At 40.7% G+C, this 72,089-nt stretch overlaps 1 long non-coding RNA gene across 8 annotated transcripts; it reads left to right on the top strand.

Moving 5' to 3' along the window:
- The first annotated feature begins 17,855 nt into the window (after positions 1–17,855).
- On the top strand, positions 17,856–43,568 carry LOC146761683 (uncharacterized). Of its 8 annotated transcripts, none has more exons than XR_014942430.1 (4): positions 17,856–18,154; positions 22,161–22,378; positions 23,636–23,655; positions 25,918–43,568. It is a non-coding gene; the product is annotated as an uncharacterized LOC146761683 (long non-coding RNA). The 8 variants fall into 8 exon arrangements; XR_014942432.1 differs by having other exon boundaries at positions 26,509–43,568; XR_014942435.1 differs by having other exon boundaries at positions 30,608–43,568.
- The last annotated feature ends 28,521 nt before the right edge of the window (positions 43,569–72,089 follow it).

Consider the following 72,089-nt stretch of genomic DNA (forward strand, 5'->3'; position numbering starts at 1 on the left):
GAACACTGCTCATTCACACTCCCTTTCCCCTCAAAATCATCTATCTAATGATGTTTAAAAATGCATGGCCAAAGGTATGGGGGACTGCCAAATGCTGCCCCTCTCTGAGCCATGTTTATATCACAGAACACAGGGCTGTGGTGAAGGCTGCCACTGTGAGATGGGGATTGCAAGGGAGTGCTGAAGAACAGCTTCGTTAAGGAAAAACACAGACAGCTCTGGCAGCAGCAGGCTTTGTGTTTACTGTCTCTCCAGAGTTTCCAGCTTAGGAGATGTGAACCTTATTCTGTCTTGTGGTTTAATATTGTTTTTATTGAGTTTAGCACTGTGAAGGCAGGTTTGAAGCTGTTCTCTCACCTGAAGTCATGACTGAGGCCCTTCCTCAGTGCTTGGCCTGTGAAGTAATAGGCCTAATTTCAAGGCAAGCATGTGACAAGGACTATCATTTTAATCTGTATATCATTTACCAGTGCTCAGACTCAAAGCAACAGCAAAGAGGAGTGGCCAGAAGAACTGTCTGTCCTCAGAACTTCAAAAGAAAAAGAGAGAATGAACAAAATTCAGATGTTTGGGTACCAATCTATCCCTCTTTGCAGTTTTGCAGCCTCCCAGGACCTGTCTGGTGGCTCTGTTTTGAGCTTTGTGCTCTGGAGACAGCAAAGGAACAGCTGGGTCCCAGCCTAATGACAAAAGGTTGTGATTTCCTTTATGCCCACTCAGTGACTGAAGAGACAGAGTGAGGTAGCATAGGACCATCTCCAGCTGGAGGCAATGCTTGACCCTGAGCATGCTGGTAAGAAAGAGGCAGGTGATGAGGGAGCTGGAGAATGGGTTCTGTGCTGAGATTTGGTTAAATCAGTTTTGGATGTCAAGCCAAAATATGAGTCAAAATAAGAGTAATAGTATCTTGATTTGAGGGATACCTTGCAGAAGCTGCCGGGATATCACAGTAGAGAGCCAGGAAGGTGTTTGCAGCCAGCTCTGAGCTCATCTTGACAGAATCAAAAAGGGTAGCGGTATGCTGTGAGCTGGTTGGGGAATCTTATCCTTACTGCATCTCATTGTCTGAAACTGTTGAGAGGGGCTGGACAGTGCCAAAATGAGATCATAGGGGTAACGAGGTCCTTTTATCTCTTGGCAGAAACCCATAGGTCTGGACAGACAAAGGGAAGAGAGGCAGATGTATTCTAATATTGCAGCAAAAATACTTATTCTCAGGTATAAGGGCAGCCCATCACAGAAGCTCTAGTGATTCCTGGTGATAAAATATTTCATTTGCTTCAGCTAGAGCCCTTAGATGATCAGATCAGGTCAAATTTCATACATATAAATTGCAGTCACCTAGATGGAAAACAGAAAAATACTTCATTTGACACAAAGTTTCAACTTGAACTTCATGTCATAGAAATAGCCTTGCCTAGAAAATATCTATGGATCAAGACTCAAATACATCTAACAAGATCTAAATAGCTGCTCTAACAAAATGAGAATGTTTTTGGTTTCTGCATGCAATAGTGGAAAAATGACACAGATTTTCTACTTGGCTCTTTTTAACTCTTTAGCTAAAACTTTTCATCTGTATTTCTAGACTGCAGAGTCTAAAAGTTGGTGACAAACTGTGCCTCACAGTCGTAGTGTGCTGAACAAGATGAACGAGAGAATAAAGAAGAGCAGTGATTCACAGTGTATGGGACTCAAACTGTTTGCCTAAGGACAAGTAGAAAAATCCCCTCATGGTAGAAAAGATACAGCAACAGCAACATTTTCATTTTAAGGAATACCAGATACTAACCAGCTCACCATTCCAGAAAGCATCCATGACTTACTGAACTGTTGCAAAAACACAGCCATTGTGTTGCTGAAAGAGAGTTAATGTTTGATTTAAATACAGCTGCAAAAATACCTGAACATAAACTTCAGGTCTTTGGTCTGGTACTGTTGTCAAAACAAATTAAGATAACAAGGTAGACCTACCACATGTAATATTTCCATTTTATTCTCAATCACAGTTTTCAATGTACATGTAAACAATTGTGAGGCTTCTTGTTTTGTAGTTCAATCTTAATAAACTAATCATAGATAGACTTACAGCATAGAAACTCTTCAGACTTCTGAATCAAGCTGCTAGCGGTTTGACTGTCTGCAAAATGAAGCCCTAACACTTACACTTCCATTCTCATATTTTCACTGAGACTCTGAAACACACTTGGAGAATTCCACACAGCAATTTATTTCATCCAAAACCAGAAAGAATTTCTGCAAAAAAAAAAAAACAACCAAAAACCAAACACACCAAAACACCAAAACCAAACCAAATCAAAAAAATAACAACACCAAAACAAGGTAAACTGTTTTGAGTTGGAAGGGGCCCCTGAATGTCATCTACTCCAACTCCCCTGCAATGAACAGGGACACCTACAGCTCAGTCTGGTTGCTCAGAGCCCCCTCCAGCCTGACCTTGTGGTAAATCTCCAGGGATGAGGCATGCATCACCTCCCTGGGCAACCTCTTCATCCTTATTAAGGCAAAAGTACTTATGTAAAATCCTTCTTCCTTATATCCAAATCTAAATTTCCCCTCTTTTAGTATGAAACCATTTCCCCTTGTCCTATCACAACAGATCCTCCAATAGAGCTTGTCCCATTCTTTCTCATAGCCCCCCTTTAAATACTGAAAATATACTGCTGCCTCTTTCTTGTCAAGAAATACCATTGGCTTCATTTTGTACGAGGCATTATATGTGATTAATTGTGGTTGTCTCATCTGCACAATCACCCTGTGCTGCTCTTGTAATGGAGAGGTTTAATCCATACAATCAATGCAGATTGCATGTGATGTAGCTAAAGGAGATAACTGTGTTTGGACACATGAACTCGCAGGACTGTACTGACACAGACCTGATGGGAAGATACCAAATAGCTCACTTGCAAAAACTATTCTGCAGTCATCTAAAGGTAGGACAGCTGAATATCTTCCACAGCCTCTGTCCTGGGCTTCAAAGCCTCAGGACTGGAATACCTGACAGATTAGGGCTGCATGATTTACTGCTCAAGGCTTTTAAAGATCAGGCTGCATGAATAAGAGTTTGAACCCCTGTTAAGGCACTCAGTGCACCCAGAATTTGTTTCTCTAGAAGGCAACTTTGGTTTGAGAAGTCTTAAAGGTTTGGGTGCATCCTGAAATATATGTTGGCCCAGTCTCAAGTGACAAAGTACATCTGCCCTTGTTATCTTCCATTTTGTGAGACCGTGGATATACACAACTAGTAAAAATAAAATGATCTACCTTTTTGGTATTACCTACCTATAAGCTTACTATTTCACATGCATTGTCTATGCATTAAAGTCTCTTCTGATCCCTGTACATGTGAAGACCACTGCACTTTGAACACAGCAGCACTAGAGGGGATGGTCCTTGTTCCTAATGCCAAGAGATAATACATTTTTAGAAATGCTTGGAAACACATCTGTCCCAGTTCTGCTGACCGTAACACTTCAGAAATTAAGTTTCACACTTCTGTAAACATAGTCACTGCCTATCTTTACATCAGAATTAAAGAACAAAATCACATTCAGTGGGAATGGAAGCAAGCAGGTAACTGCCAAGGTATCTTCTGGTTACAGAGGGCAGGACAGGAAAAATGAGCTCAGCTTGTGGCAAGGAAGATTTACGTCAGACATTAGGAAATACTTTCTAGATAAGAAGAGCAAAGCACAGGAATTGCCTGAGGATGCTGTGACGCCTCTGTACTGGAGGTCCTTAAAATCAGGTCAGAGGCATATCTATATTGAGTGGCCTTGGTACAGGAGATTTTGTCTTGAGCATGAGGAAGTGCTGGGTAGCTTCCTTTCAGCCCAGTGTTGCCAGCATTTAAGTTAGTGCCGTATAATCTCTTCACTGGAGGTGAAAAAAGATAAACTGATCAGGTTCTTCAGATATTATTTTTAATAGGGGGCCTAGCAGGATGAAGGGAAGTTTCCAGGAAGATTTCAGTATCTTGAGGCCTCAACCAGTTCCTCCAGACAGAAGCAATTTAGACTTAAATTCCCTCGCTTCACTCAGATGATACTGAAGACCACAGACATGGTACGATGTTTGCAGGAGTGAGGCCCTGAGCAGTGGCCATTACCCCTTGACCATTCTGTCACCCGATGTTTGAGCTCTGGGATATCACCAAGTGACGTGCGAAAGGGAAAGAGTTCTGCATGCTGGAAGTATCTCAGCATGCAGAGCTCAAATATGAGAAGCAATGAGCAACACAATATGGCATTAATCAAGCAGAAAGACTTCAAGGCTCAGTGAAGCAGGGGAAGATAAGTCTTTACTGAGTGTTAACCACTTGCAAATTGAAAGCCTAAATTAAAGCATATGTGGAAAATGCCAAGCACATGGCAGACATTTCAGCCAGCACACTGAGAGTGCAAAATTCAGCTCTTGTCTACAGTAATCTCTCATGAGCTGCATCACAGTAGTTTGGAAACGATGTATACCAAACCTATGCTGGATGAGAAAATGAACTTCCCAAAAGGGAATTTTGGTGTTTTTACCTATGAATTGAGTAACAGCTACACAAGATAAAAAGTATTTTAAGTAGCACTGTACATAGACATGTAGAGGAAGAGAATGTAACAAAGAATATACATATACAAAATCTAGCCGACAATAAGTAATAATGCTATTTAAGTGCTTTAACTTTTCTCCTGCCGCCGTCTGGAAAACAAGAAGGAGTTCATGGACTGATTCAGGATAAGCAAACACAAAACCTCTTTATAGATTCTTTGTTTTCTTTTGCAAAATAAGAATGAATAGAGAAGTATCTTTGTATTTTTTAATCTTGGTTAATCCCAGTACATTCTTTAATGTTCTCTTCCTCCTTTCCTAGCAGAATATCTCTCCCATCAAGTTGTTGAGGGCTCCAGCAATTTATAAAATTTTATACATTAAAAATAAAATTATTGTTTTTCCAAAGCAAGGAAAAGTAATATAGAGAGTGACCCCTGATTGTCAGTGTCTCCAGTGTGTGCCACATGTAACTGATAAGCAGCCTTTGGGATAGGGTTCTATTGCACAGTAAAACATTATTTTAAAAGGAATTCAAATATTGAATAATGATCCAAAAATCTGCTAATTCCCAAACTAATCAAGAAAAAAAAGTGAAATGGCCTCTGTTCTCTACATCATTCATTGCAGTGTCTGATGTCAGCTCATAATTTGCTTTAAAATCGAGAATAATCCTACCAATGTCACATGTAGCAAAGAAATTGGCATCAATTGCTTACTCTCTCTCACTGATATTTGCATGGGGATCACCAGAAGTGCACAGCAGTGACCAAATACTGTTCTACTAAAGTTTATAGGAGAAGAAACTCCACACAAAAAGGTCTAAAAATCTTAACTAATTGTTCTGGGAAAAGAGTGAAGCTTGAGTGGCATTTTAATTATCAGAGTTTTCAACTGAAATGAAGTCCCTTCCAGCAAGGTCCCGTGACCAGGTTGCTGTCATTGAGAACAATAACAGAACAGGACTTCTTCCCTCACACCAGATGTGTTTGCAGTAAGAAATCTGTATTTCTCCCTCATCGTAGCATTTTGTACACATTGCAGACATGGTGGGAACAATTTCTGAACACAAGTTTGTTCAAAGGCAAATGGGCACAAGGAATAAGTGTGCAAAGAGGAATCCTAAGGATTGTTCATACTAAAGCTCCATCTATTAACCCATCTTCTTTATCAAGCATTTGAAGTAGGTTTGCAGGTAGCTCACCTTGAAAATACAATTTGTTTATCATCAGGAAAGACAAAAAGGAAAGATATTCCTCTATTAAAGTGCAAATGAGCGGTATCTAATAGCGCTAATCGATGTTGCATGGGGAAAAGAGTGTGGCCTTAAAAAGATAATGGTAAGTAGCTGATGGACAGAAGGATTCTATAGTGACTCATTAGGTACCCCCTGTGCTGCCCACTGGTGCTTCTGGACAGCTGTTTAATTAGGAAAAACTTTGCATTAAGCCACATTGCCTTTTCAAATAGAAAACTACACAATTAACAATCCTAGTTCTTCTGAGAATCCAACTATGTAGGATTAACTGAGCTGCTGCAGGCAATTAAATCTTTTCAGCCCTTCTAATATAGTTTTACTGTGAGCGCCTATGTGAGACAGAAATACTTATACTGATAATGACAACAGAGTAGGCAGGTACATGTCAGGCAGAATGCTGTGACTAAACTCCCATTTACAGCAGGGCAGCAAGCTCAGGCACTGGCAGGAAAAGCTTCTCGTTGAATCAGCACTTCCCAAACCAGTGTGCGAGACTGAAACAGGCAGCAGCATTGCCAGGTTTTGCAGCAGAGAACAAAGGATGCCTGGGAGTTGAATTGGATCCTAGCATTTAAAACCTAGCTGCATGGGATACTGCCCTACTTTGATTCTTTGGGCAGTGTATGTTGTATTGGATTGGGTATCTCTCCACAGCACTGCTCTACATAGAGCAGACAGACAGACTCCTGCTTTCTTTATTTGTCCATTCTCCCTCCATTTTGCACTCTTTTATCTATTTTTAGGATAAATAAATAAACACTGCTCAGCTCCCATTGAGCAGCAATAATAGCCTAAACCATGGGAGTGGGAACATTTCCTCCTTTTTTCTTGCCATGTTTTGCAAGGCGCTCTGCTGAAGGGGAGGGTGTTCACAGGGAACTCAGTGATCTTGGCTTTACATGCAGAAAATTCCTCTCTCTCTGGGTAGTCTTTGAGAAAGAAATCATCCTGTGACCCTATTTCTGAGAAGCTTCAGGCTGGTGTAAAACTATACCTGCCAAATTGTGGGGAGCCAAATCTTCTGCAAATGGCAACCACTTTAATGCCATTTGAGAACATGCTTTAGATGTTCCTCTAGCAGACTGCACATGTCCTGACTGGTGAAGCAATGCAGTTATTACAATTGACCTAGACTTAACCTTTGATCCTTGGAGAAGAGCTCTTAAGTCATTTTTTATTAGTCATCTCTTCTGGGTCATGCCTCTGCATCTTTCTCTGTCACAATCCTTTGCTAACTCACCTTCAGGACAGATGCTGGCTGGCTTCTAGCTGAATATGCCAAGGGAGAAATACATGCTACCTACTTCTGCTAATACCCCAAGGGCCTCACTTATCTTTCTGAAGGGAGCCTGGGAAAGTCTAGTGAAAGTGGGTAGGGCTGTGCTTTGTTCCTCAGCAGCATCACATGAGAATAAGAAATACAGCACACAGAATAACACTGACTGAAGTTTTGCCACAATCCCACCATCTCTGAGGGCAATCTGAGTGAGTAGAGCATGGCCATGCTTGTCTCCTAGACATGCCACTGTGGTGGAAAACTGTTAGTATACCCTATATACTCTATAGAGCCATCTATGTGTTTTCTCAGCCACTTGCAGACTGAGGTCCCTCCAATGTGCACATGGAGCTGCAGATGATAAACCATCCAAACATGGATATCTAGGCTGCATCTAGTGCCATGTCCTGCTAAACATACACAAAAGGCCCCGAACCTGCCATCTAAAGATGCCTTCAGTCATTAGTTTGATTCCCCCTGTGGTTTGGGGTTCAGCACAAACCCTATCAGCCTCCTGATTATACTTTGGGAGTGTCAACATGCTTCATGGAAGTATGACACTGTCACTGTTGGCCACAGGCAGGCACCATCTCGTCTGTGTTCGTTTTTGGGCCTTAAATTCTCCCCAAGCACTTTGACTGACTGATCTTTGTGGTTTCCTTGTTGGCTGGCCAGTTGCTGCCCTTCCCGCCTTGGAAATGTCCTCTGGGGAAGATTAAGAATGTTTAGCTTGCTGCAATTTTCACATCAAAAGCATGAAGCCTGGGCAATCCCTACTAGCAGCTCTGCTCATTTTCAGGACTCAGAGATCTTGGCATCTCAAGAGTGCATGTTTTTAAAGGCAGCTTTATCTGAACTACCACAGCACACAGTGAAGGAAAATATGGAAACACACCAGGCATATAGATGGCTATAAACATGACTGCAACACTGCAGACTGTGATAGAGCTAATACATAAAACATACAAGATTAAAATGCACAGCACCTTGACCCAGCTGTTATTGGAACTGGGACTCAAACACTCGTGACATGGGTTGTTAGTGCAGAAACAAAGAAATAATTAATCATTGACTGCACACCACTGGCCTTTGATTTTAAATAAAAGAGATGATAAGCACTGTCAGATGAATGTTAGTGTTCTGCTGTGTCCGATACAGATCTGTTAATGTTTCCCGCAGAGAGCACAGAATAGAGTGGTGCTGTCCCAGTGTAGAGGAGAGAGGCAGAGCTGGGAAGATGGCTGTGCTGTGGGGATGGATGCTGCTGGGTCAATAAGATGCACAGAGGTAGTTGTGCTACATTTCTTTCCCTTCTTCCAGCTATCCCCAAATATCCCCACTCCTCCACGACCCCAGCTTGACTGTCCAGTGTCCTGAAATACCCAAACTAAAAATCAACACCATGGGCACTTTTGCACCCAGCAGTCAGATATCTGCTTTGCTCAGCTCCTGTCACAAATCCTAATTCTGAGGCACAAACTATGACCAGGGAATTGTGTATAGATATAAATATCAGCTTCAGTGCATTAGAAACAGTAATGGCAATGTTGGAATATCTCAAAGTTTACACTAGGTGGATCCCACCATAGGCAAGTTTGTTATGACTTCTTGAATCAATATGAGGCTGAAGATGACAGTTTCCTGGATCAAATTGTTAATTGTTAATAACAATGGCAAGATGTGATGTCAGTCCATGGAGGGGAACATGTGAAATGCCTATCAAATAAATGGTTCAAGACATGTCCCTCGGTGAGTAAAGTAATGTTCACTGTCTTTTGGAATAGGATAGAGCTGATCCTTGTGGATTTACTGAACAAACCATTGACTGACTGCTGTTTCATGACACTGACTAAGCTAGAGTTTTCAACTTCCAAGTCAGAGAAGAAGACAGTCCTTCTCTAGTAACACAGTAATGCCAAACTCCATACCAGTTTTAAGACTATAGAGCACACTACCCATTTGGGCTGGGCTGTCTTACCACATCCTCCATATTATCTGGATTTGTTGCCTGCTGTCTTCCAAGTGTTTGGGATGATGAAAGATGGACTGTATGAGTAATATTTTCCTTTTCCTAGCATCAAAAGTGTCATAGCAGCTGTGAAACAGTGGGTCACCTCTGCTAACACAAATTTTTACAGGTGTGGCATTGTAGGCTCTTGTTCATTGCTGGCAAAAGTGCATGGCTCATGGTGGTGACTGAGTTGAAAAAAAAATGTTTTGCAGCTGAGAATCTGCTTTATTAAACAGTGTCATTCATTGTATCCATTGCAGTTGGAAAAAACAGGAGGCATTAGTTTCAGAGCAACGTACACATAATGGGTAAAGCAGCTTCAGCAGCTGAACTGATCTCAGTATCTGCGAAACTGAATTTTGATCTAGTGCCTGTTGAAATGAAAAGATAAGGAGGCTCCATGCCAGTTTTGCAGATCAGTGAATCAATCCCCAGGTGGCAAAATGCTTGTTTTGAGTGAAACACTGTGAAGTTAAATCACGGTGTCATCTGCCTTGTTGTTTTTTGTTTGTTTGTTTGTTTGTTTGCTTATTGTTATTTTCATTATTGGCCTTGATAAATAATCTCATTCATATCACAAACATATGCATCAGACTCTCAATCCCACTTAATTATTTTGTTTATTTTTCTGAAAAACAATAGGATAAAGAGCTGCACTGTTTTAATGTGCTGGACCACGGTCAAAAGAGTCAACTAATATTTTCTGTAAGGGCCAGTATTTACTATATGAACCAACTATCAGATTCAACTGACAAGTTAATCCATTAACCTAACCTTCATCTAATAAATACTGAAGAGAACAGCTTCCCATTGATCTCAGCTGTCACAGGGATTTTGGACTCTTTAAAGTCAGTACTGCCTGTAGCTAATGGGTCTATCAGAGTTAAACCCATCACGGACGTTGTCTACTTTCACACGTCTTATAAGTAATTCCCCGAGCTGTTCTTATCTGCTCAAGCCACTTCTTCACTTACTTATTTGTTTATACTTATCCCATGCTCTCACACTGAGTTCATCCCTAAAAAACTTCAGCAAGCTCTTTTCTGCTTCCACAGGGCTTAGCCCACCTAATCTGATTGCACATTCTTAAAGAAGTCATGTCACAAAATGCATTGACTTGTCTCCTGTGATCACCATTTCTGTGCTCTGTCAGTGGCACATGAGCCAGGAGACCCTCTTTCCCATTTCACTGGGAATTATGCATGTGGCAGCTCACCTCTCCATTGAAAGGCAGTATGAGTATGGTGATAATAAACAGTACAAAGCCAAGCATCCACTGGCTGTCAGAAAGTACCCAATTTAAATCAGAATTATACTGTTTAATTGCAGTTTGAAAGTAAAAGTTTCTTTACAGGACTTCACATTAGAAACTTCCTACCATCTCAGGCACTGTTCAACCCTCTTTTGGTTTGCCAGATTTGAGCAGACAGGAAAACTTAAAAGGCAGATCCTCAGAAGCTGCTGCGATGTGGGAATCAGATTTCAAATTAAAGGAGTCACATTTGGTGGATCAACCCCCATGCAACCCAGGTAGCCTTTGTAATCCCAGCTCTACTCACCAAATCTTTTTCCCCTGCCAGGAGTTTTTCCTCCTTCTTTCCCCTGCCAGGAGTTTTTCCTCCTTCTCTCACTTGTTCTCCATGGTCACTCCATCTCTTTCTGTGTCAATTTGGGGTCTATTTTGGCACCAATCAGTTGTTGAACACTTTCAGACTACATGAAATATCTGTGGTGACTACACTCATGGAGAAGATAGCCTCTTCTGCTTTATATGAGCCCCATGAAACCCCTACAATTAAGCACTTCTCATTTCTAGTCTTTCTTACATTCCCCACAACAGGAAAATTGGACAGTACTTCATAGAGCTTCTGGAGTGTTTCAAGCCTAGAAGTCTTTTACTGTATTATCAGCCTTTGGAAACCGTATGCATAAAAGCTATCCAAATAAGTATAGCTTCTGATCTTTGGGGGAAAACTTATCTCATGCCTTTCCTTTGGGTTAGCCCTAAAATTTCCATCTATCTTTTAATTCCTTAATGATTCATTATTATCACATTGACCTAAAGCTTGGCTGTTGGAACAGACAAGCTTAGAAAGTCAATGCTAACAACACATTTGCAAAGGGGATTAAAATCTTGGAAGAATCAGCAACATTTTCTTAATACATTTAATCAGCTTTTTAAAATGTATTTTTGCAATTTACTGGAGGAATGGGATTTCTCTTCCAAATGCTGTTCTCCATAAACATAATCTGTCATTTAAGGTCTGCGCTGCTGTAGAATGGGCTTCTTTTCCTTTTGTTTTTGGTTTTTTTTTTCTTTTTAAAGGAAAAACATCACTGAAAGGAAAAGGGAAGCTACACTAAAGCATAAATGTCAGGAGTATAAAGCAAGCCATCCTCAGCCACCCCTAGTGAATAATAAATGCCAGTAAAATTCATTCCACATCTGGAATGTGGTCTGTAGAAAACCCAACAAGTATAAATCACCACCCTCGATCAGAATATAAATCCTGCCATGATGCAAATAATGCATAGCTCGTATGTTTGTGTATTTTACTGTGGTATCGTGAGGAGGAAGGAAGGGCCAGGTGACAGGATACAGGGAAGTTAGAAAATAACTTTGTCCATTTCAAGAAACAATGCACTGCTTCCACCGGCAGAAGAATATACTTCAGAAAGGAAATTTACTCTCTCCTCCTTCACTGCCGCTGAGTCCTCCTCCCCCAACACAGAAGCCTCTAGCAAAAAGAAATGAAGACATCTTGAACTCTGCAATCAGAAGGTCATGAAATACCAGCTTGGCTCTGCTGCCTACATTCGCTTTTCCTTTGTACAGCAGTTATTTCAGATCAGATGTAAGAGCATGTCCTGCTTCATCTCCTTGGAAGATGTGTGCTCCTTCCTCCCTCACACTGGTTCACCAGCAGGTCACGCCAGCAGCTTCTCACTGCTTTGCAAGAAACCGGGTCTCGCAAAGGTGACTCCAAACACATGCAGTTGAGTTGACACTATCTTTCTGTGATCTTTCCCAGGACATGACATGCAATCTTGACCTAAAGACACCAGAAGCAAAAAAAAAAAACAAAACAAAAAACCAAAAAACTAATATCTTTTGTACTCTGACTCTGAAAAATGAACTCAATGGCATGGTCACATCAGCGCCACCATGGTAATTGACAGAGACTCAGCATCTCTTCCATGGATTTGAAATTGGATGCTTTTGTAAAGCACCTACTTTACCTTGCAACGTTCAAGAAACGTTCTTGTAATTCATGATTAAATGATAAAATGTCCATCTGACCTTTCAGCACGTGTATCCCTTCCGTATTTTCTATCAGGCAGGTCTAAGTACTTATATAATGCCCATGTTTGTAAATAAAGGAGATTCCTTTCAGCATGTTAGCATAAGCCAGAAAAGCTCCACTTAACCTATTATACTGTTTCTGTGTACATTAAAAAAGGAGGAAAAATGGATTTGAAGGAGTACACAACCAATGTTCTTCACACAAACTCAGCAAGACAAATTCAGCTCCCAAGAGGATGGCTGTAAACATAGAGGCTGAAAACAGAATTCGGGCATTCTATCGTACTTCACAAAGATATATTCTTGACATACATCATCAGTGTGTGAGGTGTCCCCTTCCTCATGAAGTTTTCTAAATATACATTTGTAACTATTATTAAAATTATTTGTGAACTATAATGTAAAGCCATCTTCATGCACAGTGGGCTGAATATTTGATCACTACCAAAGTGCAGTGATTCCCTTAGTATTTGACCCAATTACTTTTATGTATGATAAAACCAGAGTATGTGTGGAGGAAAGGTAAGCTTGTTGAGACACTGTCTGCAGATTAGAGTATTCCTCTGTTCCCTAGAGGTAATTCCTGTTATGTAGGAGAGATAGAACTGGAGAGTACTGTGTCCAGTTTTGGGCACCTCACTGCAAGAAAGACATTGAGGCCCTGGAGTGTGTTCAAAGAAGGGCAACAAAGCTGGTGATGGATCTGGATCACAGGTCTTATGAGGAGCGGCTGAGGGAGCTGGGATTGTTCAGCCTGGAGAAGAGGAGGCTTAGGGGAGACCTCAGTGCTCTCTATAACTACCTGAAAGGAGGTTGTAGTGAGCTGGGGGTTGGCTTCTTCTGTCTTGTAACTGGTGATAGGACTAGAGGCAATGGCTTCAAGCTGTGCCAGGGGAGGTTCAGGCTGGACGTTAGGGAACACTTCTTCTCTGAAAGAGTGGTCAGGCACTGGAATGGGCTGCCCAGGGAGGTGGTGGAGCCACTGACCCTGGAGGCATTCAAGGAATGTTTGGATGTTGTGTTGAAGGACATGGTTTAGTGAGAACTATTGGTGACTGGTGGATGGTTGCACTGGATGATCTTGTAGGTGATTCTATGATTCTGTGATTCTGTGATATGAAATCATTCTTGAAGAAAATTATATAAAATTTATTCACATATTAAGTACTGTGATTCAGTCCACAGTCTGTAGGTAGTCTGAAACAGCTCCCTGAGAATCAGACATCATGGACTTGTAGTCCTTGATGCAACCTGTTCACAATGGTACTCCTACAGTGCAGTGCATACATGCCACTGCATTTTAACAGTGTGCTTTTCCGAGAGAAAGTTCCCATAATTTACTGATAGTATAATAACTGCCTTGGTGTTCAATACAGACTGATATATCTTGATTACATTTAAATTCCACTTAAACATTCATTTGCCCTGATTTCCCTAGAAAGAAAACTGTTTTAAACAACAACTCATGAGATTTCAGGTACCAAAACCTCATCTTAAAACCACAAAAAAGGTTTGACACTTTACAGTTCATCTTAAACAGTGTCTCAGGTGTGTTGCTACTGGTGCCAGGTGTGTGTGTGGTTGGTGCCAGGTGTCAATAGAAAGCTCACTAACAACTCATCTAATTAAAAGTTTCCCTTCCTCAAAGCACAGCTCACTGCATCTTAACAATTCAGTGTATGAAGCTGGATGTATGGTAGCTGCCTACAAGATCTTTCTCACATAGAGAATAGAGTTTATCAAAGGCTATTCCTAAACCTCTGAAGTTTTGTTGTTGTTGTTGTCGTTTTTAACCAGATTTTTAAATGCAGAAATGCTATGACATTTTGAGGATTTAGCTACTAATTTTGGGCTGCCTCTTTTGGTTTTGGCAAATTCTCAGGAAAATAAAAAGACTGTATCCAGAGAGTCTGGTCCTTCAGTGACAAGAGAAAATCTGATGGGAAAGATGTGCTGTAAGACAGGAAGGAAAAAGGTCTTTTTAATTTCGAAAGAGTAGTTAAGATTAACTCCTCTGATTTTTTGCCCATTATGTGTTGCCTTCTGAGCTGTTTATCCATAATATGTGAACTACAGTAACTATGTTTTTACTAAATTTCATGTTCGAGCTTTAAAGTTTATATAGATTCATAGAGCAGCATAGAGTTTGGACAAGTGTTTTCTCCTGCAAAATTCCCAAAAATTACACAAGCAGCAACTTTGTAGTTTAATCTGCCATAGAGCAGAAAGAAAATTCCCACTTGGCTCAGTCACAACAATCCCACTGAGGCTCAAGTCAGCCACAGTGCAGAGATGCTACCCAGATAGACCCAGACAGGCTCAAGCAGTGGGCCCAGTAGAAGATCATGAGGTTCAAGAAACACAAGCTCAAGGTCTTGCACCTGTATGGTGGCAATCCCTACTATTGGCACAGGTTGGGGGATGTAAGAATAAAGCGAAGGCCTGCCAAAAAGGACCTGGGGTTTCTGGTGGATGGCAGGTGGGATGTGAGCCAGCAACATGCCCTCACAGCCCAGAAAGCCAGCTGAACATTGGCTGCATCAAAAAAACCATGGCCAGCAGGGCAAACGAGGTGATCCTGCCCCTCTGCTCTGTGCTGGTATAGTCTCACGTAGAGTACTGCATCTAGATGTGGAGTCCTCATTACAGGAGAGATATGGATCTGTTTGAGTATGTCCAGGAAAATGATTCAAGGGATAGAACACTTTCCCTACAAGAGAAGGTTAAGAGTATGTGACTGTTTAGCCTGGAGAAGTGAAGTCTGTGAGGTGAACTGATAGCAGTCTTTTAGTATCTAAAGGGGAGCTACAGGAAAGAAGGGGACAGACTCTTTAGCAGGGTCTGTGGTGATCGAACAAGGGGAAATGGTTTCAAACATAAAGAGGGAAGATTTAGATTGAATATCATGAATAAGTTTTTTATAATAAGAGTGGTGAGACACTGGAACAAATTGCCCAGAGATGCCCCATCCCCAGAGACATTCAAGAGCAGGCTGGATGGGACTCCGAGCTATAGATGTCCTTGTTCGTTGCAGGGGATTTGGACTAGATGACCTTTAGAGGTCTCTTCTAACTCTAATGATTCTATGATTCTATAATTCCTGAACCCAACACACTCTTCAAAAAGTTTTCAAGAAAAAAAACCAACAGGAAGCTGCCAAAAGAAGTGGACATCTCTGGCTCAACAGTTGGCTCTTTTGTTTGAAACCAAGAATAGTACCATTCAAGACTATAAGTGATTAAAACTGAGTGCAATTGCCAGAGCACCAATAATTGCTGGAAGAGGGCAATGGTCACCCGAACGTGTTGTCACTTCAGAGGAAGCTGAACACTAACAACCAATCAAGCAGCATTAGTTAAAAGTAACCTTTTAGTGACCCCTGATTTCTCCTTCAGGAAATATTTTCTATACAATTTCTATTACTTCCTTAATTCTAGCCTGTGAGTCTTTTTGATACTATTTATTTTATTTTTTTCAATACACAGAAGTCTTAACTTCTCCTTTCTGTCTACTTACTCCAAATATCTTTCAACTTGTTTTTCAGACAGGAATTCTGTAACTCATCTAAAAGTGTCTCATCCTTCCAATTTTTTTGCAACAAACTTTCTTTTCCCCCTTTTTTTTCTTTTTTCTTTTTTTTTTCTAATGCTTCCCCTATTCTATTCCCCTATTCTATTTCCCATAGAACCCATAGGACCCCAGCTGCCATTACCTTTACTTGTCTTGTTTTGTTTGATTACTTACTCCTGGTTAACTCAGGCTCCCACTTGACATGGTGTTATTTTCTCATTCACTCACTCATCTCTAGCATACACTTCTTTGCTTCCCACAGTGTCGTATTCAGCATTTCAAGAAAGCTACTGATAGTCTCATAAACTTTATGTGTTCTTTACAGCCTGAAGGTTGGATTAAGATATAAACCCTGAAATCACCACTCCTATTTACAGAGGAAAAAAAAGGAGGAATTGCACTTCAGGATTTTTTCAATAAAGTTAAGAAATATAACACTGCTTCAGAAAACTGGGGGCAAATAAAAAAAACACTCAAAAGGGGTTTTGTTTTTGTTTTTGTTTTGAGGAGATTGCTACTTTTTAAAGGGTTTAATGATCTACTAAAAATATCTGATCTTCAGCCCATCAGGATTTTCTTTCTAAAGGACTTGCTTTCTTTCCTGTGCAAGAACTTCTGAAAATGTGATGCTGGTTTTATTTCATTTGGCTTGAGTGACATATTTCTTCTGTACAGTCATTCCCCTAAGCGATATTTGCATATTAAAAGGTCCTTTTATAAATCACAAATCTGTATTACATAGAAGAATAAAACCAAGATACATGCCTTTAACATACAACATCCTTGTGGTCTTGTATTTTCATAGTTTTCAATCTTTCTTCTTATTTTATCTTTTACAGTATTATCTAAAAGCACAGTGGAAATACTTAAGACCAGGAACTGCCTTTCATATGTTGCCAAATCACCAGACACATACAGAATGCTGTATAAATACCAAATTAATACAGATTAATAAATATACCATCTCTTTATATGTGAAAAAAATAGAGTTCTGAGAAATAATCTCACCTTGTCAGGAAAGAAGAAGATATTTTTTATGAAGAGGCATGTAATTAAGCAGAAATGTTTTGAAACCCAGTCAGATACACTGTCTGGATCTTCTAGATCTTCATAAAGGAGATTAGTACAGCAGAGCTTGCCTTGCCATTCACTGTTAAGGGAGAAAAACAAGCCCTTCCAGGGTTGCTTGATCCTAGTCCAAAGAAGAAGGCTCAGAAAAGGTTAGTAAGGGATTTTGGTTGGGTCTGCATGTCAGGAATCTGTATTCTACAACACAGGGAACAAACATAACTTTTCACACTGGAAATAAACTGTTGGTGTGAGCAGTGCTGCCACTATTGGATGAGTGTCAGAGTGCTTGTCTGCACCAAGGACTGCTGCACTTGGCCTCAGTGACTCTGAATGTGGGATATAAGGCGATGGATGTTTTGGTTTTCAGGTTTTTGAAAGTGCCAAAGTACCAACATACATTTTTACTTCTCTTAAGACCTTTTTTTATTGTTCCAAGCTGACCAGAAAACCACTGCAGGCTCTCTCCGTTCCTCTGTGATCTTAAAATAGTGTTGGCCCTTTTTACCTCTCATTTTCTCAATGGTATCAAAGTGCTGCATCCCCCACTTCAGCTCTCTTTTAATGTTTCATCTCCTTTTGTTAGTCAAGGCAGATGATGCATTTGGGATTCATTTGTAAGGCTCAAAAGCTTTTAGGTAAAACATCTGTTTTGTCAGAATAGCGCACACTGTCCCTGGTGCTGGGGAAGGAAGGCAATACTGGGTTGCAGCAAACTTGCTGTGTAAAGGGGAAGTGGCCATTCCTCTGGGGTCAGAGTCCAGAGGATCTGGACTTTGTTCATTCTCTCCTGCCTGCAAACATGGCATCAGGAAACATAAACACCTACAAGATAAAAGCAAAACCTAATCCTTGAAAAACAAGCCTGACTATTTACCCACCCAGATCTAACTCTGGATTAGACCCATGCAACTCACACTGGAACCTACCAGCAGCTACAGCTGTTCATGCTACCGTGAGAGAACATTCTGAGAACTGCCTTCACAGAGAGCCTAAAAATCAGGCAGGAAATCAGACAGAAGAGCATGAGGGTTCAACAAGACAGTGCCACTTTACTGTAAGAAGAGCATAAATCTTTAAACAAGGGGGTGGACTGGAGAACGTCAGGTATGTACATAAAATAGAAGGTTGTTGCAACAAACCCCAAATATTTTGTTAATCTTTGCTATTGCAACAAACACAGAATATTTTGTTAATCTTTTCTGGGAAATCAGCACGAAAAATTCATCACGGCATAGTCAACTGTCAAGTCTGTTGCCCAATCTACTTGACCCAGCCTATGATAAAAGGAAAGGCAAAAGAGATACTGATTTCTGATGGACTTTCCCTTGAGAACATGCTGGGAGAGGGAAGGTCTTGCTCGGCAGTTTGCAGAGCACTGTAGGGAGCGTCTGTGGGTGTCCACAGGGCCGTACAGATCTCCCTCTATAAGTTGCTACCTTCCTTCTCCTCATCCATCTAACATAAAACATGATTGTTTTGTAGGCCCCATCTGTGGAGCCCATTTTGTCCCATTTAATTGAAGTGATGTGTAGCTAAGTGATGTGGCTCGTCATAAATATGGTGATCCTAATTTCAGGTGCTCCATCTTTTATCAACACCAAATTGGTGTCACTGAGCACAGATACTATCTGCAATCCCTAATTTTCTTCTCCTCCTCTCAGGGGTTTCCATGTGTGAGTGTTTAAAAGAAACTCTTATTCATGCTGGTGTAGAGAATAAAAGAACTGACAAGCTGGGAACACAAAAGGAAAAAAGGAGGAACTTTAAAATATGAGGACTGGCCGAGTCTTGAGCTCTGAAGTTGAGACTTGTGCAATGAATTCCCTTCACCACTCTTAGGAGTAGAGTTCACACAGTTATTTGACACCATGCAATATCCTCTAGTCTGCTGTATGACTTATCTGTCAGATCCCAGTTTGCCTGAGGACAAGTTGGACAGAGGCTGTAGCACAGGGATGTAAACTTTTGCGTGGGTCCTTGTCATCCTTCCCTGCCAGGCTACTTAGGCACATGCCAAATGTTACAGCTACTTTGGGTTTTTCACCCTCTTAGACTTTTCAGAAGTCAAAAGACTAAATGAACATAATGGACAATAGGTAGATCCTTCAACACAAATCATCTGATGGAGAGGAGAATTGTGTCTTCTGCTCTCAGAGAAAGCAGTTGGAATCAAGCCCAGAAATTTTTTTGCAGTTACTATAACTCAGCCACCCTGCACACAAACCTTTAGGCATAAAAATGATACAGTTTTAAAATGAAAGAGGTACAGCTGTTTCAGTTAAAATTGCACTGGGTATAATAATTTCACATTTCTTAGCTATGTGTGTGCTTCAGCTCTCAGGTAGAATTTAGTGACTGTAGCTTTCCACAGACAACGTTGTTAGAAAGAATTAAGTGAAATGGTAACACATACTATTCTTCTCTCCATAAATGAGAACTGTAGTCCAGCTTTGGAACAGTCTTTTCTTCCCACTGGCTTTGTTGAGGATTTTCTTTTTTACTGATAGGCAGTATGCAGTTCTCAGAGCTTTCAGCTGGCCATTCTGACAGCTGATGTGGTATCACTGTTTCTTTAATTCTTATCTTCCCTGTTGCATTGCCATATCCAAGTGGACATATTTCAGTGGTGAGCAGACAGATTTGAATAACGTCCTCGTGGACAGCAGTTTGACTCAGCAGTGTGCCCTTGTGGCCAGGGAGACCAATGATATCCTGGGGTGCATTTCAAAAGAGAGTGGCCAGCAGGTTGAGGGAGGTTCTCCTCCCCCACATTTGGATCCTAGTGTCTGGGTTTCTCAGTTCAAGAAATACAGGGAACTTAAGAGAGTCTAGAGGATGGCAGCAAAGGTACCTGGAGGGCATCCTTATGGGGAAGGCTGAGAGACCTCGGGCTGTTCAGCCTGGAGGAGAGTGAGAGGGGATCTTATGAATACTTATAAGTATCTAATGGGCTGGAGACAACTGAGTGGGACCAGGCTCTTTTATGTGGCACCCAGCAACAGGACAAAGGGCAGTGGACACAAACTGGGACATAAGAAGTTCTGTATGAACACGAGGAAACAAAAATCTTTACTTTGAGGGTGACAGAGCATTGGAGCAGGCTGACCAGAGAGGTGGTGGAGTCTCCTTCTCTGGATATACTCCAACTCTGTCTGGATGCTTTCTTGTGTAGCGAACCTTCTTTAGCAGGGGGTTGAACTGGATGATCTCCAGAGGTCCTTTCCAGCCCCTACGATCCTGTAATCCTGTGATCCTCTGAATAAAAAGAAGGCTAAGATCGCCACTGCTCAGTAGTTTTTTGTAACTGGCTGTTCTCCTGCAAGTTGGGTATGGAAAGCTGCCAGACCCTAGTGGTTGCCTTTCATTCTTCTATTGTACAGGTTATTTCAGTAGTTACAAGGCAATGAATCTATCAGACACATATATCAACTTATGATTGCATGTGTACTTTCAGAACCAGTTTAACAACAGCTTGTGTTTATGCCTTTGTTGAAGGGTTCAAACTTACACACTGAAAGAAAAGGAAATGCAGAACAGGCACCTGCATTTGTTGTTACAAGTCACTGTGATCTTGTTCACCATAGTGTTGCTATGTAAATTTTTACAGAGCCTGTCCAACTGCAGGAGCTGGTGGCTGGCAGAACAGTAAGAAATGGTTATAATGAGGCTATCTAACAAACAGTGTTTTAGAGACAAAAGGCAAAAGGGCAGAGAGTCTTTACGAAGGTGCTTTATCAGCACTATATCAGACTATTGCTATCTACAACCTGGGTACCATAATGTTCTTAGTAAGCATATTTTTGCCTTTTTAGGGTGGTCAAAGATCATTTGCTCCTCATGGTAACTTACTGAAAGAAATCTAGAAGCACAGAATACTAAATTATCAGAATAGTAAAAAGTTATGTATTATTTACAAGCACAGTGTCAGCTGTCAGGTCAGTTAAATCAATTATTCACCATTTGTTCAATTTAGCTTTGTATAAATCTTCATTTTCTCACTCAGCAAATTCCAAATTTACTACAAAGCCTTCTGCCATGTCTGTAATGAGAACAGACTGAAAGGTATAAAGAGGCAGACAGCTTACTAAATTTATAAGCAATTGCTCGAAAAATAATGATCAATGTCTATACTTTATCTGGAGTATGATTTTTGAGCATAAATCATAAATGATATAAATATATGTATATCATTTAAATTTCAAGATAGAAGGATTCAATTCTATTCAATTTTTGACTGTTAGGTAGAGTAAAAGATTGAGACATTCCTGTAAGAAATGGAGCGGCTGAGGAGTAATTAGCAGATTTAAGACCAGAAAGTACCACTATGACCTATGACCACTTGGATCACACACAGCATAAAACTTCAAACAGAAAGATCTGCAACAAATCCGTGACTTCTGATTGAACTAGATCATTTGGAAGAACTTCCTAATTTGGCTATACCTTGATGTTTCATATCAGTGGAAATACATATATAGACCAAGGTCAAAAAGAAATAAATGCTTAATTGTGTTACTAGACAGCCAGCAGGCTAGATTTAAAATCTTATCTGTTCCATGTTGTACAAACTGAAATGCATTCCTAAGAAAAGTTGTTGGCATTAGATGCTTAAGTGCAGCATTATTCAGGAAGCATGGAAACTGTGATCTTACCTACATTAGCTATATGCACCTTTGGCCTTGCCCAAGAAAAAGCCCTGAGCTAAGAAGCCAAGAACAATCTCTTCTCATACCTGGCCTTTCTTGACTGGGACTATGTCAGTGGATTAGAAAGAAAAAAGAAACGGATGCATGAAAACAACTGATTTATTTGTTTATTGATTAAAAATGATCTTTCATGGGCTGGCCATATATACATTTCCCACTTGTGAAGCAAAATGAGTTGGCTCAAACTATGTGAAACTTACCAGCTTTTTTTTTTTTTTTTTTTTTTTTTCATTACCTAATTGCTTTCTTTAGTAAACATTGCTTTATTCACTGAAATATTAATAATAAAGCTTATGGTGTAGCAAGTGAGAATTTTCTCTCTATACTTCTCTCCTGGTGCATGGAATTCAGTTATATTTACTAACAATAAATACTAAATAATACCATCATTTTACTTTCTACAGCCAAAATTTGAGGTGAACAGAATTCTTCAAAGGAGTAATCAGAGGAAGGTCCAGATTCTGCATTTTATCTAACATGGTGTAGGATGTAGCTTTACCCCTAGCTCCTTCAGAAAAACATTTCCAGTTCTGTGCACACTGAATTAAGCTTACATAGCAAAGATGTCTTCAATGAGCCCAGTTGTCCTCATGAACTGCCCTTGTCACTGCTTACTTTGAAGGTGAGTTGTATTACTAGGAGTAGAAATTGGAAGTGTGATGGAATTGAGCGGAATAATTATAACACATGGAAGATATCCCTTGAACAGGGGGAAGTATGGCTGAAATCTTCAAGGTCTGAATTCTAGCATTTCACTCACATTTCATTCTGATAAATCCAATGGGATAGAAATAAAAAAGAAATAAGGCAATCTATGCAATCTCCAGACTTGCCAAGTAAAGGTAGCATGAGTTCTGATGAAGGATGGGGACATATTTTCAGTCCTTTCTTTTCTGACTATCATAATTACTATTGGTCTTCAAGGCGTCTCGCCATACAGAATGGTGTATTGTACACCATTCTGAAGCAAGGGTGATATTGTATCTCTGTACTAAGTGTTAAGGGTTACTTAAATAGAAGAGAGAGCTGTTCAGTCTGTCTGCATTAAATAGGTAGATAGTGGAATAGGTGAGAAATGGGGTGGTTACTTTGAAGAAAATTTGAGCATAGGAGAAGATTTATGTGCTCCAAAGCAAAAGAATAGCTGGAGGCAAGTTGCAAATTCCTGCACACCCAGGGATTTGTGCTCACTGTGAGACTGTCCTGGTGGTTGACTGGACAAAATTCTATCAAATGAGATTAACAGTTCAGTACTACAGAGTAGCCTGCTTTCAGTGTCACAGTTATTACCTTCCTGTGTGAGACTGAAACAGAGCTAACCAGTGCAAATTAGATATAGGCATTTAGAAAATACAGATTGTTACATAATAGCTTGAGAGGGAATAGTCACAACTTGCAGCAGGGGAGGTTCAGGTTGGATATCATAAAAAACTTCTTGTCCAAAAGAGTGCTGAGGGACTGGAAGAGGCTGCACAGGGAGGTGGTGGAGTCACCATCTCTGAAGGTGTTCAAGAAATGTGGAGATGGTTTAGTGCACAGTATTGGTGGTAGGTGGACAGGTGGACTAGATGGTCTCCTCCAGTCTTAATGATTCTATGATTCTATATCAGTCCTGGATCTTTAATTTCAAAGAATGGTGTGGAGAGATGTTTCAGAATAAGTGTTGAATATTCAGAATTCATTGGAGCCTTTATATTTCCAATAGGAGCTTGGTGTGGACAAAGGAGTTTAACGTGCATCACTTGTATTCTATATTTATAAGGTTATTATTCCCATTTCAGTAATCAGTGTTTTTTTTTTTTTTTGTTTTGTTTTGTTTTGTTTTGTTTTGTTTTGTTTTGTTTTCCTGTGCCTTTTTTTCCCTCATCAACTGGACAAGGACACTGTATCTCTGAAAAGGTAAAGACATAATATTTGCAAAATATTCTGAAATATCATTTTAAAATTTTATATTTATCTGCCTTTGAACATAGCTTGTTTGGAACCAAAACAACACACTAGAGATCCCAATAAAATATCAAAAGCCACCCTCAGAAAAACAGCTTTATGAAGTCATTAATTCTTTAAAAGCTCATCAGTTTAGTTACTTACTGAAGACACTTGCTCCAGAGAGGCTTCCTCCAAGATTTTTATCCCATGGATATTAACATGTCAAAGTATGTTGCAGGCCTGACATTTTTTCCCTTGTCTATCCATGCAAGAATGTAATCGAAGAAAAAACTAAATTAAACATTTATGATGGAAGCTGTATGAAAGCTGAGATAGTAGCTAGCACTAATGTGACAGCTTTCCAGTCTGGTACCTCACAGACAAGCTTTGTTCCTGTCTGTTCTGCCTATGTTCCTTGGCTATTTAAAAAGCATTTTCATGGAGAAAGCATCCCTTGTTACTCAGGTAGGAACTGATGCATTTTCTGCCACTTCTAAAAATGATTTCTGTTTCTAAATGGCAAAGTCTGCTCAGCTGCTTGAAGCATGTACAACTGTGTAGCCAAGGGAGAAGCTGGCCAATAGCCTCAATGGTGATTAGAAGACAATTGGTCCCTCAAACTTGTCTTCAAAAGTGAGAGCACCTGGCAGCTTCTTAAATAGCAAACTTTCTATTAGTTCTCTGAAACAATACATGCCATGATGGTGGGAAAACTGGATTCCACCACAGTGCTTCTCAGAAATAACGATTGTGACTTCTTTAGTTCAAAGCTTGGAAGCCATATGGAAAAGATGACACACATAATAACCCAACCAAAACTTTGTGCCTTTACAGTAGTTCTCCAAATCCTGCTTTGACATCAGGCAGCTTCAATTTATTGCATGTACCAAGGAAGGAGCAGAGAGGAAAGGATAACTGGGTCAGTGCTCCCATTTGAAAGGGAGCTTATGGTTTCCTGCAACTTTAATGGAGATGAAACTTGTCTTGGCTACTTGGCTCTGACCACATGAAATACAGTACCTAGGGAGACTTTCTAAGCAAGGAGTTGGCAGGCAGACATTTAAGACCATTGGTTTTCTTGGCTTCTTTAAAACTAGAAGCGATATCCCAGTGAGGGATGATTTTACATTAATTAAAAATAATAATATAATAATAAAAAAATAATAAAATAAAAATAATAATAATGATAATAATAATTTCAAGTGAAAGGAACAGCCCCAAGCCCTGAATCATCAGGAAAACCAAACAAACCAGACCTTCACTGTTTGTGGTCACTGCTGAACACATACAGTACAGTATAGGAAGTGGACCGCTGTCTAACATATTGTGTCATCCCAAGACACAGAATGCTGCTAAATATCCTGGACATTCTGTCTCACTCTGAGCTCTCCACGGTCTCTATTAGGGCAAGCTCATTCTATGGAGGATGAAATATTTTTCTGTGATCCACCTCTTTTCCCTAAAGGGTCCTCTCAGGGCAACTGCTAAATTGTCCTGCAAGGCTGAATATGCTCTGATGTCAGAGCATACCAAGTGAAGTGTTCAGCAACATAAAATCAGCTGGAGATGCTATATAAGAAGAATATGCTGGTGCTAATATTTTCCAAGTAAACCCACTCAGGATAAAAATAACCTCCTTTATTTATTTATTTTTACTTTTTATTTTAATAATGTCATATTAAAGGACAAGCATTGCATCAGCAGACTTACACAACACATTAAAAATCCCAGAGAAACAATACATCACACATGAAGAGCTTCCTACCAGATTCATGCAGCTAATGAAATTCTATGCAACTTCTTCCAGGAAAATAGCTTGCGCACTCTGAAGCTATATCTAGGATTTTTACAAACTGTTCTGCATGATTCATTCAGTGCTCAGTAGATTAGATGTTATTGAATTCACATGAGTTCATGTTAAATAAAGTGAAACACAACATCTGGGGCTACTCATCACTCAAACATATGACATCCGTTGCCAAACACAAGAGTGATTCAGTAATGTCGTAATTACCAAACTGGGTCAGTGGTGAAATAGAAAGTGGGGACTGTTATAACACCAACTCCTTAGATTATCTGTGATCAGAACAAACCATCAGAGTTTGTGATATATGGCAAGCACCAGTGATCCTAGACTGTGCACAAGGAATATGCAGGACTGGCATTTCATCCTGTAAAGTTTAATTGTACAGAAAAGTGTAAAATGGAACAGCCTTGTCCCACCTGTTACAGTGGAATGAATAGCCTATGCTGCAAGTGCCACTGAAATTCAGCAGAGATTGGGGAGACAAAGGGGAAAACTGTGAGTACTATATCTGCTTCTTATTTCTGACTCTACTTTAAATTTCCCGTGATTTCTTCCCAAATGACTGTTCAGAACTCTGTGTCTGTTCTGTGTTTTGCCAGGGCCAGGCAAAGGAACAGAAGCAAAGGATATGAACTAAAAAAAAAACTATGACCAAACAAGTAAAAAGAAATTCTGTGTCAAGAGCCAGAGCACGAGATCAGTGTGTACTAAGCACAACTAGAACAAAGTAGATATCACATTAAGGGACATGATTTAGTGGACATGGTGGCAATGGGTTGATGGTTGGACTGGATGATCTTAGTAGTCTTTCCAACCTTAATGATTCTGTGATTCAATAGAAAGCTGGGAGACTACAGCTCCAGATAATTCAAGGCTGTGTTATTCATGGGATGATAGCCTGCATGGCAAAGGTCAGTCTCAAGCCTATGCACCATGCAAGCTAGAAATGCTGATGTACACCAAGAAGAGACAGGGCTATGTGACTAATGTGGTTTGGCTTATTTGGACTTTCCTAGCCTGCAGGACCAGAAGAAGCTGGGGGGAAGTGAATGGCCTTTGGCACACATCTACTACCAGATTCAAACTCAGAGTTTCCATTCCTTAGGAAGACACCTCCACCGCTCAGTGCCCCACCTCCGGCATGTGCATACTCATTCTTTGTTTTGATAAGCAAATCAGTGAGTGCTTTAATGTATTATACCCGGGGGAATTTAACTCAGAATTCTGTGCTCAGGTTCCAAGAGGATGTAGTTATTTTTTACACCAGCAATTCATGTTTTGTTTCTTTTCCAAATAGGACAAAAAAGTTAGAGGGTGTTTTTTTGCTCGGTTTCCCTTCTAAATTCCCATTAATTCCCTGACATCGGCTGACATCAGTGGAAATGTAAAATCATTTTCCTTTTGCAAGATTTCAGAAACAATGCAGATATAGAGAAAATAAAAATATAGTAAGACAACGCAGGAGTCACTGTCTTGCCCTTGCTCTCATCCTCGTTGCTACCCTCATGAACATCAAGTAGCCCTGCCTCACAGCCTCCAAAGAATGAATGTGTCTGGATCCTGCCTAGGAATCTAACTCTCATACTACATTCACACCCTCTGCTCAACTCTTATTCATATGGAAGCATCTGAAAGTCAGTTTTGGCCCCATAATAAGCATAAAATTTGCTTTTCTACATACGAAAAAGTACTTTTCTTTTAAGGGAACAGCAGCGGATGGTAATAGCCAAAATTAGATAATAGTTATTTCTCACTCAAGAGGGTCTTGCTCTGAAATCTGCACACTGTCGTGGCTGACATAACAGCCACCATATTCTTGTAAGACTCAGGTATTTGGGATGCTGAGCTAAGGAGCTGATGAGTATGAAAGAATGTTCAAAGAAATTGAGTGATGATTTCAGTATAACCAGCCTTTCACAACTGGGTGAAAACAGCACAGCACCATGGTTCAGATCAGGAGTTGATGGCTGACATTAACAGTCACCAAGTCACCCAGACCCATTTTTCTTCCTCCCAAACTCTTTATCTTAATGTTCACTAACTTACCTGCTGTCGTAACAAAGACTTCTGCCAACTCTTTTCTCTGATTTCCAGTTACCCAGCCCCTAAGAACACTGCGCTGAAGATGGGAAACTTCAGCAAGCTCTTCAGGCAAAATCTGAGAAATTTTAATAGCAGAGAAGTTTAGGAGTGCAAATGTCAATCTTTATCTGTTACACCTTTCTAGGAGTGCTATTTATAATGCACCTACCAACCCAGTTGGCACGAGTGAGGCAGGGCTGTGGGATAGAAATGGTCCACTTAGTGCTGAGTCTGGCACTTCTTGAGGGCACCTCGGGTCGGGGAAGAGGGAGACGGATCCTCCATAAATAGCAAATGTCTCACAGCTTAAAAATCGTGACAAGTCTTTCATTTGAAACGACTGCAAGGAGGGTGCTGAGGAGACCGAAACTCCAAATATCCCTTGCTCAGCAAGCTGCCTGGCTGGGCTAAGAGCATGTTGAATCTTGCAGTCCTGAAGTCAAACATGCTCCTCTGTTCACTCTTCCTTGATTTTATAGCTGCTTTTTATAACAAGCACACAGGCACCTCACACCGCCGGGTGTGCACTGTAATTAGATTTTAGCTGCTGCTCCAAACTGCAGCTGGTATTTTAAAAAAAGCTGCAACGTTTTCCTTTCAGTTTTCACTACCCCTCGAGGCTAATTCTGGCATTTTGGGGCAAAAAGAAAAGCAGAGCGCCCAGATGAAGCATTTTTGAGTGTGCTTGTGTTTTTATGGGAGAACAGTGTTTGAACCACACCCCAGAAGGTTTTCACCAGATCCAACCACTGTACTCAGATATGGATTTATAGGGCAGTATCCAGCTCTCCTTTTGGGCCTGCCAAGACTCATGTGTCATAGAATCATAGAATCATGGAATGGTTTAGGTTGGAAGAGAACTTAAAGACTACCAGTTCCACTGCTGTGAGCAGGGCTGCCACCCAGCGGGTGAGGCTGCCCAGGACCCCATCCAGCCTGGTCTTGAATGTCTTTAGGGATGGGGAGATGCCCCAAGTGTGAGATGCATACAACCCAATCCTCCTTCAGCAGCTACCACTGCCTCCTGGCATCTCTGTGCCTCCTGCATTTATTGTAAGCCCCGCTCCTTCTCAACCTTCTCAACATGGTTCAGTGAGAACTACTGGTGATAGTTGGATGGTTGAACTGGATGATCTTGGAGGTCTTTTCCAACCTTGGTGATTCTGTGATTCTGTGAAAAGAACCTCTATACACAACCTGGACCTGGGTAGCCCAGCATGTGGGCTATCTGATCAGCTTCATTTCAGCCATGGGCTCAGTTGTCCTGGCCTGGCCCCACCAGTGCTGCAGTGATTTATTTACTTTTTCCTCCTCTGAGTGGCCACATGCCCATCAGTGAGCCCCTCCCTGTCATCTGACCACACATAGCACTGGCTCGTGCATCAAAGGTGAGGTCTGTATTTGGTTGCAGATGACAGCTAGCAATCAGCTTTTTCCATGTGTGCTGTTACTTATACCACTTCATTCAGGCTAGCATATGGCCAATTTTATCAACTCCATCTCTGCTAGCATGAGACACAGGCATTACAGGCTCAGCAAAGGTGTGTGAGGCCCTCCAAGCTCGTTGGACTAAGGATCACATTCCAAACACTATGCAGATTTAGGGCCATCAGATCTGACCTCCTGAGTGATGCAAGACATTGACATCCATGTGGGCATTCCTACATTTAGCACTGGTCTGTCTGTGCAAGATGGTAAACAGGGAACTGTATGGATCAGATAGTTGATCGTGAGGAGATACCAGCACTGCAGCAAACAGGGTGATTGATTGCTCCCATCCCACCCAATTCTGCCCTCTGAGACTGCAGCTAATTGAGTTTAATGCCCTTGGATCCAAGCAGCTGCCTAGGACCCAGCCCCTAGCCTTCAGAGTTCAAGGGGGAATTTGGGAAGGCTCCTGTGTGATCCTCCTTTTGGCAGTCACTTCTGATAGAGTGGAGGATGACAGCAGATGAGGAAGCAAGGGGCAGGCTGGACTGGTGCCCAGGGGCAAAGGAGTGCATTCCTTATGTTGTTATAAGCACAAATGGTAATTACAGGATAATTTGGGTTGGATTTCAAACAGCGCTAGAGACCCTTTCTGCCACTTTGGAGACAGAAGATGACCTAGCTAAATGGACAGAAAAAAACAGTAAGAAGATGGCCATGACAAGAGTGTAAGCAAGGAAGAATATGCTGACCCTCTCAATGCCTTTCTAAAGGGCAGGGTCAAGATAAATATATCCAAGACCTGCTGGCTGCTGCTATCAGCCCACAGCAAGGCAGGTTTGCTGTGTGGTCTGGGAGAACAGGTTGAGCTGCAGTCATTGCTGAGCAAAAGGTGACAACTGCAGATAAGGAGAGGGGCTGAGGGTCCTGCCCAGCACAGTTCTTCTCTGGCAGGATGCAGTGACCTCGGATAGAGCTGACGTCGAGCAGTTTTGCTCCTAGCTCCCATTGGGATGGGAAAGCCTGGAGGCAGGCTGGGGCTGGAGGAAGCTGCAGCTGCAGCCTGGAGTGCTCTGGCTAATCTCTTCTCAAAGCTGCTGAGATCTGGACAGCCCCAGGCTGCCTAAGAGCAAGGGGAAGAGGAAAGGTTACAGAAAGGCCTGTGTGTCCTCTTCTTTCTTGCCTGGAGCATGCAAGGCTGATTTGGGTATGCTGGATTTTTACAACCAGGGTGTGTTTCCACAGGACAAATCATGGCTCTCAGATCGGTAGGACTATTTAGAAGAAAACCAGTCTTTCCTTGCTCCTGCTTGCTACAGCAGAGGGGTCTGTGTGTCAGGACCCCCCACCCATCACAAGGCCATGGGCTGAAGGTGATGGATGTAGACATGGGGGACTCACCCCCGGCAGTTTGGGGTTGCCATGCTTCAAAACTTGCTACGCCTATTGGCTCTTTTGTTTCGTGACATTTAACACTGAGCGTTTACAATCCAGAGCAATTATCTTTTTCCTTCTGCTTTTAAGGAGGACTTTGGCAAAGGAAAACACTTAACTTTTGTCTCTTTTATTTCTCCCCACCCCGGCCTCCCGCCTGGCTGCCGGTAGGAAGGAGGAGGGCGGATGCCCCGGCGGTCTCTCGGCGGGGACATGCTGCCATCCAGCGGCTGCGGCCACGCGGCCCTGGGTCGCGATGGGGACGTCCCCGAGCACCGTGACCCGGCGCTGCCCCCCGGGGGCGGAGGATGCTTCGAGGAGTGGTGTTGAGGTCCAATACCCCCGGCTGCTCCAGCCCCCCTACCCCACTGCTTTTGTATCCCTTCAGCAAAAATGTTCATGGAAGAGAGAGGAGCTCATGCCTTTTCTACTTTGAATCCCTTTTTCTATTATTTTCTCTTTCACCACTGGATGGAGGAACATTTGATTGGAAAAGATTAGGAATTTACAAGCTTTATAAGTGATGACACCTGCAGTACCCAGCTTCATCTTTTCTGAATTGCTGATTCATCTTTAAATCAGTGAGAGTTTAGCAGCAGTGGAGGTCACATCCAAGGCAAGTTCGTATATTTAAGTGAAATCCCTGGGAATTCACAGACAGGAACAGGTTGCCCAGAATGTTTATGGAGACTCCCTTCTTTGAAGATCTTCAAAGCCAGCTGAGTGTGATCCTGGTCACCTGGGTGTCCCTTTCTGAGCAGGAAAAGAAACTGCTGAATGGACCAAATGCACCGTGAGCTCCCTGCCAACCTCAGCCATTCTGGTATTTTCTGAATATTCACAGAATCATAGAATTAAACTTTTGAGTTGGAAGGGGCCTAAAAGGCCACCTAATCTAACTCCCCTTCAATGAACAGGGACACCTACAGCTAGAGCAGGTTGCTCATAGCCCTATCCAGCCTGACCTTGAATATCCCCAGGGACAAAACATTCACCGCATCATCTGCAACCACTCTCTTCTTTATGTGTCTTATGCACAGTGGAGGTCACTAAACAGGACAAACTTGCCAGTACTTGACACCATGCTATTATATACATCCCACTAACTGAGATGATGTTATCAGCTCAGGTATTCCTGCCCCATCCTGCCCTCTGCCCCTCAGTCCAGCATTTCATCCTTCCCCTTCTTTACTTTGCCCCTTAGGTGTATCTATCTGATTTATTTTCATACAGATTTCTTTCTTGAACAGAGGGTGCCAGATAATTGTACTACAAGCAATGCAAACATGAACTAAGATATGAGTATCAAAGCAGAAATCAGACCATATTCCAGGACACACTGTCTCAGGTTATCTAACACTGGATTGCACAAAAGCTCTCAGTGAGCTTTAGGATGGTGTCCTATGATGGATGTCCTTAGTACATCCTTCAAAATGGCAGACATAGAGCAGGTCAGCACCCAGAGCTACCTCCATCTTTGTGACCCAACTTGCTATCCAAATGTGTGAGGCATAGAAAGAAATGCCCTACTGCTTGGAATACCTGAGATGTAGACTCATCTGTGAAAAATGTCAAATGAATCATGTGTCATATCCAGCACAAGAGGTCAAGATAGTCCTTTGTGACACAGTCGATGTCTACTTTGTCTGTAATTGTATGTACACATAAAAACACCCACTCTTGATGAGACAAGACCTCAAACAAAGCATGAAATTTGAGTAACTGACGTCAGGGATGTTGTCTGACTAATGAATGAAGATCTTATTTTCCCCACCTTTGAGCTTTGAATGCTTTGTTTACTATCAGGATTAAACCTGGAGAGAGTGACAAACTATTGCTACAAACTCCAGCTGATGATACACCAGAGCTCCCAGTTGTTCCCATCCACACAGTTGGGAGTGTATGTGTAGATTACGGATGAACATGGGGCATTCCTCACCCAGACAAACTTAAAAACTGAAACCCAGACAAACCAGTCAACCAAGTAATAAACTCAGTGCAACATGAAGGGAAGGAATAGACTCGAGGGGGAAGAGGAACGGATAGGACAAGGGCATTTGGGGACACCATTTGCACTTTGGAGCCTGCTGGTATTTCATAGAGTGGAATTTACCAGAGGCGAGGTATAGTCATTCCAAATTCCAGATGGGTATCATATAGCTGTATGCAAGAGGAATGCTCCACAGTGAAGGAAATTGTGCCTTATTTTTCAAACCCTCCAGCAGGAAAGATCCTTGACTGCCTCTTCTGAAGGACTCACTTGTCCAGTCACTTGGTTTCTATGAGTTAAAAGACTCATTGAACTGTAGGCTGAGATGGTCTTTTCCATTTGCCTTTTCCCTTGCTTGGTGAAGAGAGACTTCACAGTCTAGGATTAGGGACTAAGAGGAGCTTCAAAATACAATGAACATTTATTTATTTTTTTGAATGATAACTCTTCTTTGCTGCCTCCCTGTCCACAGTGCCCTGCTCCCGCTTTGGGCTTTCCATAGAGCACAGCTCACTGATCCTCACAGGTACTAAATGAGTGGGTAAGATGTAGGCCATAGGAATATTGTGTGCATGATGGCTAAATTAAACTCATTATCCTACAGCAGTCCTATCCTATCTATCTATTTGTCCTGTCCTTCTCACTCCTGGCAGAGCAGGGCTTTCTGGAGAAAGCAGGGAATACTTTGAAGCAAGCAGAGATCTGGTTTATCTTCATCTATCTTCATTGTCATTGCTGACGGGAATGAAAAAAAACAAGGGCTTAAATGTCCAAGGATCAAATGGGATCAGATGGTGAGGAGACATGATCAACCACACAATAACCGACCCACTGAATTCAAAAGGAACAATAAGATCTGTGGGATTTCAGCAATTTCCAGGTGAGCAATTCGCCTATAATTTCTGATCATTCTCAAAGGCTTTTATCTAAAAATCTGTTAAGGCCACTTCTATTAGTTTTCTCTCTGAGGAATAATATTGTCACGTTGAGGAGTAAGAGAGCAGGACACCCTAAACCACCTCAAATGAGCAGAGGGTGCTGTTTCTCCACCATTTTTTTTCTCCTCCAACCAGTTTATCTGGGCTGTTGATGGGCCAGGCAGTCAAAAGAGAACTCCCTGGGTTTATGTAAAAAACCAGCTCCTTCTGCTATATCCCTCCCTCTGCCTCTCCCCTGCTTCTGTGCATCTGAAGCAATTCAAAAGCCCTTTCCACCCCACTTAATCTCCCCTCCTCCCCTTCTCATGGTAAAATCAACCCTCCACACTAGGCTTCAGCTGTTTTTTGGAGCTTGTCTGTTCACATCACTGAGCAAGGGATGAAGTAATGAAAATTACAAGCTGTGGAAATTTGATCTCTCTATTCTGTAATTACTGTTCTCTGAAATCTGAGAATATATATTTACTTTAATATTCTTGCAGAGGAGGGGAAGTTTCCCTAAGGCATAAAGCAAAGAGAGAGCTAGGAAGAAGGAACAGCATGAACCATTTTCGTATTTGATTAGATGTTATATACAGTAGTGAGTGAGTCTTGTCTTTAAGGCTGACACAGAATCACAGCATTCAACTCATCTTGGTATTTAGAAGCAGTCAGTGTTTCTTCTTTGCTATAGATACTTGTATGCAGTAATTTTAAGGTGAGGAGTCCTCATCTTCTCCAACTTCCAATACACGTAATTGACAGCATTTGCCATCTCATGATAAGATACAGGCATTTTGTTTGAAAGGATTGATCCCGAAGTCTTGTGAACACAGTAAGAATCATAACTGTCTTTCAAAAGATAAAGAGAAAAAACACCTCACTTTGTCAGTCTTGAAGTTATAATAAAAGCTGGAAAATATGAACAAAATAAACCTTCATGGATCCAAATCCAAAATGAATTTAAAAAAAAAAAATCACTAGATTGTGTTTTAAGTTTGCCTAGAGCTTTTCAAAAATGTGACTATTTTGGGAAAGCAAGTTGGTATGGGCCATGCCAGTACTCCTATTGCTGGTACAGTATTTTGTAAGAATCTCCAAACATGACTGATTTGGTACATCCTTTAAAAAAAACAAAGAGCAGTCAGCCTCTGCCCTGAAGACCTTAGACTCTATCATCTATTGGTTAGCTCTATTATTCAGATGGAACCATGGATTAAATCTAATAGTCAATTTCATCCATGAACAGGAATAAGGGACTAAAGAATCTCTGGCCTTCAGAAGTCTCCGTCTTCCATATTTTATTTTGCTGCCCCTTTAAACCTCTAAAGGGAAAGACTCGGTTGAATTTGTAGTTGCATTTTCTCAGAACATTCTTCTGTGTCTCCATGCTGTCTGTTTTCTGCCTGGCTCTATTGTCTCTCGGAGTCCTTCACTGGAGAAAAAATTAGCTCACTAAACTGCATCCAAAAGAAAAAAAAAACCTGCTAAAAACTGTTGTCTGTAAATTATTTCATACCCATCTGAATGCCAAGATTTTTTTCCTGATCTGACCTATTCCAAAAGTCATTGCATTCATCCACTATACCCGATAAATATAATTATTGCTGAAATATCAGTTGAGTAACAACAAAAGTTTGGCATCTGAGTAAGCTTCAGAAAGTCAGCCAAATGAGACTCTCAAGGTTTTCTCTACTTCTTATTTTTTTTATTCCTCCAGGATAAGCGTACTACAAAGTTATATCTTGCAGAATTTCAGAACCATGCTTTTTAAGCGCCATTGTTTCTGATAACTTGATATCATAGAGGAATGGAAATCATAATAGCAGAACACTTAAGAGCACAAAGATGTCTACTGAGTACAAGTTTCTGTTCATCAGTTGATAATGGATGATACATTTATTGGACAAGTGCATCATTCAACTATTCTGTACTTCTATTAAGTACTTCCCCCCCCCCCCCCTCTCCCCCCCCCCCTCCCCCCACACACACACAAAGATTATTAATTGTATCAATGAAGAATTTGCAATCTACCTTGCTTTCTCTTACAGTTCTCATGACATTGATGCACCTAGCCAAGCCATTAATACATGGAGTTGACTTCATGTTTCATTTGTTGTCTAAAACAAATGTACTTGTCAGCAGCAGGCCATCCCTAGAGGATACAGCTTTCACCAAAAATTTGCTTTTAAAACCTTCTGTTGCTATTGAAAAGAAAAAAAATCCAAATTTTATTAGAAAAGTTTTACAGACCAAAAGTTAAGGCAGTCTAAGCAATCTGGGAAGCATTCTGCTTAGTAAAGGTTTCGCCCTTCAAACTGCTGCTGGAAATTTGACCAATTTAACTATGAAACTCAAAATCTAAAAAGTAAACTTTTTAAGATTTTAATTGACTAGACAACAAAGAACTAAAAAATTTAATATTTTCAATATACTGGCTTGCCTGTGTTTGAATGTGACTTGGAATTTGTCCTAAGATTCTGTCGTAATTTGTGCTTAAATACAATTCTTGTGCCTCATGCTACCCTACTCCAACCTAGAAGGGGAGGCGTACTCTTTTAACTTTGCCTCTATCAGTCTGTGGAAGCATCTCCCTATTTTGAGTTATTAAATATTGTCCTCTACTTCTGCGTGAAGGCTAGAAACTACATGTATAAACTCTTTGTCTTCCATGCAGACAAAACAGACACATCCAGAGACAGGTTCTTGTCATCAGCTGAGAAATATTGCAGGAAGTCTAGATGATTAACAAATGAGATGTTTAGCTTGCAGATGACTTACATCAGATAAAGTGAGTCAAGCCATAAGAGCTTTTTGGATATCTCTGCTTTATTCCTAAATTCAAGCTATGTTATACCCACCTCCACACATCCTGATTTTTAATAGGTCAAATAACTCCTCTTTTTTAGGAGTAATACAAGACATTGTATTTATATGCGTCTAGTATGATTCTCAACTGTGGACTGATGAAAATATAACTGTTTTTTCCTTAGAGCTTTCATCTACTTCTGAAGTTCTGCAGGTGTAACAGACAGACAATTAAATTCAGATTACCCCAAAATCTCCAGTGATTTTTGTCTCCACTGGCTAATCCACAGTTGGAATATCTAAAATAATACAGTGAAGAACAAGTTGGTTATAAAAGTCTTACTGCATCCTTCTGCCACAACCCACATCTAAGATAAACTCAGGATATACAAGAATAACAGCCTCAGGTCACTTTTCCACTCCTGTGCTCCAGTCTCGTTTCTGACAGAAGTTAGATGACAATGCAACTCAAAGCTAGTGCCAATGCAGGTTCCCTCCTTGCTTTAGGGAACTTTTTTTTTCATTTGCAGCTGCTCTACTCCATCAGAACAGTGCAGAACAATCAGGGTCTGTATCTGATGGATGGGTTTCTCTGCAAGGAAAGTCATAGATGACAGAATGGGTTTTTGTTTGTTTGTTTGTTTGTTTTTTGCACATGGATTCAGAACATTTTCTGACCATATTTACACTAGTCCAGCACCTGATAGAGCTTCTACCTTCAGTGAAACTATGACTGATTTTAATCAGTGTTGCAACATCATCAAGAAACTCAGTCATTGAAATCAGATATAAAAAACACCAAATAAGTCACTTAATGACTGACTGCTATTTATTGTACATTCCAGTACATAGGCAGAGAGCCTCTCCTCCTAAAAATCTAGTGCACATTAAGAACTCAAAAGTTGTTCCAATCAATGAGATCAATGACGTATCAACCTAAACTACAGTAAGTAGGGCCTTGATACAATAATCTATGACAACTTGGAAAGGAGTTGTTTGATTTTACTGGGACTTCAATCGGTGAACAAAATTATCCTTATCTACTGTTACAGCTTCTTTAGAGACATTACAAACATCTTCTGGTCCAGTGATCGAAAAAAAAATCATCACTAAAACATGACTTAAGAAGAATGTTCTCTAGTAATTGAGTCAAAACAACTGATGTTATGACTTAATAGAATGAAGAATTATAAATAGATAAAAGCAAATGAAGATATAAAGGCAGGCAGTACTTCTCATCTCCTATGGAAGTTCACTTCCAGAAAGCAATCCTGCCCGTCATGGATAAGGCAAGTAAGGAATCACCCTTTAGATATTCCTCACTTTCTCTTTAAAATAGTAGGAGCCTTCTCAATTAGCTTTGATTATACAACTAGGTTTAAAATATTAGACCTCATGAAAATGGGTGACCAAGAGTAGAAGAATATTCACTATTAAAAAGGAGCATTGGCATTTTCATCCAAAACATGTGTAAGTTCAATAAAAGTAAGTAGTTATTTGAGGAACAGCAAGTGAGTCTCTAGATATAAAGAACATGATGCAAGATTGATGACTGAGTTCCTCTCCTCTGTGACAACAGAAATAAATCCAGAGGTAATGACAACCAGTTGCTACAGATTTCACTGATCTGAATCACTTTAGACTTACTTTCATACAGATCCAGAGTATCCTGCGCGCTTCACAAAAGTGGGAGGATCTTAGTGTAAGCTGACTCATGACTTCAACGTTCACCTGTTGTAGGATACCATTATTAAATGCGGGGGTATATATCAGAACTAATATTTCAGAAGAAAGGAAGCAGAAAGGGCAATAACCTGATGATAGAGGGGCATGCTGAATCATGGTGAACAAAGCACAGTTGTGTAAGCACATTTTTAATATGCTTCAAATTCATGCTAGAAGTAGAAATGCAGCAACCACAGAAAAAGAGCATCTGGACAACTTGTACCCATACAGCTATACATACATTTAATTCAGAGAGGCTGTTATACTTATTTTATTGTTACTACTGTACTACAGTAGTGCCTACATATTTCCTCTGAGATTGTGCACAACTGTGCTAGATGCTATATAAATAGAATAAAGTAGTCTCCGCTGAAGTAAACAGAAAGATGCTTCAAGAAAGTTTAGATCAGACCACAGATGTCCTGAAATCTGCCAGCCAGTAGCTATTCATAACTTATTTCTTTGTCTCTAAATGCAAATTCATATGGGGGAAACTAGCAAACAAAAATACCAGGATGAGGTTTAGCATGATGCAAAAGATCCAATAGAAAATGTGGTGAAAAAAGGAGGACAAAGGCAGGTGTATCCTGCAAAAAGTGATATTAGGCCAGATGTTGATCTTCAGTTTGAAGTATTAAACAGCCTGTGGAGCATCCGTTTATCTAGCAAGGTCATTCCATCTCTGAACATGTGTCAGCTGAGACCTGGGAATATTGCTTTGTTAAATCTCCACGTTCTCTTGTGCTAATAGTGTAAATATTCTCCTCCCTCAAAACAGCCCCCAATGTTTGTCTTTATCATCTTCATATAAATGTCAAACACTATTTGCTTACATTTGCATAGAGCCTCAGTTCTTGTCACTATGATTAAAGACCTGGTATCACAGCTGCACAGTACAACCTGAGGGGGAAGAAAGAAGAGTCATTTTTTTCCTCTCAGGCAGAAAATGTGGAATTGCTGGCACGCTGTATAGGTGCACTCATTCTAGTGAAAGAAAGGAAACAGCATTCATCAGAATGAATAGCAGAAACAAAGCAAGTTAAGTGATAAACTATACTTGATACCCAAGGCTAGAAATCTGAACATCCTTTTCTTTTTCTCTGCCACAAACTGATTTTGTAATTAGGCAAGTCACTTCATCCTCCTGCCCAGTATTTTCCTTCCACAATTTATTTTAATCTGCTTAGATCTTGATGTCTTCCAAGAAAGGTTTGCCTCCTGTTCTATTTTTATACCATACCTAGCACAAAGTGACAGCAGTCATTGTTTAAGCTTCTATTTGCTGCAATAATAAATGATCTAGACAGTTATTTAGAAAGGGAAGTTACGATGCTTATGGGAATAGATCACTAATTAGGAAGGATATGAATACACTGAGTAAAGAATAGAATAGATGTTTCAGGATCCCTTCCAATTTATCCCTAAGGTCAATGAGTAAAAAAGGGAAGCTTATCCTCAAGCTTCTGGAAACACTCAGGACAGTTTTTAGATGGCCCCAAAAATCTGATGTAGGCCTGCCACAGAATCATAGAATCACTGAGACTGGGAAAGACCGCTGAGATCATTCAGTCCAACCATCAGCCCATCCCCTCATCCTTCACTGTCACAATTCTTGAACACCTCCAGGGATGGTGACTCCACCACCTGCTTGGGCAGCCTGTTCCAATACTTGCCATCACTCAGTCTTTTGACAGTCTCCAGCTTATTGCTAATAACTTGCATTTATATAGTTTCATGTCAGTAAAAATCAAGTTCTTGTTCTCCACATAATACTTGAATACCCTGATGCTTGCTTGTGAGACTCTGGACAATTTCATACCCATAGCCACAGTAAGGCAGCAAGGACATGCTAGAAGTGGAGCACCAAGTGACAGGTTACAATATCTTGATGAGTTAGGGTAGCATGGTTAGGTTGAGATTAGTCCTGATGAACTTTAATGTCTTTTCCAACCTGAATAATTCTATGATTCTATGATAAATGACAAGCTATGCTATAGCTTTTAGGGAACGAGGCCACACATTGACAATTCTATCCCTAAATAAATTCTTCATAGAATCATAGAAGGTTGGAAAGGACATACAAGATCATCTATTCCAACTGTCCTTCCATTATCATTGCTACCACAAGCCACTAAACCATATCTCAGAGCTCCTCATCCAGACACCTCTTGAACACTGCCAAAGACGGCGACTCCACCACCTCCCTGGGCAGCCATTCCAGTGCCTGACCACTGTCTGAGAGAAAATTTTTTTCCTTATGTCTGATCTAAACCTCCTCTGGTACAACTTGTGGCCATTTCCTCGGGTTCTTTTTGCTGCCTGGGAGAAGAGGCCAAACCCCTCCTCATCACAACCTCCCTTCAGGAAGTTGTAGAGTGCAATGAGGTCCCCTCTGAGCCTCCTCTTCTCCAGGCTAAACAATCTCAGCTCCCTGAACCACTCCTCATAAGACTTGTGCTCCAGACCCCTCACCAGTTTTGTTGCCCTTCTCTGGACACGTTCCAGGGCCTCGGTGTCTTTCTTGTAGTGAGGAGCCCAAAACTGAACACAATACTTGAGGTGCAGCCTCACCAGAGCTGAGTACAGGGGAAAGATTACCTCTCTGCTCCTGCTGGCCACACTATTTCTAATGCAGACCAGGATACCAATGGCCCTCTTGACCATCTGGGCACACTGTCAGCTCATGTTCAGCTGAGTATCAACCAACACCCCCAGGTCCCTTTGCTCTTCACAGTCATCCAGCCACTCAGCCCCAAGCCTATAGCACTGCATGGGATTATTGTGGCAAAAGTGCAGGACCCGGCACTTGGCGTTGCTGAACCTCATCCCATTCATCTCAGCCCAGTGATCCAGCGTACCCAGATCCCTCTGAAGGGCTTCCCTACCCTCAGGCAGATCGACACCACCTCCCAGGTTAGTGTCATCTGCAAACTTACCGAGGGTACACTCAATCCCCCAAATCAATCAATTCCTTAACCCACAACATGCAGGTTAAAAATCAACAACAACACTTCTCTAGCAGAATTGCCAGTCAGTTCATATCAAAGTATTTCTAGGCCTATGATTTCAAACTTGGATGTTAAAAATTCCTGAAAATGTTGACCAGGTGCATAATTTCAAGCAGACAGGGTTAAAAATATATCTGTATATTTATTTATTTTAATTTTATTAGAGTCAGTCGTGTCATATGATGCTGACCTTCACCCTGCGGCTTATATATAAGCTGTATTTAGAAAAAGTTATATATATACAACTCCTATATAACTTAAAAAAAATTATAGAATTGTAGAATCACAGGGTGGCTTAGGACGGAGAGTATCTTAAAGATCATCTAGTTTTAACTCCTTGCCACGGGCTGGTTGCCACCCATGAGATAAGGGTGCCCAGGACCCCATCTTACATAGCCTTCAATTCTTTCAGAGATGGGGCATCCACATATTCTCTAGGCAGCCTGTGCCAGTCCCTCACCTACCCTGAGTTAGGAATTTCTTCCTAACACCTAACCTAAATCTCCCCTCCTTAAATTTAAAGACATTTCCTCTTGTCCAGTCAAAATAATAAGCTACTAAACACCATCTTTCTGTACCACTGAAAGTCTGCATAATGTTGACTAACAATGGCAGAAAAAAAAAAGGAGTACCCATTTTCACTTTATTTCATATTCCCTTTGTATACATATTTTGACATCATTGTTTCTTCAAGGCTCTCTTTCTGTTTCTTTAAAGCCCACAGGAAGATCCTGGATAACATCATTTTGGACTAACTCTCAGGTCCTCTGTGTGGTTTATCTTCCATGCTCCTGACAGTTTACACCTTTGCTTCTCTCTACCTTTGCCTTTTGCCATGTCTCACTACTGCTGGATGTAGAATTTCAAATATTTTCTGTTATTCTTTCTGTTCTCTCCCATACTGTTGCTTTCCACTGGCTTGGCTTTCATCTACCAAGGCAGAGAAGAAAGGCAACAAGTCAGCAAGCCAAGGCTGCTTTCTGTATGTTAGCTATCTCTGAGCATGTACTTGAAACATCCCCAAAATGCCTGTCTTCTGTTTTATCTGTGGGACTTTGAAGGAATAGGATGATGCCCTTTGCAAGACAGTGAGATACAAGACAGTTAGCTTCTTTGCTTTTATCTTCCTTGGGAAGCTCAAGTTACTACAGGAGGATCTCCAAGCAAATGTTCTGACCTTCACACTGCTATATGTCTGTGTTAGCATCATTTATCTTACCCCTTAAGCCCCTTAATTTGTATAATTTTATTCAGGTTTCTTAAATAGCTCTTTATATCCTTCCTACACATCTACCTCCTGGCCACTCAGCCCTAATTGTCCTCTTGTTGTTGCTCAAGATTTGTGCATTGGTAAAGGTTCCAGAACTGTTCTCTTGCATTCAAGAGGCCAAGTGCATCTGTTAGCAAATGCTGTGTGAAGTGTGTGTTTCTGGGGAACTGCTTTACAGAAAATAAAAGTTCTCCATATCAAGATCTCTGTTCTTGCCAGAGTGACTGAACAGAAAGCTTAATGTGGCTGCAATTGGACTGGGGCTTCTGCCCACCAATCATCCCATGATAACCAACGAACCTCCACAATAATATGGGATCTGACTTATCCACATAAAATTTAGCTCTCCAGTTTCAGCTAATGTGTTAGGTTCTTCTGTATAGAAATAAAAGTGTTCAGTAGATGATTCATTCTTTCTATCTTTGACACAAAATATAATTAAATACTCCATGATCTCTGTATTTTTGAGGCCAAGTAGCATATAAGAGGCCATATGCTGACTGTCACAAGCTCCAGAAATCCATAGTTGCATCTAGCCCATACATAGAATGAGTGTGGGGAGTCAAGTCCCAGTGCCTGGTCACATAACTTTACTTTTCTTTGTGGACTTGTGTTGTCCAGAGGGCTGTGCTGGAGCTGTGCATCCTGGCCTCTGCTTTAAGACTTACTTTCATCAGGGAAGAGGTGCTACACACTCTAAGATTTCATGACATAGTTGTTCTCAGGACAAGAGATTCCTGTAGCCTTCAGGCTGGAGGTTATTTTGGAGCTGATTTATTATTTATGCTTCCTGTTGAAGCTGGCATACTGCATGGAAGAGAATTCAAAACTGTTGGGTGAGGTAAAAGAAGCAGAAATAAGCCTGGCTCTGTATCTCTGTGAGATCATTCACTTGGCAGAGGAATCCTGAGTTCCAGTCTTCTCCATTCATGAATTTTTTTTTTCTTTTTTTTTCGTCAGTGGAGTATTCAGTGCAAAATGCATAGTCAAACCCAAGGAGCAAGCTCTGTATTCCAGAAGTCATCACCTAGGCATACATATTAGTCACTGTGCCAAGCATTGCAATGCCTAAGCCCCCTCTAGGGTCTAGTCCACACTATAAAGAGTTCTTTTGTTAGTAGATAAACAGAACCAGCCAGTCACAAAAGAAGATAATTCAACAGAAGGAACCACAACAGAAGGAGCCACCAGAGGACCCATGACAGAAGAGAATTTGGACCCAGGAGCATCTTCTCATGCCCACTTTCACAGCACTCAGCCTTTATGTGCCATTTACTGCAACAAGTAAAGGCACAGTCCCTGAAGGATTTGTCTCTGATAAGTCAAGAGGAGATGGCCTCAGTACAACCAACCCAACTGCTGGAACTGTCAGAAATCTATTCCAATAAAGCTGTTATATCCTATTAGAAAAGAATTTCTGGCTTCTTCTTGAGGTTTGTGAATACTAATTATTTGCTAATTGCCCATCTCTTTGACACAGTGCTGGACTCTGCCAAGAGGCAGTGCTCTGGGCACTGATATCCACTTAATACAAAAACTCAAGGCCAAATCTACTCCTGATGTATTCCTTTGGAAATATATTGCCTTTAACAAGATTGTGTTGCTTGTGAATCAGGAAAGGTTTTTACTTTGAAATCCTGATCGCATTGATTCATAAACTAATAACTATTAAGGAGCATCATGCCATTCTAGGCAATGACAATTACTTAGCCAAGAAAATCAACTTTGTCTTTAGAAATATATTCCTGCTAAAGAATAACAGATTGGCACACCATGCTCTTTGAACAGCAGCCCTGGGCACCCAAACCAGCATGGTTACCCACAGCACCACAGCTGTAAGAAAGCAGAGCTTAACATGGGCTCTAGCATCCAGCTCAGGAGTGAGGAGAGATGGCTTGTCATGAGTTAGCAGCGGGATTCACCAGCTCAGGATTACCTACACTGTACTCACACACTCTCTACTAATTGGCAAAATACTGAATTACCTTTCCTCACTGTGCCATACCAGTGCCTTAGCACCTCCACTTCCTGGTAACTTTTGCTTACCATACAGTATTTCTTTCCTAAAGTGCAGTTCCTTCCCCTGACTTTCCTTTGAAACCAGAGGCAGGAATTATGAGCCCCACTACATTCAGCTTCACTTTTGTGCTCCCTTTCTGAACTGCAGAATGCTGATAACTTCCCTTCTCACATCTTAATTTAGGTGAGAAGCTCTTTGCTGGAGACAGTGACCTTTACTTCTCTGAAAAAGCTATTCACAATTATGCTGCTGTCTAAATAATATCTGTGGTTATATTGAGGGGAACTAGGCACCTCGTAAAGAATTCCACTAAATTCCACTACTGCTGAAACAAAGAAGAGAGTGAAACTTATTTATGAGAGAGGTTTTCAGTTTGAGACACTGTCCCATTTATTCTCCTTCTTTCTCCTGCCCACATTATGAGGAGATATAGGGCACTCTGAAAAGTAAAAGAAAAAGAAAAAAAGAAAAAAGAGAAGAAAGAAGGGAAGGAAAGAGAAGGGAAGGGAAGGGAAGGGAAGGGAAGGGAAGGGAAGGGAAGGGAAGGGAAGGGAAGGGAAGGGAAGGGAAGGGAAGGGAAGGGAAGGGAAGGGAAGGGAAGGGAAGGGAAGGGAAGGGAAGGGAAGGGAAGGGAAGGGAAGGGAAGGGAAGGGAAGGGAAGGGAAGGGAACCTGATTTTTCCTGTGAGCCTGAGGCTCTGTGTGTTCTGGCTCCTGGTAACTCCTATTGTAAGCGGTTCAGTATTTAGTTCATTACACTGATTGTTCCTTCCCTCTTATTCCTCTCAAATTATCCTCCCTGCTCTGCTTCTGCCTTCGTGGACAGAAGCTTATGTGGCTGTGTGCTTAACAACTGAATTATCTATCCATTTCTGTGCAGTGAAGGCCTCTATAACTTCCTTTAAGCGGGAGCTGCATCTCCTCTGTAGTTTAACAGTAACCTTACACCAAACTGCTTACTTGTTGCAGCAATTCCAATTCTGAATCAACTTACAGGAGTGCCACCAACGCTTGAGCCTAAAGAACAGCATTATGCTATCCCCTGCACAATGGCCACAGTTTGATTCGAATATATACAAACTGATTACATTTGGTAATGGGCTTAGTTTTCTATACTTTGCAAAGAACAAAGAAAAAGTAGACAGAGGGAAAAAAATTGCATCTGAAGATGTAGGCTAGCATTATGTTACCTTCTAGTAGAGTCCCTGTTCTTATTTTCTTAAATTGCAGTTAAAACCTTTCACTTGAACAGTTTCCTTATAAATGCACATACTCCAAAGGTCAAGCCAGTGCTATTGCGAAATAGGCTTTAAGAGAAGCATAAAACTCCTATCTGACACAGAGTCAGTGGCAATTGGGAAAGCAAAGACTGGGAGGGTTAAAGGCTAATTACCATAAGAAATCTGGCCTGCTGGCCTAAGGTATTTTGGGTAGGAGCACAGTCAAATGGCAGTTGTGGGATTAATTGGTTGAAAGACACTGTCACCTTGACATTCATGAAAGTACTTGGGAAGAGCACTGTTTCCTGATATACTGCGGACAGTTCATTTGAACCATGGAGGTAAGATATTTCTTTTCCAAAGATTTTGCCTTTGCTTTTTAATTGATGTCAAATATAAAAATTAAAATCTCCAATGTGAGAAGACTTTGCACATATTTTTTACAGTTTGTAACACTCTCTTCCTGGTTGGTTCTCTTTGTAATAATGAATAGTAAGTGTACATCCCAAGGACAAAATGTTCAAGCCCTTAGCTTCATAAAATGAAGAGAACAACACTTGCAAGCTACAAGCCCTTTTGGAGCTCTTTGTGCTATTGGGAACATAATGAGCAGTTCTTTGTGCTTCTTATAAATAACTTCAGAGCCAACCAACCTGCAGTGTGACCTCAAGCCAGGCAGTCCAGATCCCTACTTCACTTTGCCCAGAAAGTGTTGTCCATGTAATAGGTATCTTATGCTCAAGGATGAGAGCGCTCTGTCTGTGGGGAAATCGGGTACAGTCCTAAGCATAATAAATGTTTGCTGCAAAATTTCACTGCAGTCATGTCACACCAATGCACAAAATTGCTCTCTTGTTCTGCTCCATGATTTAGCCAATGCAATTCTTCTGTCCAATGGCATAAGATCTGTTATAATAGCATACACTTTACCTCATTTTTTTGATTTTCAGTTAAGAATTCCCCAGCAATCTGCATTCAGCCTTAAGAGTACTTTGGAAGCTGTGTATAGAAAATGCTAGGGCAATTTTATGAACAGGAAATATAAATTATCAGAGCCAAACCTTCCTTTTTAATGCTTCAAAAGAATTCAAATCCCCTAACAAAGGACAGTCAGTACAGAGCAGCGCTCTCTCACTGATTGATTTGTCATTTTTCTGTCTCAGCATCACACAGGAGTGGGGAATAGAGGTGCTTTCAGGAGAAATCCCCCAGCTCACAAATCTGCCTCCTGTCCAGAAAGTAAGTCTCAGTCCTGCCTAATGAACATGACAGCCTGGTAAATATTGAGCTGAGAGAGCACAGATCCACTCTGGTTCAGCACACTTTGTGCAGCTACCAAAGACTACACCAGGTTTCTGTGTGAAATTATAACTCCATAATTCCAACAGAATCACACCAAACCCTCTTGGGGACAAAAGGTTTGCATTACTACAAGTTCAGTTGGGCCAAGCATAACAGAGGGACTGGGTGACATGACCTCCCCAAAGCTGGTCAGCTGTTCCCTGGTGCTGAAGCAAGAGATGATGCTTCAGACTGCTTTCCTAGCTACTTAAAGATAACAAGTACTTTAGAATAGAGAATCATACTCCAAATCCTTAACTGAGTGACAATTCTAGAGAAAGGAACAGATTGTATTTATGAGAGGAAGAATTACCTTGTTGTGTTCACATCTTTTAAACCTATGGTATGAAATATTCACTCTTTTGAAGCCAATCAATGTTTCACTGCCAAAGGAAGCAGGTGCAGGCTTTCAGGCACAGCATATCAATGGCAAGTTATGTGACTGTACAAGTGAGAGCCAAAGATCCTTTACTTTCTCTTGAGTTCAAAAGTGACTATGCATCTTGTATTGTATTTCAGTAAAAGTGAGTATCTTGTACAAGGTGAATTTCATCATAACTGAAGAAGGTAAGAAGCAGGATTATAGCTGAGTAAGAATCTTCCAAAATCTTCAGAAAGTGGAACGTGTCCAGTGTATGCTGCTCTAAGAGTGTTGTTACTATTTCCTACATTGAGGAAACCAGCAAGTTTAAAATAGGAGAAAATTTGCCAATTGTCAATTTAAATTTTAAGTTCGAGGTTACTATTCAGTTTCAAATTATCACTATCTCAAGCCAGAGATCTAAGCATCAGAGAGCAAAATCAAATGGGATCAGAGTAGATTCAGCAGAACACTATATTAGGACTAAGGAGTCAAACATATGCAAACCTTCCATCCTCACTAAGAAACAGCTTACTTACTCACACCATCCATGTGGGGCATTGTCTTCATGACCTATCCTGTCCCCATCCAGGGTTGGAGAAGCTGTGCCAATGGTGCAGGAAGAACCAAACATTGGACCGCAGGCTGGATGTATTCCTTTCATATTGAACACAGTACCAAGCAGACATGCTGCCAGCGAGTGGTGTTGAAAGTCTTGCTTAGAGAAAGAAAGGGCACTCTCTGTATTGTACCTGTTCAGGAACAGTGGCATTACACATTAACTATCAAAATTAAAGTTGCTTACAATATCAAGAAAAAGAGACTGCCTACAGTGGTCTCTGGTTTTAGATTTGATTTTCAGTCCACATTCCTGACTTCAGTCCTCATCAGTTAGTTCTGCCCCAGACTCTTGCATTATGAAGACTAATTTACATATCCAAATAAATGGCTCTCAAAGGAGAAATTCAGGCTGACATAATGTAACTCATCCTCATCCTTTTAGAGATATTTTTGCATAAAAAAAAGATTAGCAAACAAAACCGAGGAGATAAAGAAAGAAATGTCATGGAACCTCTGGGATTTTTGAGAGACTGTTCAACTATCCTGTACAATCACGAAGATGGGATTGTGGGGAGGGAGATTTCCCAGTTGACACGTTTCTCCACTTGTGAACATGTTGAAAGATCACTCATATGTTTTCAATGAAGTCACTGACAGTCAAGAATGCTGGAGGCAACAGCTGTTGGGGATTGATTTACCCCAAGGCTATTTAATCTCTCAGCCTCTCATAAGGATGCTTGCTAGGGGGAAGGTAAAGAAGCACAACTAAAAATTGTATTGCTTTCAGCAGCTGTTGTTATTCCTGAAAGCCAAGAATGGGTCAAAAATATGTGATGAAAGTCTTGGATTGTTATCAGCTATAGGGGTGGCCAAAGCTTACTGCTTCCTTTGGGAGTAAAGTTTCCTTTGTGGAATGAAATACAGTAAAATTACTAACTCCCTTAGGCTTAGTTGCCTGTGAGTTACCATGAAGTGTATATGTGCCTTGGAATTTTCAGAATTATAAGTATATTATGTCAGTCAGAGTGTTACAGGTTGTGAAAGGCAGCCCTTGTGTTCAGTAACAGGAGCTGAGACAATTGGGTAGCAAGAAAAAATAACATAAAACATTCATTAAAATGGTGGGGAAAAAAAATGACTGAAAAGCAGAGTGCAGCTGCTGTTACATGTCAGTTACTACCTCAGAATGGTCTCCTGTGAAACACTGGATTTTATGAAATCATATTGTCCAACCATGCATTAGACCCCTGAAGTGTAAGGTATTTGCCTACCTCATTGAAAATAAGACACATGCATCTCCCAGCAGAGATTCTTTTTTTGTAACCATGCATTTTTCACTCTTGGCTTGCAGAACTTTTCAGAGAGAATTAGCATGGATTGCATTTTCACTTGTGAAGGAAGTAAGAGTTGCATTTTTGTTTCACCTAGGATTTCATGGCTTTGAATATGGGTGATGTCTTGTGGCTTTAAGAGTGCATAATCAGCCACAATGATCTTTTCCCTAAAGCAATCCAAGCTTTGTTTGTGCCAGTGCCTATCCTGGACATTAGCAATGTACAGCCTGACATCTCTCTCATTCTTTCCAAATCCATACAGTGGTTCACTCAGCATACCAGGGCTTTCCTTTGGCTCAATAATATACTTCTGAGGCAAATCTCACATTATCCCCACTTACTGTGCTTTGTTTCCCATCATGAATCAGTTTTGGAAAGCCAGATTTGTTCCAGATGACACGGAAGTGGAAAGTGCTTTCAAGGAGCATACCTTGTATACTGCACCACAAAGGGCTCTACAACTTATTTCAGTATAGAAACCCTAAAATGTGGATAATAGGGACATTAAACATTTAGCTGTTTCATTATGCACGCTTACAATCCACAAAACCTGCTTATACATGGTCATATAGGTGTCAGTTAATTAGAAACCTCCTCATTAAAAACAAACTGAAAAATAACAACAGAACAAGGAACATAAAACTCCAGGCAATGGGAGAATGGGTCTGAAAGTCACAGCTATCCTGGAAATGGCTGTGTTCAGAGGAGGATTCTTCAGGGCAGTGCTGTCTCCTCACACTAGCTGAGTTCTCAAGAGCAGCACATAAGTTTGCAAAGGCAAACCTAAAGAAAAGATGATAATGCTGGAAAATAAGTAGTGTGTTTGTTCATTAAAATGTATCTTCACATCATGTATGGAATCACAGTATCAAAGAATTGTAGAGGATGGAAGAGAGACCTCTGGTGATGATCAAGTCCAGCCCTCACCAGAGCACCTTGGGATTGTTGCTTAGTCCTGAGGATACCCTGAACTTGGTGCATAACTAAAGTTCATCCAACAAATTCAAAACTTTTGGCTCTGAGAAAAACAGAAAAAAGAAATTTTGAGAAAGTGCTTTGGGACTACAAGGAAAGAATAATCAAATTACTGAAAATCCCTATCCCACAAGTGCTTACAAAAACAGCATAGTAATTTTTCTTGTAGCTTTTCAGCACTTCTCCCTCTGGGATACAGTGAAAATGGGAAAGAGGAAAAAATGTAGAAATTAAGACAAATTAATTATGAACTGTGTCTGACAGAATTCAATAATTGTATTTCTGCTGATTATACCAGTTGGGAAGTTTTGCTCTTCAGAACATTTGATAGCTTCACAGTGGCCTGACTAGATAGATTTCCAATTCCTGTTTTTATCCACCTGCCAAGCTGACAGGCGTTCTATGATGGAATATGCAAGTCTTGTAACACAATACACTTCCCCGACAAAAAGTGTCGTGAAAAGATTATTTGATTTTCTAACAGCAATCTTAAACCACAAAATAAACCAAACCAAAACAAAGCTCAAAGCTTATGAATTATTCCTTAAAAATCAAAACATATTAAAAAAAAAAACAACAAAACACAACCACCTTCCTCCCACCAAGAGACAAGGTAACAGTGGAAAAACAGAATAATGAAAACATTTGATACTTACACATATTTTACCCTATGGCACTCTAACACCGTATGCTTGTTCTCGCCAAGCTGAAGTGTAACCACATCTGGGCCATGGATTGTCCTTGTCCTCAGAGGAACACCTGTGCAATTATCTGTGTTCTTTGTAGCAGCATCAGGTACAAAGGGAGCCTTGCAAAGACCTGGCTGAAGTTCCCACTAGCTGTACACCCCAGCTTTTTCATAGGGACAGTCCCCAATCACTGAAGGAAAAGGGATTTGTTCAGTTCTATCTCCAGTGCTTATAGCAGTGTAATTCAACTAAAATCCATCCATACAGGTCTTAAAGAAGATCATCTTTTTCCTGTAAACTTGATTCTCTCTTTCAAAATGGTTATTTCCAGGCATCTGAAGAGGCCCCAGTGCAGCTGGCAGCTGAAAAGATTATGTTATTTTCAGCCACCAGGTAAATAAACTTCTAAAGTTTACTTGAAGTGTGTTATTTTTTTAAACCCAAAGTTGTCATTTCTGTTTATTTAGGAAAGCATTTTAAGTTCTCCTGCAGATCTCCCAGGCTATGACACTGTGTGTTCAAAGATAAACCTTACTACAGGAAACCTTTTAAATCAACAGATAATAAAGTGCCAGTGCAGGCACAGATATGGAGATGCTGTCATAAAATCATAGAATCATAGAATTGTTTGAGTTGGAAGACACCCTTAAAGGCCATCTAGTCCGACACCCTGCAATGAGCAGGGACACCTACAGCAAGAGGAGGTGCTCAGAGCCCCATCCAGCCTGACCTTGAATGTCTCCAGGTATGGGGCATCCACATCTCTGAGCAACCAGTTCCAGTGCTTCATTATCCTTACTGTAAAATACTTCTTCCTTATATCCCAATCTAAATCTCCCCATGTCCTATCACAACAGACCTTCCTATAGAGTTTGTCCCCTTCTTTCTTCTAGCCCCTCCTTTAGATACTGAAACATTTCTTCATCTCACCTAGCCACACTCCAAGACACTTGTGTTTAAAATGGTGGTTTTAGTTTGAGTAAATCAGACTCTGTAACTGGCTTACCACACAGACACATGGACACCAATACAGGCAATAGAGAGGCAGCCAGTGCCATTTAAAAAGAGATATACATATAAATATATAAAGAATATACATATATATATGTATGTATATAATATATATATGTATATATGTATATATATATATACATATATACATATGTATATATGTATTTATATATATATATATATATAAAAGATATACATATATATATATAAAGAAACCTTGATGTACATTGATTTAAAGTGATTTGAAGATTTAAAGGCACAGTGTAAAGCTCACATAAAGCAGCAAAGTCCCAATGACAGGGAGTAGCAGTGCGTAGGCCTAACAAAAGACACATCATATTGTGAAATATTGCAGTTTGTTTTCTCTGAGTCCATAGAGTTTAGTCAAGATATAGCTACAGCAGATGCCATTATAAATGTCTGAGTTCAAGATGTTACAAAGCAGATAAAGAACATACTTCTCAGACCTTTTTCTTTTCATAGACATATTTTTTTAAACCACAGTTCTTCAGGACTGTCATAATTAGTCCTAAAGCTTGTGGAAAAATATAACTCAATTTCACACAAAGACTCAGGATCAAGGTGTAATCTGTTAGCTCTCTGGTCATTTTAAAGCCTTCTCATAATGCACTCGCTTTCACACTGCTAATGGAAGTCTTGGGGACAAGAAGACAGTTGCTTCTGTCTTGTTCTTAGATGTAAGAATCAGTAGGAGAATGTGAAAGGCTTAGAACATACCATCCCAGAGAACTGAGTCTCAGCTTGCAAAGGAGACTCCAGTTAGGCAATGACAAATTCCTTCCTCTCATTAGAGACACGTTCCTCAGCATCAGGGGCCTTCCCTGGAATGTGACTTTCAGCTCCAAGGTCATTCTAATGATGGAAAAAAAAAAACCAAACCACCAACCCCAAGAGATCATGATGGTCTAAAGCAAAAGCTTGTGAAGCAACTTTCTAGATCCTTCAAGCCACATGTGAAGGAATGAGCAGCAGCATGCCTGGGGACATTGGGGAGCTGAAAGCTGTGTTCCTTCAGAGCATGGAGAGGTCATTTTTCAGGGCAAGGCATGGAGAGGGTGATAAGAGATCACCCACATCACCTGCTGCTTCAAAATCAGTGTCTGTGCAGAAGGATGATCTTCACAGAGCAGCGTGAAAAGAAATAACAAATTTTTGTGTCCCTTTCCATGAATGGTAAGGATGCATTAAGTGATAGCAGAAAATGAGGAACTGAATGTAGTTCCCAAAATCTGGGGCATAAACACAACAAAGTACAAAAGAATGAGGAAAGATACAGAGAGGGTGAAAATAATCAATTTGATTCATCTTGTCTCGTGAATCATGAATGACGGACACACGGAAACTCAAAGAGCAACATTAGAACAGACAATGCATAATTCAGAGCCATCAGGTACAATAGAAACAAAAAGCAGAGGAACAGATATGAGACAGAATTAGTCTCAAAGTAGAGCACGGTTTCAATAGAAGGAGGATAAAAATAATAAAGGGTTCTGAGGAAAATTTGCTGAAGATACTCTTGAAAGCTTAAATAAGAGGGCTGCTCCTAAATACCTCCTATTACATTATGTTGGCCCATGATGTCAGAGGTGGCTGTTGGTGGTATGGAAGTAGATGTTGAACCTTCCCACCGATATTCCATTACATGTTTTTGCTGTGTGACAGATGGCAGCACTCCGTGCAGGGGCACTCTGACAGAATGGCATCTGACATGGAAGTGCATATGAAGCAAAGACATGGAATTGAATTCCTCCATGAAGAAAAACGGCACCCACTGACATTCATCAATGTATGCTGAATGTTTATGGAGACTAAGCAGTGGACATGAGAACAGGGAGATGGTGGGTGGAGCATTTCAGTGGTGGATACAGTGATGAGAATAACAAGCCACATTCAAGACTGCCATTCACATTTTTACCAGTGCAGCACACAGTCTTTTGTTCATCGTTGGTGGAAATACAAAGCAAATGTTGGTGACTATGTTGAAAAATAGTAATTTGTTGCTGAGAATTTGCTCTGTCAAATAGTACTATTGTGCTGTTTGCATCTGTTGTAGTTTCCATAGAAATAAATAGGAAGCATTATTACCTAGTTGTGACCTCTGTGCCAAGGAAGACAATTCAATTGTATTTAGGAAAAATAAATTTTATGATGAGCATATGAAGATATAATCAATACTTGCATATAACACAAACATGTTTTGCTTTTCACTGTTACTGGCTGAACACCAAATTAGACAACCTGAACTTCTGAGGGGAAGTCTAAGTTCTGAAATGTTCCTCTCATCTTTTGGGATATCTTAGTTGTTAGGAGGAAATAAGTTCCTCTATTAGCAGATCTCATAGAATCAGAGAATGATTTGAGTTGGAAGGGACACTAAAAGATTACCTTGTCCAACTGTCCAGCAATGAACAGGGACACCTGCAGATAGATCACGTTGCTTAGATCCCCATCCAGCCTGACCTTGAGTGGCTGCAGGGTCATCCACCTCCTCTCTGGGCAACCCATTCCAGTGACTGAATCATTTTGTTGTTGAAAATAAAAACACACATTAAATGTGTGCATAAGTAGAAAGTATAAACTTAAACAAGTATACAGTCATTTATATAGAGTTACCTCATTACAATCAGCACTAGTCTCAGGCTGATAGTAATGCCTTCTAAAAGCAGCCTGTCACGTTGTTGTATGAAGTTGGATGTGGAGGTTTTCCTCCAAAATATTTCTTCATGTAGAATAATTTGAAGGAGAACTGAGTTACAGTGGTGTGCATCTGTGTGTATGTGTGACTGTCCTCATGACTAAATACTGGAGGAAGGGAGAAAGCTTCTGTCACACGAGAGAATTTTGGTGTCCCAGATTATTGCAAAAGGGGTGAAAAATGATAAAAAATAGTACAGCGCCTGGTCCTATTTCTTAATTCCTCGTGGAGCCTGGAGGCACAAACTATTCAGCAGCTGGGCTGGGAAAGAAAATTCCCCCTCCATGAAACATTATAGCACAGTTGAGCACATTTACGGTTGCACAAAACTTTTCATGGCATCAGCTATTTTCTTTTGGGAAAGAGAAAATACTTGAAAGCATAGCCCTGCTGTACTGATGCAATTTTCTAAAGAAATTTTCTTTTTTACCCGAAAGAATAGCCAGTCATGAATATGTATGTGTATGCAGGCACTGGGCAAGCCGGGAGAAGGAATGTTTTTCCCAGGAGCTGCCTGGGGAAAAGCTTGAAGGGTCTGGTGCACATCCCTTTCGCCTCAACACAACCAAAGGGACTGTTGGATGTGACCCCAGTGAATGTACCTAAGCACAGTGCAGGAGTGCATTCCCCTAAGGAATTGATTGCAACACCATTCTAAACTTCTCCTTACTCTCTATCAGGCAAACTAAAACGAGACAGCTGGATACACAGAAAAAATGGGAAGCTTTTTATGATTTAATATCTGGAGACTAGAAGTGACAGCTGTGCTGTTTGTTTGCTGTCATTTCTTTATCACTTTTGAAGTCATGTTGTCTATGCAGGATATTTATGTTTTACTTTTTCTTGTCTTGGGTTCACAGTGATCTCAGAGTTACTGGATAACGAGAAGGCAACCCCCTTCCAGGACTGTACTGACTCTATAAGAAGAAAGACCTTGAATGCTTCAGCTCCTTGCATGTTTTCCAGAGAATCAAAAGAATACCAGAACATTTTAAACACAGTATGAGTCAGGAAAGAGCATGTATCTCAAGGGTGAGAAGAGGAAAAAGCACCCTTCTGTGATGAGGGCAACTCTGGGGCTCTCTGCACCAAAATCCTAGGAAGAATGCCAAAGAAGTAGAGAGCCACAGGGAGTTCATTATGCCTTTTCTCTTATTGATAGGGCTTTTGTTGTACCTCTCTGGTTTACAGAGATTTGGGTTTCATAGAATCACAGAATGGTTTGGGTTGGAAGGCACCTCAAAGATCATCTAGTTCCAATGCGCTTGCTGTGGGCAGGGCTGCCAACCACTGAATCAAGCACTAGATCAGAATACCCTTTTCTCCAACCAACCCCATGGGGATCCCTGGAGATATTCAAGACCATGTTGAATGGGACCCTGGTCAACCTGATTTAATGTCTGATTTAGAAGTTCCACCAAAGGAAATTTTATCTGCATCTGTGGAAAAAAGGACAACAGATACTACTTCCCTGGCCTACAAGATTTACAATATGTAGGATAGGACATCCTACTGTTCCAGGTCCGCTTTTTCATATTTGGCACATTTTCTTTTCTCTAAGTGGAATCCATACAATAATAAAAAAATGTACCAATCTTCCTCACAGGAATAAATAAACCTGATACTGGGAAAAGAGTTCATCTTACTAACCTCAGAAGGAATGCCTGGAGATACTAGCTGATAGTTATCACCTTGTCCAAAACCAACTGTCATGTCCATTACCAGTACCTGCATGAGTAGGAAGAACTAATAAAGAACTCATAAGGTTAAAAACGCAGCAGAACAGAGAGCTCAGCCTGCTTGACAGGTTGGACAAGTGACCACTTCTAAAATTTTACCCACCCTTATCCATGTCTCCCCTCTCCGTGAGCCCAAGGACTAGGAAGTGTGTAGGGAAGAGAACTAAGATGTCAAGACTCAAAGCAAATCCACCAACTCAAGCTCTTTGTTACGTCTCCAATTTTTTGAGTTTTCTGTTTGTTTGTTCCTAACTTTCATTCATTTACAAAGTACAACATTGCTATAGTTATTACTCAAATGTCAGAGCTTACCAGACCCATTTTCCATGGTCTACTGTGACGTAATGATGGTAGGACTAGGACTCTGCTTTTTGGTATTATGGCTTTGAGCTGAATGCTATCCAAGCACCTATACTTAGACAACATTTTAAAATATCTAACAGTCACACTGACATTAGCAATGATCTTTCTCAGCAATGTTTTTGAGAGTTTTTTTGTTTTTTTTTTTTTTGAATCTATGATGTAAAACTGATGAATAAGAAATACTGAAAGCATTTTCAACCATTGAAGTTTTGACGTTTCTTTCAAACAAGTGGATTCAGAGATGTTACAAGAAGTCTTCATCAGACTGCACGTGTTTACAATATGCACATATGCATTTATGTTCACTGCCTGAGCAGCTTTTAGTTGGCTGTGAGTTATTCAAGTAATTTGGGGTGTGCATTCATACTAAAACACAGTTTCACATCTGCTCCAGTGAATCATATTTTAAATGCAATTGACTGTATCGATCAGATTTCCACTAGTATTTAAGGGAGCTCAGACACCTCACTCCTACATGGATTCTAGATATCTAAATAAAAGGACCTCGCTTTCGTTAAAACAATTTATAACAAAAAAAGGAATACTTTGTAGATAGATCTATTTGCTATAATCAAGGGTAAGGTTTGCCATTTAAGTTATTTGTCTTAATCATTCTTTGTACTTGGATACAGTTAGTTCCACCATCATCTATTCCCATATTTTTCTCTCTTCCCCAAGCAGTTATTTTTTAGTATTACAAATTAATCTGTGATTAACTCCAGTTCGTCAGAGTTTCTCAGAGATGCTCATGCAGCTGCTGGTTCTCCTTTTTCCTTTACCTCTTTAAAGAAGTTGGTGCAGCCTTATCTCACATGCCCACAGGAAGGAAAGCAAGGGAAATGGCCCTCAAAGACTGCAGTGAGGTCCCCCTCCAAAGAATGATAATGTCAACACTACACTTTGATCTGCATAGCCAGCCAGAAATATTTCAGAAATATCTCTGTATTAAAATATTTGCAGACTTAAAGAGAACATCCCTATGTCTCATAATTTAGAGGTTATATAACTCGATTCCATAATAAAACATGCTGCTCCCTTTTTGCTAAGCTGCATCACATTTTGCTGTCAGAGCACAGTCAAAGGACCTTTTACCCTGGTATAGATCTAGGAAAACCCTGCCAAACTTAACAGAATTAAAAGGCTGTGAAATAGAGTAAATCACAGCCACAGTAACTCATTTAATTTTAGCAGGGCTACTCCAGGTTCCCAGCAGTCTAACTAATTGCTTGGCCTTGCTCCACTTTTTCTAAGGATGGAAAGACACTTTTTTTTCCCCTCTTTTTCTTGTGAAATATTGTCAGGAACCTATGTGTTGATTGTAAGAAGATGCCTAACAAACTGAGCATCCTTCAGTAGAACCTCTGCAGCCCATGCTGCTCTAGACTTTGCTTCTCTCCTAATCCTAACCGTAACTTCATCCTAATGTGAGGCACTGAGTCTTTGCTTAAGATACTCAGACATGCTGCATGCAAAAGCATTTTCAAGGGAGACTTCTTTTTGCAGTTTACCTCTTCTTTTGGATTCTCCTTGGCAGCCCCACTCCAACTAAAGCTGGTTTGTATTTAGTAGAATACCGAAAAGTGTAGAGTGAGCAAAGCAATAGAAGGAGAAGGCACACCAGAAGGTGGCCAGAAGAAAACACAGAGAAATATCTGAACCTGTGAGTACTAATTAAGAATGATCACTCTGAGGATAACAGCGGTAAGATGTTGTCCCAACAGCTGCATTCCATCCACTCCCATATTTTTCAGCCTGTTTATCTTTTAATCCTTGATGTTTCTTGTCATACCCTTCAAACCTCACAAGTTTATTGCTGTTTGCAGTGTAGCTTCCATCCCTAAAGGCTATATGCTTGACAGGGTAAGATACGTATGCAAGTATGACTTTCCCTGTGCTCCTCTTGGCAGGCAGACAGCTCCATGTCTTCCATTCTGAAATATGACAGTTATGAAAACTTTCCAGTTACACTGGTGGGATTTGAGGCCAAAGCAGTAGCAATCTAGTGAGGGACACGTACACAGAACAAGTACGACTGCAAAATAATCTGGGCTTTGGCTGGAGAGTTCAGGGCTGCACACAGGCTGCTAGAAGGCAAGGCAGATTTTAAAGTGATTTGGTGCCCTCTAATGGTAAGGATGCTTTTTACCTGAATGTTCTTGTGAATATTAACCCAAAAACCGGTCTCCTTACTACCAAGTTCAGTTCAAGTAGCATAGTCTTATTTTCAAGTGTTACTTTCTTTGGCTGTCTTTACTGACAGTCTCCCTCTCACACATTTATATAGTATTTATCATCTGGGCTTTTTAGAGGCTGAGATATCTCATGAAGGCAAATAATTGAGATCCAACTCCACTTTATGTGCACAGTGGGGATGTGGCTGCCCTGTCAGTTCTGTCATGCCAGAGATGATGGCTGTTTGTCCTGTGTGATCTATACCCTACACTGCCAGAAAAGTCAGCTGGTCCTATGGTGGGAATATATGTCCCATCCATGGTGAGATCAAAATAGCAGCATGAAGTGCAGAACCTGTGCATGCCTCTTGAGTGGATGGATTTGATGAACTACAGTCTATTTAGTGGAATACAGTGAGTTCAGAGTTTTGTGAGCACTCAACCATTTACTTTCTGGACTCGATCATGGGTGCTAGATTCAAAGTAGAGGATGTTGTGTACATTGACTTCAACAAGGCATTTGATGCTGTCTTCCACAATACCATTGTGGAGTATAGTTATGAATACTAAGTTATGAAACTTAGAAACTGTGGGACAGATGAGTGGATGGTGAGCTGGATTTAGAACTGACTGGCAGAGCTCAGAGGATTGTCATCAGCAACAGAGACTAGTTGGAGGCATAAAACTAGCAGTGTTCCCCATGTGTTGGTGTCGGGTCCAGTCTTATTCATCATCTTCATCAGTGATCTGGATGAAGAAATTAGAGTCCACCTTCAGCAGGTTTGCCAACGATATAAAGCAGAGAGGAATGGCTGACACACCTGAAAGCTGTGCTACTAGTCATCAAGAACTGGACATTGGAGATGGGCAGGGAGGAAACTAATGAGGTTTAACAAGAGCAAATGTAGAGTCTTGCATGTGGGTATGAATAACCACATGCATCAGTACAGGTTAGGGGATGACCTGATGGAGAAGAGCTCTGTGGACATTGACCAGGATGTTCTGGTGGACAGCAGGTCGGCTATGAGCTAACAGTGTGCTCTTGTGGCCAAGAACGCCAATGGTATCTGGGAGTACATTAAAAAGAGAGTGGCCAGCATATCTAGGGAGGTGATCCTCCCCCTCTACTCTGCCCTTATAAGGCCACATTTAGACTACCGTGTCCAGTTCTGGGCTCCCCAGTTCAAAAAAAAAGACAAGGATTTCCTCAAAGGAGTTCAGCAGAGGTCTACAAAGATCATAAAGGGCCTGGACATTTCCCTTATGAGGAAAGGCTGTGTAACCTGGGTCTATTCAACCTGGGGAAAAGAAGACTGAGAGGGGATCTTATAAATGGGTATAAATCTCTAACGGGAGGTGGGAGGCAAATGGATGAGGCCAGGCAGGTCTTGGTGATGTGTAGCAGTAGGGAGTAAAGGCCTAAAATTTGAACACAGGAAGTTCCATATTAACATGTGGAAGAACATCTTTACAGTAAGAGTGACGGAGCAATGGAACAGGTTGCCCATAGAGATTGTGGAGACTCCTGCTATGGAGATATTAATGACTTGTCTGGAGGTCTGGAGTTCTACTTGTGCTGCCTATTGTAGGGTACCTGCTTTGGCAGGGTAGTTGGACTCAGTGATCTCTTGAGGTTATTTCCAACCCATGTGATCCCGTGATTCTGTAGTACATTGGCTACACACCAGTCAGGTCAGATTGCCTGAGGGAAGTGGGAAATCAGAAAAAAAATAAAGCTTTCTATGTACATTTAGGCTTTTCCTTCTCCTGCCCCTCTCTCATCCCAAGCTGGTGCTACTGTCTTCAACAGTTGTGTAAATATCAGGATAGACCAGAAGCTTTAATAAGGTAGACACACATGGAGCAATGCTGGTAGCTGCAAGTCTTCTGGCTGAACAGAAGCTACCTGTAAAAGGATGCCTTTTGTTCACATGCTCTTGTTTTTCAACTAATAAACCCTGGAGTAACAGCAGGAGAATAACAAGTTGATGAGTGTCTGGGTGATAGCATAACAGATGTAAGCCAGCTTCGATAAATCTATAGTGATAAACATAAATAAAAACAAACACAACTGTATCACATTCAGTGATGGCTTCTAAATCAGATTTTACCACTCTGGTACATGATCTTGCACTGACTGTAGTGATTGCTCATGACTCTGCAAAAGGCAAACTGAATCACTAAAGACGAGTAGATTAAACAAAACATCATTATGACATTATGTTCAAATCCTATGAAGTGTCTAGAGCCGTCTGTGTCTCTGGTAATCACAGCTTAAAAACAGACTGTAGAACTAGAAAGCATGCAGGGAAGCACGACAGGGATGATTAACAGCATAGAACAGTTTTCATACAAGAAACAATTAAATACAGAAAGATGCAGAGAATCACAGAAGATGTGGAGTGGGGAGCTCAAAAAGTCTATTTGCTGTTTTTCAAAGTGCAAGACCTAGGGACATCAAATACTTTTCAACTGGCAGTTTAAAGACAGAAGGTGCTCTATTTTCTCTCTGCCCTCTCCCTCCACTCACACGCAGCTAAATATTGAAATTATTGCTGTTGGGGGTCAAAAATGAGATGCATCCATGCCTGAAGGTGGGATCCGCTCAGATCCTGTTTTTGGATAAGCTGAGCAAACAGTTCAGCTTTGAGGCTCCAGGGCTGTCAAGGAAAGTATCATTGTTCAGCCTTTGAATAACATTGATAGTTCTATATTTCTCACTTAACATGCTTTTTAAAACATGGACAATTGAATTGTATATGGGATTTCTACAGCATCACAAAAGGCACCAGAAGCAAAACTCTCTCCACTCCAAATATTGTATTTTTATACAAGACTGTCACACTAGGTCATTACATCCAATTTCTTGCCCAATAATCACTCTTCTCAGTTTTTTTCCAGAGTGCCTGTGAATGAGGATATGGTCCCTGCTCAGTAAATCTGACCCAAATAGTCTTCTCCTAAATAGCACAACTACTGTGAAAGCCAATTACTGCACAGTGGGTTCTTCACATCCATAGCTTCCCAAAATTTAATATAAGTGCTGGAAAAGATACCAGAAAAGAGATCAGTTATGGATAATCTGAGTCTTGATGTGCTTCCTTGGGATTTACAGTTAACCTCTGACCCAGTTAAAAGCTGTGGAGGGACTATACACAGAAGCAGTGCTGTAGTTCATTTCCCTTGTATTTTACATCCCAAATGAGTATTCTGTATCTACGGGCACCACAAATGACAATTCAGAAAGTCAGTTAGAAGTCTCAGCAAAGTTCCTGGTGTCATGGCTTAAGACTTCCTAATGGGGGTCATTCAGAGGGAAATCTGTTGAGTGTGACTGGAAGAAGAAAGAGTCATTGCCTCTGAGGGAGCCTCCTGTCCTCATCTCAGGACTTATACCACACAGTGAGACTACTTCAGAAAGAAAGAAAGCTTAAGCTGTTAGAGCAGCTTAAAAAAATCTTCATTATGGTACCCCACCTTCGGGAATGTGAAAGATAAGCAGCTCAGCACCTTCCAGAGTTAGGCCCGTAAAGATGAGAGGAAATGTGCTGGAGCAATGAGCTATTAAAAAAAACAGATAAACAGTTCAGACAGAGGCACTGCTTGGTGTGGTTGTATATACTCCTGCAGCACTGTTACATATCTCATTCTAGCTGTTACACACATTCACAAGTGATAAGTATTTTGGGAGGTAAAAATCAATGTGTAACTCTACAATAGCATCTAAAAGTGCCTTCCTTTTGGGTCTCTGCATAGTCCGAAATCGCTGAAGAGAAGAATCAGGGAACACTGTCACTTTAAGAAGCAGAGGAGAAAACCTCAGATTTGTCTCAGAGGTTTTTGGGAGGGCTCCTCCAAGAAGGTAACGTGGCCAAAAGCCCAACTGAAGTCCCTCTATACTAATGCATACAGAATGGGAAATAAGCAGAAGGAATTAGAAACTGTGGTGTAACTGGAAAACTATGATTTTACTGCTATCATAGAAACGTGGTGGGATGACTCACATAACTGAAATACCATGATTGAGGGTTATAAGCTTTTCAAAAGGGGTATGTGGGGGTGTTGCTCTATATCTTAAGAAGTGGATAGACTGCAAAGAGCTGCCCTTGGGAAACAGCTATGGAGAGGCTGAGAGCTTGTGAGTTAAAAAATAAGGGACTGGACCAACAAAGGGCATCTGGTGTTGGGGTCTACTCTAGGCCACCTGATAAAGGAAGCCTGTTAATGAGTCCTTCTTGCTTCAGCTGCAACAATCATTGAGCTTACAGGCTTTCATCCTAATGAAGGATTTCAACCACTTAGATATCTGCTGGGAAAACAACAGGGCAGTCTGCAAGCAGTCCAGGAAACTCCTCAGGTCCATTGATGACAATTTTCTGGTTCAGGTATTGGACAGAGACAGCAGAGGTGAAGCATTTCTGAACCTGGTGCTCAACAACACAGACGAGATCATAAATGAAGTTACAATCACGGGCAGCCTTGGCTGCAATGACTATGCCCTGGTTGAGCTGGTGATCTCAGGGAGTGCGGAAACAGTGATGGGTGGCCTGGGAAGGATATAAGGATGCTGTCTGGATGTGCAAGGATAGAGTCTGGAAATCTGAGGCACAAATGGAATTGAATTTGATCAGGAATGTGAAAAACAACAAGAAGGGATGCAAACAAGACAAAATAGAAGGGTCAGTGTTCCGCACAGTGACTCCAGTGCTATTACAGAAAAGGACATTTTAATGTGCTGCTTCCCATCCAAGCTTCATGAAATGGGAAACCTCCCAGAGCTCTCCCAGTCACCCAGGTGACTTCCCACCATGAAAAACACTTCAGTGTGAATTAGAAATTTTGCAAGAAAAACAATGCAAAACAGTACTGTCGTTTGTTATACTATGCAGTACTTCCCAAGTATTAAAGAAGGATTTCCAAAGAAAGTATCCCAAGCTATTCCCATCAGCAAGGACAATTTCTTTGCTCCACTCTCAGAATGTCTGATGTCCCAGCTATATCAGAGGTTACACCACGGACATCATGACAGGTTAAATCCTGAAGTACTACGTCATCTGATAGTACATGAGTGCTTCCTCCTGTGCCTGACTTTACTTTTGATCTGGGAAGGAGGGCTAAGACAAAGCATGGATTTTCTGTCTCAGTGTTTGCAGACACTTCTATCACTTGATCACATTATAGCACTGTTGAAAACTGCTGTCAGATAAATAACAGCAGACAGGTACTTAGGATCTTCCATCACCACAACAACTACATATCTCCCACGTTTTGAAACATCGGCTTAAGTTATTCCCAGCTGTTCCATCGCAGTTCATTTTCCTGCCGATCACCACATGGTGGTGGTGTATCACCATGAGTTCAATGTTTGGGTCTGATTCCTGGGAGCTGAATAGCTGGTTCAAGAATGCTAGATATTTACAGCACATTTACAAGGATGCCTGTAGAGCGAACCCTCTAAATCCAGTTTACCTTTGAATTTATATGCATTGCTTAACTGCTTTGCATATAGAACTGTCTGGCTTTCCAGTCAGGAATCTCCCAGGGTATTTCAAACAACATATTTAGAACTCCAGGTGCATCCACATGCGGAAATATTTGAAGTCACATGCTATTTATTTGTCCACCTGATTCATCTCAACATATTTTATTTCATTTTGATTTTGTTTTGTTCTGTTTTGGTTTTAATAATCCTTTGACACTTACACCATTTCCTAGGGAAAAAAGAAAAGTCCTCCTAAGAATTCCAATAGAGTCAAGGAAGGCTGAGTACTTACTGTTCTGAATTTGTTCCTAAAAGTCTTCTGCAAAGCTTTTCAGACACCCTTCACCAAAATCAAGTAATAAAAAGAAGGTGTACTGCATTGCCATTGTGTTATTCAGACCATTCACATTATAGACCTTAAATTGGCTACTATATGTCCTTGGCTGAATGTAGACAGTGACAGCCTGATCGAAAACACAGTGAAGTCAATGGGAACCTTTCAGTTTTCCCTCAGTTGGCCCTGAATCAAGTTCAAAGTTGTCTGATTCAAGAAACAGATCTTCTGTGTTTTTATAGAGATGATTTTTCTCCAATATGGATGTAGGTTACAGAAAAATCCATTAGGACTTTGTGCACAAAAGAAGCTATATGTAACAATGACAGCATGTCTCAAACCAACAGAGAGATTAGCTCTACTTTAATTGGTTTGAAACAAGGGCACATCATCAACAGGGACAGGAGAGCTGGTTTGGACTTAATGAGAAAAGCATCATTTTCCACTCAAGAATTTACTTAGTGCAGACTTACCCTGAACTTTCTGAATCAAAACTGCTTTAATAAACTTTTTCATTGCATTGCTTCAGGCCTTTCTATCTTAACATTTTGTCAGGCATCAGAGAAACTTGAAGTACCACTGGCTTTTTTTCTCTGTCAAGGGGGTCACCATGCAAAGGAAGTATCAAATATACCCTGAAATACTGTATTCCTGGATATATTCTAGACCAAGTGTACACAAGCTCTGACAGTTCAATTGGGTCACTCAATATTCTGACTTGCTTTTTAAGGGTGGTGTTTGGCATCACACCTTTTTTGGTGTAGGCAAGTCTCAGCATGGCTCCTTAAAATCTTTGTAACTTGAGAAAATACTGATCCACAATCACCTATTTCAAGCAGTTATTAGTTACTTGAAGTCCTTGTGCCACTGCTGTTCACCTAGGAACAATTAAACCCCCCCCAGATATCTGCCCCTTTTTTTGCTGCTGAGCATTTGTGGATCCATCCAGGTCCGCATAACACTAAGGATTTGGAAGTCTACTTCTGCCCCGACTGTGAGGCCATCTCTATAGATGCTTTCAGGAAACACTGGATAAGGGCTCTTTGGAAAAGCTGATGTGCAGGACCTTCTGTCCTGTATCTGGAATTGAATGAAATAGAGCTCATACTGAGATCTGGCATCTTCAGATATATTCTGTCAGCTTTGAAGCAGATCTTCAGTCAATGTCTTCAATGGCTAAGAGCATGTGCTGAACCTGACTAATATGCTGTTTTAAGGAAATCTTCAGTGCTGCAATTTTCTGCAGAAATTTTCTAAATATTCAGGAAATTTATGTATTGGAAATTTGTCTAGATATCCACAGAGACTGAAGCAAGTGGGCTATCTGGTGTGGTTGGCAAGGAGGTTAATGCTTTGAAAACAGAAATAGATGCCTGATAGAGATCTACCAAGGCCTGGCTGCTGCAAATGGGATCAACTGATCCTCAGTCTAACTTAGACATAAAGAATTAATTTACAAAGTGGAATACTGCAGAAATGAGACCACTCATTCCTGCACATACCTTTTTCTTTCTTGTTTTCTGCAAACTGGCAGGACTTGTTACAGTTTGACATGAAGTTCAATCAGAAGCTCTAGCTATACATAGAAGACATGAGACATTTTGTCCTCTCTTTGAAGATATTCTGTTCTCCCAGTGTTCTACACTTAACCCCTTTCTGGGCATAATGTGATCGCCACAAAGTCAAAAAAATAACAGAAAATTCATCTAAGGCTACAAAATTTAGTATAATCAATACAGGTACTACTAGCAATCAGTCCTCTTCTGACAGTCCATTAATGCCTCAGTAATAATTTCAGAGATGATCTCTTGGCTTTTCTGGGAATGACAGAAAAATAACATCTCTCCTGGAATTACAGAGTGAGACAAATTAAGTCAAGATGAGATGCACAATCCTTGCTTTGCAGCCTTCATAAAAGTGAGGTAAGGTTAATGAAAGCAAAGACTGCAGAGTTCCTTAATGCACAGCATGAGTGGGCCTGTGCTTTCTTTCTACACTTTCCCCTGGCACAACAGGGGGCAAATTTCTTATCCTCCAATAGCCTGCCCAGGCAGGAAACACACATTGCATCACTTATCGGGGACAGGATATTGAAGCTTTACTGTCCTTTCAACAGTGTGTTTGCAGGGAAGAAGTGGAAGCAGGAGAAATCTGTGCTTTCATCCTGAATGAGCCAAGAACAATTCATTCAAATCACCTTTGCGCCAGAGGCAGCCCAGCTGGGAAACTGAGTGAAAAGAACTGCAGATGAAACCCAACCTCTGCACTGAGCTCTCCCAGGCCAGTGAGTTACAGTGGTTGAAATGGTTCATTTGAGCACAGGATCTGATTGAAACCTGGATAGTGTGGGTAACTTTGTTACTTCTTTATAAAAAATGCTTGACAGAAATTTTGCTCAGAAGCATTGCTCTGTCTGGTTAAAGCTGACCAGAATCCCAGAATGGCTGAGAATTCAAAGAGAGCCAAGGACAACTAGAATAAAGACTTACAGACCTTAGTAAAGGCATGTAAACCAAAATCCCACATCGTGAAGGACTCACGTAGCTTCATGCTTCATGTTTGTGTCTGTATCTTAGGCAGTATGAGATCCCTGGCTTGTTAGTGGAAATTTCTCAGTGCTGTCAAGAGACACCTTCATGTGATCCATGTAACCAAATGTAGGCATACACAGAGGGGAGCTGCACTCTAAACTCCATTGAGTTGGTGAAGAGAGCCCAGGGTGACTTGCTTAGCTGCAGGTACTCCATCTAGATGCTGTCAGGTAAGTTAGTGGCAGAAATTTGTGACACCTCAAACTGTACCAAGCTCTGTATTGCCATAGGCATTCCCTTCTACAGCTGTCACTCAGGAGTAATTGTGGCAAACTACTCAGGCATATTTACTGAATGATTTTTCAGTAGTGTTGAGCAAACCTGTCCTGTCTGCTACAGCAGCACTCAGATGGGAGTCTTTACAGGATCTGAGATGTAATATTTTTAATGAAAAGTACAAATGGAGAGTAAATACAAACAGCATCTGTGGACTTTCTTTTCAGTTGGATTAACCTCCTTTTGACACTCTATCACATGTTAAATGTAGTAGCTGGAGATTAGGGATTGACTTTAGAGCCCTAATTCATCCCCAGCTGAGCATCATGTGCTGCTCTACGCAGTTCCTTATTGCTCCCCAGGTACAGGGGCCAAGCTGAGTGGTTAGTGCTTTCCCTTTAACATCTTGCTAGAAAAACTCCTGCACTTCAAGCCATTAGACTGTCTAATAGAAGTAATAAAGCTGATATTGGGTACATTTATTTTAACTATACAATAAGGCACAGTGTTAAAACTGCAAGGTGTCAGCCTGGTTTTCAGCAGTACATAATACGTCTTGCATTTTTTACAGTAACCAGCAAGGCATAAACATGTCAGTAAAACTACCCAGGATGCAGAAATATTCCTTGCAGTGTCGCTTAAGGAAAAGCAGACACCATTCTTTAAAACCAAGCAAGCACAATTAACAAGAAAAATACTGCCAATAAAAAGGGGAAAGATGGCCAGAGAGTATAATTAAATGGGATAGTTCAGGGTGTGGGTTTGGCAGGAAAATGACAGCTAAAAGTAACAAAAGCATTTTCAAGGGAACCAGTGCTTGTAGCTGCATCTTCACCGCTTTCACTTCATTGTTAATGTGCAAATGGAACTTTACAGAGTTCTCTTGGCCAAAGCGTGTGGTTCATGTTTGTCAGGTAAGATAAACATGAGTTGAGTGGGAACCCAGAAAGGTGTGAATTACTAAGGGAAAGGATTTCTGTCATTTTTTGTCTCCAGTGAATCATCAGCTCAGAAGGTGCTGAGGCATCAAGGTTTCAAAACTGAGATCTAAAATCTAATTTGTCAGAGTTCCTATTAATTAATGGTACAAATACTTCTGATGTATACTCAACTAACTTGGGAAAGGTAACAGGGAAACGGTATAGACAGTTTGGAAATAGTCACATCACAATATTTTGACATGGCATTCATGTTTTTTGCATTAGGTTTCTTTACTCATGCATTGACCAGATGGCACAGTTGCCTTCAGTCCTCATATGATCCTTATTTTGCCAGTGCCAGACCTCTGGTTCTGGCTCATGATTTGTCATGAAACTCCCCTGAAGCAGAGGAACATAAACTGTCCCATTGGGAACTAAAACACAGACCCATATGGCCATAAGAAGATGTTGTGGCAAAACAAGCACTGGACTGTGTCCCACGCCTTTGTTTAAAATCCTTTGTAACCAAAATATTAATTGCCTCATTGTATTTAGGAGTACAGATAATCTCTTGTCTCTACAGCGCCTCATTAATAAACAGTTCAAACTCTGAGGGTTCAGCTCTAAAAGCCATCCATATGGGAACACTCAATAAAATCCAAGGACTTCATTGCAAACAGCCAGCAAATACACAGAACTGCAGGCAAGACTGCAAGCAATACACCAGTGAGCACCACAAACTCAGAATGGATTTGTGTCTTTTATAACATAAATGCCCTCAGTGCTTTGCAGCAAAAAGTAGTCATTTTTTTTTATCCATTTTAATTGAAAGCACATAAAAATGAGATGATTCAAAAGAAAGAATCCATGACTGTATATTCAATGTTGAAGAGATACAGAAGCAGATCTGTGTCCAAATCCATTGTAAAACACGCTGAGTGAGTTGATCTGGAAAATCCTTGAACTTCAGGCAATTGGAAGAGACCTCTAAGATTTATATAGGCTAGTGATCATGTCCAAGAGCAGGATTGAAGAAGCTCACAAGATTTTCTTACACATTATTTCAAGCCTCCTGTGACAGTGTCCTGGGATCTTATTAGGCAGAAGAAAAATCTTCCTTCCCAGCGCAGATCAAAACCTCAAGATCAATCTACATTACACCACAAGGAAACATAAGCATGTCAGTTGCTTTCACACACATATTTTCCATTCCCACATCTCATATTTGCTGTCCCTAAGTTGAGTTCAGAGTAGCCTTACTGAGTATTCACTACCTGATGATCTGTCTTTGTTAGTAATCGTGACTGGCCACAAAGCTTGAAGATCTTTTAGTTAAGAAATACACACGCACACACACACACACACACACACACACACACACACACACAAGAGCTTTCTATCCAGGGTGCAACGTGCCTTCTTTGTTAAGGATTGAATCTAAAGTAATAACCAATGCCAGTTTTCATCATTGGAGTAAGCCTGGGAGGTCCCCTGGATTGGAACAGGACCAAAAAGGTCAGCCACAGGGTAACACCTCTTGCACAAGCACAAAGAGGCTTTACAGGATTAAATATATGATACTTATCATGATCTATCCTAAAACAGTCATGTGGTACTTACAAAAGAAAGCCATCTTGTGTAGGATATTCTGTATTCTAAAGGGATAAATTGATCATTACTATCTGTGTCAGAAAACAGATCTGCACTACAATTAACTACTCCTTTATTGTACAGAATGCCTTCTTTTCTTAGTTCATTTTCTAATTTGTCTTTTAAATAATAAGGGATAATCATTCTATTTAGCAAGCATTCTATCCTCTATCTGGACTGCCAATTTTAATTGATTGTTTCTCATCCTGCCTCAAGGGTGGTGCAGCTGTGTTCTGTCCTGAGCTGGGTTGGATTACAAGTTTAGCTCTGGCCTGCTTAGCAACTGAATATAGATGAGTCTAATACAGAAGCTCAGACAGTAATTTCCCAAACTATGCTTGTTTTGGTCTCCATAGAAATTTGGTGGGTAGGAGGACACAAATTATGCTATCTTCACCACGGACACTACTGTAAACACTTTTACTATGGATACCTTTGCAAAGCATTTTCCTAAACATTTCACTTGTGAGACTCCAGAAATGCCAAGGTATAAGAAAATAGAAGTCACTGTACTAGGTCAGACCATCTCCAACAGCTTTCTGTTTTTGCAAGTGGCCAAGATGGTTCTTAGGGAAAATTCTAAACATGAGGGATAAACTTATAATGCTACCCTCCCTAATCACTTTATCATTTGGCAACAGTTAGAGCAAAATTCTTGGCAGCTCTCATCTTTTTTCAGCATCCCTCAGTAGATCTTTTATTTCATAAACTTGTCCTACTTCCCTGCAAATCCACAAAATTTATTAGCTCTTGAACCCATGTAAAACACCCACAGCAACCTGTGGTGCAGTGCCCCACAATTCACCTACACAACCCACTAAGAACCATCTTTTTCTCAACACTTTGAACTTGTCTTTTGCTAGCTTCATTTGAAGTCCACTAACGTTTCTTTTGGAACAGACAGGCAATAGTAATTACCTATGGACCCATTTCTGGCCACTAATTTTATAGAAAAATATCTTATATCCCCTCAGTAGTCCTTAAGGTCTCCTAATCTACTTAATTGTTCCTTGCAGATAAGTTTTTTTATACCTTTATCATTCTTGTTGCCTATCTCTGAACCTTTTTTAGTCCTCTTTTGAGACACATGGATCAGAACAGTGTGCCACAGTGTGGTACTTACATACCACATATATACCATAGGCACATACTCATGTTCTGTTTTGCCCATTATCCTTTTCCTAAAAACCCCTAATATTAGATTTAGATTTTTCCAAGTCTATTGAGCACTGATCCATTTTTTCACAAAGGTACTTTCTATTATGCCCTACGATCTTGTTTCTTAGTGATAAAGTTGTATCAGCTCATCACTGTGTACAAAAAGTTCAACTTTTACCCATGTTTATTATTATCCACACTGAATCTTGTCAGCCATTTTATAAAACTGCCAAGAAAAACCCTCTTGCAGCTCTTTAGAGAACTGGACCTTGCTTCTGTTAACTTTGTTTGGCATTCTTGATACAAACCTTGTACAAAATTGGCCATAGCACGCTTCCTTGTAGACCTTGTAGATAGTGGTCATGTTCTTGTTATGATAAATGATTGTTCATTCTTTCTCTCTGTTTCCTCTCTTTCACCCAATTCTTTGTCAAAAAGCTTATGCTGAAATTCTCAGCTCTACATGAGCAGTTTTACCAATTATGGCAGCCAGTAGAACTAATTTTCATCACTAATTTCTACCTAATCATCACTAATCTCTAATGTCTGTGAAACTGATTTTAAATAAAATCCAGCATTAGCTCTCAGAGGCTACTATCCAAATGCAAGGTATTAAGGCACAAAGCAAGTGAGCAGTAATCCAAAACAAAGTTCATACTCTTCAGGGCCATCCTCCCCCTTCACCACCCTCCTGTCTTTGGACGGTAGAACCTATGTATTACTTATGCTGGAAAAGGCCTCGAGAGTCTGTACACACTATTCTAAGCATGGCTAACTTTGAGGTTAGTTCAGGTTACTTAGTTTCAGCCATGTTTTACATTTCCCCAAAGATGGTGAGACCACATATATTGAACCATGTTATACTTAAATTGGAGTCATATTTAACCGGATCATGCTTTGAGGGATTCCTTGTGGTTTTCTTTGGCAGTAATGTACTTCTTTCATTTCATATTTGATATTAAACTAGTGCATTGAATAAAACACTATTTGGTATTTGGTTGCATAAAAATAGATATTTGCTATCTGAGATGCTCTAGGAAAACACCAGTGTCTTCTATATCCTTTTTTGTATTAGTCAGCCCAA

Source organism: Coturnix japonica, chromosome 2, assembly GCF_054131305.1.
Source record: "Coturnix japonica strain WE chromosome 2, WE-NBRP24, whole genome shotgun sequence".
NCBI lineage: Eukaryota > Metazoa > Chordata > Aves > Galliformes > Phasianidae > Coturnix > Coturnix japonica.